At 45.2% G+C, this 55,905-nt stretch overlaps 2 protein-coding genes across 3 annotated transcripts; both read left to right on the plus strand.

Annotated features, from left to right (window-relative positions):
* The first annotated feature begins 2,501 nt into the window (after nt 1-2,501).
* Nucleotides 2,502-31,250, plus strand: LOC144489690 (uncharacterized). The gene is made up of 7 exons (XM_078207546.1): nt 2,502-2,605; nt 11,078-11,440; nt 12,159-12,518; nt 13,421-13,702; nt 14,399-14,486; nt 19,075-19,132; nt 31,101-31,250. Exons 1-7 carry the CDS (start codon nt 2,557-2,559, stop codon nt 31,248-31,250), a joined length of 1,350 nt encoding a protein of 449 aa, XP_078063672.1. The 5' UTR covers nt 2,502-2,556.
* Nucleotides 31,251-43,377: 12,127 nt separating this feature from the next.
* Nucleotides 43,378-51,646, plus strand: LOC144489689 (uncharacterized). Of its 2 annotated transcripts, XR_013497020.1 has the most exons (3): nt 43,435-43,568; nt 46,799-46,901; nt 51,343-51,646. XR_013497020.1 is itself a non-coding variant. In XM_078207545.1 (2 exons), the coding sequence occupies exon 2, from the start codon at nt 44,898-44,900 to the stop codon at nt 45,828-45,830; it is 933 nt and encodes a 310-aa protein (XP_078063671.1). In that variant the 5' UTR covers nt 43,378-43,568; nt 44,850-44,897; the 3' UTR covers nt 45,831-46,654. The 2 variants fall into 2 exon arrangements, 1 of the variants encoding a protein (XP_078063671.1); XM_078207545.1 differs by lacking the exons at nt 46,799-46,901; nt 51,343-51,646 and adding an exon at nt 44,850-46,654 and having other exon boundaries at nt 43,378-43,568.
* Nucleotides 51,647-55,905: the final 4,259 nt, after the last annotated feature.

Consider the following 55,905-nt stretch of genomic DNA (forward strand, 5'->3'; position numbering starts at 1 on the left):
AATTTTATGTCACACTATTTGTAACTCCCACAGTTGCGTGGACCTGCAGAGTTTCACTGGCTGTCTTGTCTGGAGACAATACACATCTTTTTAGCCTGTCTTGATGCTCTCTCCACTCCCATTGTTTTGTTTCTTAAAGACTGGATTAGTTGTAAGTATTCGCATTCCAACCATTATTCATGTAAATTGAGTCTGTGTCTTATAAGTTCTGTTTGTGAACAGAATTCCCACTCACCTGAAGAAGGGGCTCAGAGCCTCGAAAGCTTGTGTGGCTTTTGCTACCAAATAAACCTGTTGGACTTTAACCTGGTGTTGTTAAACTTCTTACTGTGTTTACCCCAGTCCAACGCCGGCATCTCCACATCATCAACTTAAAGGAACATAAGGAAAACATTTCAAATATGCTAGATAGCCATTATTCGACACTGTCACAAGAATGATGAAAATCTATGGTGAGCTTTGCTGTAATTGGTACTGCACGATAAATGATTTACTAAATCACCAGGATTTTGTGAATCAGTTAGTATTTCAATCACATTCTCCCTGTTGAGGCTGCACAACCTCATACTCTACCTTTCTGTTCACACTACGGCTGCGCTTCTCCCAAAAGTGCTGAATTGGTGGGAGAACTGTTCTAAATCCCGACTGTTCTGTCAGTTCAGCTTCTCACCTGAATCTCCGCACTCTGTGCACTGCTGAGTTCCCAGTCGGGACCTATTCACACTGAAGTCTGACAGTTCTGGAACTCTGCGCATGCACAGTGGTCCCGATTTGTCAGACTCCCCATTTGCTGGCCAGCCTGCTCACTGGCCAGAACTCCAATCCCTGCCCCAATCGGAAAATACATCGCCTGGGAAGCTGAGCCCTCCCGGGGAGAGAAAGCAAAGTTATTTTAGTGATCTGGATATTTAATGAGGAGATTTAATGACTTTAAGTGCTGCCCCTCCAGTACCCCCCACAGCTTGATCGCGGCCCCACAGCAATTCCCGGGGCAACCTCCTCCCTGTCCCGGAGCGCCCCGATATATAGCCCACCCCCCACCCCAGCAGTGGCAATCCCCCCATCCCCCTCACCCCAGCAGACCCCCGCCTCCCCCGATGGCAGCCTCCCCGGGCACACCACAAACCCCTGAACCCGCCCCAATCGCTGCCCTCCCTCGATCCCAGACAGATCCTGTCTGCAGAGTGGCAGCAGGACCCCCCACCCCCACCGATCGCCCCTCGGCCCCACCCCCCTTGGCACTGCCTGATTCCCAATGGGCAGTGCCAAGATGCCCCCTGGGTATGGGCACTTTGCCCCTTGGACAGTGCTGGGGGCACAGGCTGGCACTGCCAGGGTGCCCATGCCCAGGGGGCACCGCCCCCTGCTGCCCGACCCCCCTGGGGAGCCCCGATTGCCCCCCTTTATTCTGGCGGGGTCTCCCGCTAGTCCCCTGAATGTGGGGAGGTAGTCAGAATCCCACCGGAATGAAGTACTCCTGGCGGGATGGGAGATTCAATCGGGACCTGAAAGATCCCGATAATGAGCTAATAAACATATTTCAAATACACGCAAAAAAGATTTACATTACTTACGTGCCTTCCCACTGGTTTCCAGTGTGGTCTGACCGGCTACTGTTTGCCGGCTCTGGGAGATGTGCATGCATTCCCGGCACATGCGCAAATCCCGGAACAAGGCCGGTGACGCGCATTTCCCACCCCGATCCGACAGAAAAGTTGTGGGTCACAATGGGAGAATTGTGGCCGACATTTCCAAATATATTCTGGGTTAATATCTATCCCTTGAATTGCTTTTAGTAATCCAGCTCATCTGATAATTATCAAATTGCTGTGACTAATTGACTAATCGATCTGCTGTAATGTTATTCACCGGCATCCAGGATTGGGAAGAGCAGAAATTTAAAGGAAATAAACCTTTGCTTTGAGGCTGGCTCCAAACCAAGTTTTTTTAAAAACAAAATAGATGTTCCCTGTTGGTACAAACACCATTTACCAAAGTTGGGCAACTTAGATGTTGCAATTATCAAAGCTAAAGAATGCTCAGTAATGTGTAAAGGTACAAACAGACTTGAGGTATAAAGGCTTGGTTTCTGTACCTAAATATGGTGTGAGGGACCAGATCAGAAACTCCAATATGTACAAATTGGTTGTGTTTACTAAACTTCAGAAGTGCTTCATCAGCTGCAAAGTGCATTGGGTAGGGCTGGTTAGCTCAGGTAGCTGGAGTGTGGTGCTTAATGCCAACAGCACAGTTTTAGTCACTGCACAGACTGAAATGGTTTTTGGGTCTGTCTCTTCTTGCCCCATTATGATATCATGGCATAGAGACATATGGAGAGCCATAGTTAGCAAACCTAGGACACTACGTGAAGACTGAGTGCATTGGAAAGTTATGGAAAATGCCCTGTAAATGCAGGTCTCTCTTTGGTCATGTTTCTGTAGCCAATGTCAGTAGGAAGAGTCTGCTGAGCCTATTGCCTTAATTTTTTCTCCTTTTTTTTAGGAACAACTATCTTCATGAAGAAAAAAAAGGGGGACATTTGGTGCAGTATATGCAATGATATTCCCATATTCATTAAGTATTCATCTTTTCAGACTTGTCTCAGGTAATACATGTTAATGGTGGCAACCTATTGTGTTAACAGGACAATATATCATTAAGTAAATTACACATGTAGATGTTACATTACCCTCCTAAAGAGTAAATCTCCCTGGTCTATTGGACTGAAATGACTTACCTGAGCCTTGATAGGATGTAGGCGCTGAATGGAAAACAAATGGTCAGAAACCTCCTTCACGTAGTGTTACTGTTGGAGTTGAAATTGACCAAATCGTATAGCTGACCGAGGGAATTTCACACTCCTTTAACCAGTGGATCCCTTGGTTCAATTGACACCCACTCTGCAGTGCCAACTCTCACCCCAACACCCAGCTGAGGCCCAAGCTGACCAGAGCCCCCCATCACACTGCAAGCCATTTCTCCTCTTGCAAGCCCAACTCACCATCCCTGCAGATCCAACCCAATCCCCTCTTCAATGGATATCAGACCTCACCTACCGTCCACACCCCTCTGAGGTCCACAGTCTGCCACAATGAATGAAGTATATTATCATCGGGGCACTCTGAATCATCGGATCTGTTAGACATCCGGACCCCTTGTGGGTCACAAAGGCAAATAAAAAGAAATTTTTATAAAAAAAGATTTATTGGCGCAAAAGTGGGGGTAAGGATTGCAACTTACCCACATTCAGCAGGTCCCGAAAAGGGCATGCTGATTATATAGAGTTTTAAAGAGTATCGGCGCAACGGTGTGGGTCGGAACAGCAACTTGTTGTGGGAAATTCACCACTTCGGAGTTAGACTTGGATGTTCAACAAAACAGTTTTATTCGGACAAAGCTTTGGGAGAAGCACTGCTACTCCGCAGTACTGGCAGCTACCTTCTCAACTACACAATGGTAGTTGAGCATCTTTTATACTTTTTAGATAATAGACAGTACAGATATTAGCCGTTAGCACATCGTTACAAGTTGAGTAGACAGATACGGACATCGACAGTTAACACATCATTGTACATAGAGTGGATACATTTATGTAGTTATGTCCTCTATCAATGACTGGTTTCGATATATACATTTATGTATTTATGTCCTCATCAGTGGCTGATCTTGTTATCAAACTCATTGTTCTGAGTCTGCTCGAATCTCAAGTCTTAAGGTGCCTCAAGGTCTGACCAGTTTCCTGCAGCAATTTAGACACTACACTCTTTGTGTAACTGTCTGTGCCCAAGTCAGTGCCTCTTAATGTCCCTTCCCAGAGTCCATTTTGTGTGCCAGGTAACCATTTTGTGTCCATCACTGTGATTTCAGCATAACATCCACATACAGCAGTTTCTGCAAGGACGCGCTGATTATACAGTGAAGGGTGCGTAAAACAGGAAACTAAGATAAAGGGAATTAGTTTCGCTGAGACAGTGGTGCAACAATGCCGCGCACTTATTAGTTCAAACAGATCATTTAAAAATACTGGAGAATTAAATGGTAGTCAAAAGACGGATAAGTTGTAAAATATAGAAGATACAACTTAAAGAAAAAGAGAAATAAGAATTAAATGGTAATTTAACAATGCAGAACTTGTAAAAAGATTATAAAGCATTTTTTGACCTTTGAGCTGGCTGTGTAAAAATGGCACATTGCCAAAGATTTCTGTAAACAAGCCAAGTTTGAAACAAGCAGAAAGTTAACCTATTCAGTCCTAAACAGGATGAATATTTGTGTTTTAAAATTTGCAGTAATTAATATGAATTGTTAATTCAAATGAAAATATAATAGGAAAGGGAGAGAATGTCTAGTGGAAATTACACAAAATAGAGTGGGTGGGGAAGTGTGAAGTTTGCGTTTGCCCCTATTGGATATTTCGTGATACCAGCTCCAACTAAATTAGGGCTATTCAACAATGGCAGTGACCTAACAGCATTTTGATTAGATTGTGAGGAGTGGAAGTTTAAAATCAGCAAACTAATCATGAGAATGAGATAAGTAGTGCAAAACGCAGAGTACATTTAGGTATAAATTTTAAATATGGGAAAGTTGAAAATCACAACAGAAAATCACAATAGAGGTGGGCTCAAAAGAGAATTAATTCAGCAGACTAAATAAACATTGAAGGAGATAAACAGGATGATTAATAGACATTAGAAAGTCCATATCACTAGCGTAGAAAGAATGTGTTAAAGCAAGCTACTTGAATACAACGATGTTATTTGAGATGAAGAATGAATAATCAAAATAAGTTACTACCTGGAATCAAATTGAAAGGTTTGATTTCTGTTTCAAAGATTTTATTATGTTTTCGAAGTCAGTTGCACAGCAGAGAAACTTCGTAAATTGTTAACTGCAAAATGACAATTGGCGCCCCAAGAGTCTGATGGTGATATGGATTTCTGGATGTATATAGAGATAGTGCTAGAAGGACAGAATTGTATCAAGTTAATTGATACGAGGACAACTATATCACTAACAGACTTGAATTTACCAACCATTGATCAAACAATAGAATAACATGGAGTTTCTGCGGGAGTTAAAGTCGCACTGCTCTGTATACCAACAATTTAAAAAATGGTCAAATCTGAATGTGTCAAAATAAAGAAGGAAGCATCCAAAGATGTGCGGGTTAGGTCGATTGGCCAGTTTAAAAATTGTCCCTGAGATGTGTAGTTAGAGGGATTAGCGGGTAAATATGTGGGGGTAGGGCCTGGGTGGGGTTGTGGTCGGTGCAGGCTCGATGGGCCGAATGGCCTCCTTCTGCACTGTAGGGTTTCTATGTTTCTATGTTTCATTCTGGGGATAGAGTTACTGTCTAGTTAGGGGCAATAAATGATGTCAGAACAGGAAACATCAAATGGCACCACATATTCAAACAGAATTAATAGGGAAAATGGAAGTGTTGTAGCATTTCTAGGTTCGCAGCATTTCAATCAGATTGGGAAAAGAGATCAATCTGGAAAAACGATGGCTGCACAATACCCTCGAATTTGGGCTAGAAATAAACAAGATTGTGGAAGTTTAAATGTCCCACCAGAAAAGATTCAGGGAGAGGTTCGAGCTGTTTGGGCACATGAGCGGCGCAGGCTTGGAGGGCCAAAGTGCTGTATTGTTCTTTGTTCTTTTGTTCTTTGTTCTGTTATCTTATCTTTGTTATCATGCAGTTGGAAAAACAAGGAGTAGTGACAAAGACAGTCTTCAACTAATTCACTAAAATGGCCGATTAAAAAAAACCAGACGGAAGTTGTAGGTTAATTGTGGATTACACATTTCTAAACAGATATGCAATATGGGCACACTCAATAGTTGTAAATCCAGCTAGTGATCTAATCACAATTGGGACAGAGCAAATGATTTTTACTGTACTAGATGTGGCCAAGAAAGAAATTCCAGAAGATCAAAAGAAGGCTTACCACAAGCACACACAGTGAAAGGAATGAGACAAGTGTTAGGATTGTTCAATTATTGTAGGAATTTTGTGGAAGATTATGCAATACTAGCAAAACCACTGCAAGATTTGATCAACAGAAAAAGGCTTAGTAGAGGAAAAGATAGATTGGAAAGACAAGGAAATATAGGCTTTTACTGACATAAATTCAGCCCGATCTAAGGCTTCAGGATTACCAAATCTCAGTAAATCATTTCACATTTTTTGTCAAGAAAGTGATGGAATACAAGCAGCTGTGATCAAAGTTCAAGCACACAAACGAATCACTAGAAAGGACCAAGAAGGGAATTACAAAGCAGATTTAGCAGCTAAAAGATTATTAGAACAAAAGTTAGAGGAAACCCAATTAACTGATATAGCTGCTATACAAACCAAAGATGACACTGAATTAGACATAAAACAGATTCAAGAACAGATCTCAGATGAAGAGAAAAATAGATGGAAAGAATTGGGAGGAAAGAAAGAATGGGATGGAATATGGAGGAAAGATAAGATAATAATAGCTCTGGAAGCAATACACCAAACACTGAATTTATATCATGGAGTAGCACACACTAGCAGAGATAAAATGACCACCTAATTAAGAATTGATGCTGGTGGAAGGGTATGGAGAAATGATCACCAAGTTCTGCAAAAATGCATTCAGCGTGCTCAAATAGAACCAGGACGACATTGCAAAATAAAAATGGAAAACCAACCCAGACCCAAGGGACCATGGGAAAACATACAAATGAACTTCACAGGACCTTTACCAAGGAAGAAAGGGAAAAGTTATTGTTCAGTGATTATTGATCAAATCATTCGATGGGTAGAAGCATTCCCATATAAAGATGCAACAGCTAAAACTGTGGCTTTGATATTAGCCAATAAAATCATACCCTGATGGGGGACGCAATTACAATTGGTCTCAGATCAGGGAACTCACTTCACTGGGAGAGTTCTGAGAGAAGTATGTAGAATGTTAGGAATTAAACAGAAATTTCATTTACCATATCATCCACAGAACATTGGAAAACAGTTTCGCTAAAGCCATATTAGAAGGAGGAAATAATTGGGTGCAGGCTTTACCTGCAATTCTAATAAGACAAAGAGCTACTCCATCTCGAGGAACAGGATTAACTCCATTTGAACTGATGAGAGGTAGAGCAATGCATCTCCCAGAAGATGTTATCACAGCGGGAGGGGAGTTAATATGTGGAAAAGAAGCAGTCTATCAATACATGAGAGGCTTAATAACCCAATTACATTCCTTTAAAAAATAAGTAGTAATTCAACAACAATATAAAGATTGGATGAAATTAGCTGAGAAAAAAAATCCAAATTTACCAACTGCAGGATATAGGGTTATGGTACAATTAATGTCTTTAAAAAAAGGGATTTAAGCACTAAATGGGAGGGGCTATTTGAAATAATCATTGCAGGAGAAACATGTACTTTGGTTGATGAAAAACATGGTCCTAGATGGCGACACTAGACACAGTTTACCTCAAGGATTAAATTAGTAATTAGTAAATTAGCAAAAAGAATCTGGATAAATTTGTATAAAAATGTTTTAGACTTTTTAGTCTAATCAGATGGTATAGTAAAGCAATCTAGAAAATGTTTAAATTTATGATTATTGATTCTAATTGCGAGGCCTTAGGACCATATTATGTGTAAAATTACAGAATTGTATATACAAAAAAAATCAACCATCCATTGAAGAAAAAAAACATCAATGAATAACAAGCTAGAACAATCTTGGGACAAGGAACAAAAACAGAGCATGGTTATAATAAGCACATTGCTGTTATTGACATATACACAATTTGAGTAATAACAAATGATAAAAAAATTCTATTACATCTTATAATAATATGTATGTTTTGTATAGTGCAAGTAGATTATCAGGAGTTTAACAGAAACACTTATCTGTATTTGGTGTACACTTAAGCTAGAACAGCTGATGTATCTAACTGTTGGGTATGTACTCATCTACCAATTAATGCGGGGAAGAGGTTTCCTTTGCAAACAATCCCTTTAAGGTGGAAGGAATTAATGATATGGGATCAATTAACCCAATTATTCAGGAAACCTAGAGGAAGGATAGTAGGATTTACAAAGGAGTGTGAAAGTGTAGATTTTTTACTTGAATAGATACTCACCTGAATTCAAATGAGCACCCAATTTGATTCTAATTGATACAGGATTAGAGGAACAAGGAATCTTATGCATCAAGGTGATCAGGGAAGCATAGATATTGGGATGAGTAAATTAAATCTACACCATAGACGTCCGGAGCAGGATTTGCTTAAGCCCACCGGAGGATCATCACAAGTGCAACATTCAATATACCCAACACTTAATGGATTTGTGGAAACAAAGCTTACCAAGGGCTGCCCAACGGTTGGAAAGGAGTTTGTTACTTAGAATATGTAGTTCCACAATTTACCACACTGATCAATTACCAGAGGAAACTACCAGATGTCGATGTACTGCGGTGGGCATAGACTATTTCTTTGGAATAATGGTGCCAGGATATTCAAATATAAGACTGACAATAGAATTGGAAAATATTGCTTATCTTAGAAAGGGTAGCTAATGACACGGCTACTGCTTTATCACAAATCAATGATGAAATGGTAGCAATCTGTACAGTTGTGTGGCGTTGGACTTCATTCTTGTAGCAAGAGGAGGAACATGCACTTAGATTGGATCAAAATGCTGCTCCTACATACCAGGTATTTTGGAGAATAACACCAATCTGGTGACTCATTTTCGGATGGAGGTCAAGAAGTTAGAAAAACCAGAGCCATTCTCTCTGGAAAAATGGACAACAAGATAGGTCGGAATATTGGGAAAGAACATATTAATCGGAGCTACATATCTTTTTGTTTATTTACTGATGATTATTGTGACTATATTGCTACTCAAATGTTGTTGCTCGTCCACAAGCCAGACCGTTGCAAGAACAGCATCGATCAAGGAAGAGAAGAAAGAAATAGCAATGACTTCAACTTCTTTAGATGCTCCAACTTATGATAATGAATTCACTAGAGCATCCTTTTAAAACAAGAACTTTTAACAATTATTACTTTATGAGCATCAATAAAGAATCAGTTAAAGATGCTTTAACACGTTGATTATAAAGGAAATACTTAGGTAGGATAGGGTAGATTACATTAATAGAGTTTTTAGACACAATTTTAGCCTTGTATTGCTGTTACCCAATACGGCCAACAGGGGGAACTGTAGTTGAGAATTCTGATTAATTCTAAATACCCAACATGAGGATAATTAGCAGTTAATGGGTGCGATTTTACCAAATCGGGACTAAGTGCTGGGTGCAGCCGTAAATCAGACCCGCGCCCGGCAGCCCTGCTCCAGCGCCCCCATACGCCTTTTTTCGGCGTGGGTCTAGTGGGCGGGGCCTAGCGCATTTGCATCTGTCGGAGCGCCGAACTGCGCATGGGCCGTTCGGGAAGAATCTGACAGAACGCGCCCGGGCACAAAACAAAAAGCAGAGAGCGGAGAGAGCCTCTGTGCCGTTCATCCTCTGGTCGGGGGGGGGGGGGTGGCGGGATGGGAGGGGGGTGGGAGTGTGACTTATCATTCCCTGGGAGGGGGAAGAGGGGGTGTGACGGATCATTCCCTGGGAGGGGGGAGAGGGGGTGTGACAGATCATTCCCTGGGGGGGGGGGGGGAGGGGGGAGAGGGGGTGTGACAGATCATTCCCTGGGGGGGGGGGGGGGGCGCGTGGAGAGGGGGTGTCACATCTCATTCCCTGGGGAGGGGAGCAGAGAGGGTGTAGCGTCTCATTCTCTTGGGGGGTGGAGAGGGGGTGTGACGTCACATTCCCTGGGGGGGGGAGGAGAGGGGGTGTGACGTCACATTCCCTGGGAGGGGGGGGAGGAGAGGGGGTGTGACGTCTCATCCTCTGGTCGGGGGGTTCCGCTGTGTGTCTGATCCCTCCTGGCACCATCACTGGTTTTTGATACTACCATTTCAATGTTTTAATAACTGAACAAACTTTTTTTGCCTTTGTGAAATGAAATGTTTAATGAAAAGATTCAGTCTTTAAATTAATTATGCCACCTAAAAGAATTTCCCACAATAATGGCCTGATGGGACACTCACTTATGGTTGCACAATATTAGCACCATGCATGACTCCTCAGATACTGAAGCAGTCCATGTCCAAATTCAGCAAGACCCTGGAGAATATCCAGGCGTGGGCTGACAAAATGCAAGGAATATTCGCATCACACAAGTGCCACATGATGTTCTCCAACAAGAGAGAATCTTAACCATCACCCCTTGACATTCTCTGGTATTCCATTGCTGAATCCCCCACTATCAACATCCTGAGGGATTACCATTGAGCAGAAACTGAACTGGACTAGCCAATAAATGTGGCTACAAGAGTAGGCCAGAGGCTAGGAACCCTTCAGCGAGTAACTGACCTCCATCTCCCAAAACAATGTCCACCATCTACAAGACATAAGTGAGGAGTGTGATGGAATACTCCCACTTGCCTGGATGGGTGCAGCTCCAACAACACTCAAGAAGCTTGACACCATCCAGGACAAAGCAGCCCACTTGATTAATACCCATCTACAAATATTTACTCCTTCCACCACCAACACACTGTGGCAGCAGTGTGTATTATCTACAAGATGCACTGCAGAACTCACACCTTCGTTCCTTGACGGGGTAGACAGCATCCTTCAAACCCCTGACCACTACCAGCTAGAAGGGTAAGGGGAGCAGAGGGGAGCAGACACATGGGAATAATGTGACCTGGAAGTTCTTATCCAAACCACTCATCAACCTGACCGGGAAATATATTGCCGTTCCTTGACTGTTGCTGGGTCAAAATCCTGGGACTCCCTCTCTAATAGCACTGTGTGTGTACCTAGATGACACTGGAATGGTTCAAGAAGACAGCTCACACCACCTTCCCAAGGGCAATTATAGATGGGGAAAATATGCTGGCCTAATCAGTGACACCCACAAAGGAATTTTTAAAAATTATTTAAAAATTAAAAATATTGTTCTTTGTTCAGCAACAAAAAAATTGATGTGTACAATCTATGCTTGTGTTTCCCAGTATTCCATTTGTTTGCAGTGAGTGGAGAAACATTACTCGCCAGACCTGATACCATCACAAGCGGCCTTGCAGGAGAACCAGTCCTGTTCCCTATACAGCACCAAAGCAGAGACGATCAGTATAATGTAACATTTAGATCAAGATTTCCACAAACCATTGAGATTTTAACATGGAAATCGAATAATCCAGAGAATCTATACCTTGTGCACCCACTGTATCAACACAGAGTTGGAATCCAGAGGGATTGTGTGGTGCTGTATAATGTCCAGGTTAATGACACTGGAGAATATGAAATGCACATAGACTACAATGGAACAGAGCTGAGAAAACATGATGGAAATACTTTCAGGTTGCCAGTATTTGGTAAGTGCCCAGATTGTTATTGCTGCAGCTAAACTGCTCAAATCATATAGTTTACCAGCACAGTGTGAAATTCAATCTCTAATAACAAATGAACCTTTCCAGCTCTCAACAGGCATCCTTTGACTTTGTCGACAGATTACTGAGTCTGTTGCAGAAAATCAAGTAAGAAGTTTAACAACACCAGGTTAAAGTCCAACAGGTTTATTTGGTAGCAAAAGCCACACAAGCTTTCGGAGCTCTAAGCCCCTTCTTCAGGTGAGTGGAAATTCACTCTTGGCTGTCTTGTCTGGAGACAATACACATCTCTTTAGCCTGTCTTGATGCTCTCTCCACTCACGTTGTTTTGTTTCTTAAAGACTTGATTAGTTGTAAGTATTCGCATTCCAACCATTATTCATGTAAATTGAGTCTGTGTCTTTATAAGCTCTGTTTGTGAACAGAATTCCCACTCACCTGAAGAAGGGGCTTAGAGCTCCGAAAGCTTGTGTGGCTTTTGCTACCAAATAAACCTGTTGGACTTTAACATGGTGTTGTTAAACATCTTACTGTGTTTACCCCAGTCCAACGCCGGCATCTCCACAGCAGAAAATCAAGCCATCCTACTCTCGTATCAAACTGAACCTCAAAAAAACCCTTTACCTGCCTTTCCCCTCCAACCTCACTCAATACAGCTAACAACTAAAAATTAATATGTGCAATTTATGTTTGTGTTTTCCAGTATTCTATTTGTTTGTGGTATATAGAGAAGCATTGCGCATCAGACCTGATACCATCACTAATGCCACTGCAGGAGAACAGGTCCTGTTCCCTGTACAACATCAAGGCACTGATCCATATGATGTTACCTTTAGTTTGAAATTTCCGGTGCCCTTTAAGATTTTAACATGGAAATCGAATAAACCAGAGAAGCTGCACATTGTGCATCCACTGTATCAACACAGAGTTGGAGTCTACAGAGGTTTTGTGGTGCTGAATGATGTCCATGTTAATGATACTGGAGAATATGAAATACACATTGACTACTATGGGACAGAGCTGAAAAACCGTGATCAAATTACATTCAGGATGCATGTATTTGGTAAGTGTTCAATACTGGAACGTCTGCTAGCTTTGAGGATTTACTGGAAGCAATATAACAATATAAAAACAGCTTTTCATTGAGGCCTGAAAGGACACATGATGTAAATAGTTTTTGATCAATTTTAAATAGATTTTGTTTTAAATAAACAACTGGATCAATACCTCCACATAATGTCACTAATGCAGTCTATACACTTATATCAACATTTTATTTGCAGCATACTTAAAGAACTAGTTTCACATTAATACCCCTCTGAATCTACTGATCTAACCAGATTTCTCCACAGGAACTTCTGAATTCAGCACAACCCACTGAAGGTCCAGTGGCCTTCAGATCTCTGTACCCCACCCCAGCCTTTCCCCCCGAGAGCCTGATCACCCTGTGTGCCAGCAGCCCATCTTCTGACCACCACCTCCGCTCCCCCCCCACCCCCCACCCCCATCAATGGAAATATTTATTTAGCAATCAAATATAGTCTCAATAACCAGCAACATTTCCTGCCACTGTTTTCAGACAAACGGGGTTCTGCATAACAATTTGTACACAAAATCAGAAACTACTTGAATTCAATTCCTGCACTTCATCCCATCTGCATTTTTCACGAGCTGATTTGGATTATTATGAAAATTCGAACAGTATCGTCCCATTATATCTTACATAATCCATAAACTGGATGCATTTGTGAAGCACAAACACAAGACAGGTGTTAATATCAGGATTTCTATTATATTGTAACTTCAGGTTTTAACATTAGCTTGTCTAAAATACAAAACAAATGGAAATATTTTCATTTGTATTCTGGTTTATTACATCACTCAGAAATAACTCACATCTAAAATGAATTACTCTAAAGTGTAATGACTGTGTTGTATGGGTTAATTATTATCTGTTTATTTCAGAACCAGTTTCCCAACCTGTTACAGCGATTCTTGGTAACTGTGCAAGTTCACCAAACATCACTTTGAGCTGCTCTGTCTCCAATGGAACAAATGTCACGATTCACTGGGAAAGCGTGTCCATTTCTGGAGTTCTCCATGAGACGTATGGTGGGACCGTGCTTGTGACCGACTGTGCAACTGAAAAGGAGCAACAGGTGTACAGATGCATTGCAGAAAATCCAGTCAGTAATGCAACCAGTGACCCAGTGATTGTCAGTCGATATAATGGAGCCAATATTAAGGGTGAGAAATTGGATAAGTTATCTAAACTATAACAGCAACGGTTTTATTTGTAGTTTTCCTTCACAGTAATTTAGCTGAGAATGTGGAGTGATAATGTTCTGATGCAAATATTCCTCTATTTTCATGTCTAATGCAACAGCCAAATTGCTGACATCTGTAGATGGGGGTACAACAACAATAACCTGCATTTATAAAGCACCTTAAACATAATAATAGATTCCAGTGTACCTAGATTACATTTGTAACTTTAGGAAAGATGTCTAGTACATAGAGATATTGCAGTCGCAATTATAAAAGATGATGTCATGGATAAGATCTTTTAATTATGAAAGGGGTGAGAGAATCTGGAGCTGTTTTCTTTAGAAGAGGAAAGAAGATTTGACAGTAAAGTTCAAAATCATGATGTGATTTGATAAATCAGGAAGAACTGTTTCCACTCATCAATTAGGACATAAATTTGTCATTGATAGAGTAGGAGATTTGTTATCTGTAAGTTTTTTGGATGTGGGATACCTCACTGTAATCATTTGTAGAAGCAGAATACAGAAAGGATTTTAAATGAATCGTGGATGAATGTTGAAAAAAAAAACGTTATGGGAAAACGAATAAGTAGGTAGTTCTCTCTGAGAGCAGGGTTGGGTATAATGAGCTTGGTGTTCTCCTCCTGTTTCATAGAATACCATCCATCTGTTTTAGGTAAAAGAAACCGTTTGATGGTTCTGGTCCATTTGGGGATGGCAGTTCTGATGGTAATCACTGTGTCGCTCATTCTCAAGTTCAAACAGTAAGTGCCACATTTCAAATTAGTATAAACCATAGAAAAGTGCAAAGATACTATCCAGTGATCTGTTACTTCGCTGTGTATTTGTAGAGAAACTGTATGATTTTAGTGTAAAAATGTTTACCAATGAAAGGAGTTGAATTACTGCTGAGCAAAAGAAAACATGAAGAGGTTATCATGTTGGGATATATTTTTTGCTTTCCAGCGATGGTCTAGTCCTGAGTTCCTAAGTACACAAAGCTTTAGGTCGCACTATGGAAACCTGTCAATATACTTGATAAATTAGAAACATAGAAGATAGGAGCAGGAGGAGGCCATTTGGCCCTTCGAGCCTGCTCCGCCATTCATTACGATCATGGCTGATCATCCAACTCAATAGCCTAATTCGGCTTTTTCCCCATAACCTTTGATCTCATTCGCCCCAAGTTCTATATCCAGCCACCTCTTGAATACATTCAATGTTTTGGCATCAACTACTTCCTGTGGTAATGAATTCCACAGGCTCACCACTCTTTGGATGAAGAAATGTCTACTTACCTCCATCCTAAATGCTCAACCCTGAATCCTCAGACTGTGACCCCTGGTTCAGGATTCCCCCACCAGCGGGAATATCCTCCCTGCATCTACCCTATCTAGTCCTATTAGAATTTTATAAGTCTCTATGAGATCCCCCTCATTCATCTGAACTCCAGCAAAAACAATCCTAACCTAGTCAATGTTTCCTCATTCATCAGTCCCCCATCGCCAGGATCAGCCTGATGAACCTTTGCTGCACTCCCTTGAGAGCAAGAACATCCTTCCTCAGAAAAGGAGACCAAAACTGTACACAATATTCTAGGTATGGCCTCACCAAGGCCCTGTATAATTGCAACAACACATCCCTGCTCCTATACTCAAAACCTCTCGCAATGAAGGCCAACATACCATTTGCCTTCTTTACCGCCTGCTTACCTTCAGTGACTGGTGCACAAGGACACCCAGGTCCCACTGCACACTCCCCTCTTCCAATTTGCAGCCATCCAGGTAGTAATCTGCCTTCTTGTTTTTGCTTCCAAAGTGAATAACCTCACATTTATCCAAATTATACTGCATCTGCCATTGATTAGCCCACTCACCCAACCTGTCCAGATCATTCTGAAGGATCTCTGCATCCTCATCACAGTTCACTCTCCCACCCAACTTGGTATCATCTGCAAACTTTGAGATGTTGCATTTTGGTTCCCTTGGCGTAGTTTGGCTGGAATAATGTGCTGGAGTTATTTTGCATGATTCAAGAATCACTGTTTCCCTCAAGGAGAGTTCTTTATAACGATAACTTAGCAGTGGGAAAATTAGCTTCTTTTGAACAAATCTATTTTTGACTGACCAGAGCTGTAGGCAGAATCTTCCACTCCCACCAGCAGCAGGAATCGTGACGGTCAGAGGTACAGGATTTGGCAGGGAGCCAAAAATCTGTTTCACGGTGGCAGGCAATTTAGTTTGGAATCTTGTTTCCTGACTTTCTTCACAGCTTAAATTTGGATCACGTACTCCACAGAGCTGTGTTGGGAACCCCCTATTTTCATTTCCTGAATGCTTATTAAATTGCTAACATGCCAGATCATCGTCCTGCTCAAAATTAAGTGCCCAGCCAGAGGAAATTTAGAACAGTTATTTTCATGACTGTATATAAGTGGCATGCACTAGTCAGGTAGACTTCCTTGGACTTTAGTTCACTAAATGCTGCTTTCACTTCCTGTTACACCATCATAGAGATTTCAAGCTACATAAACGTGGAGCGCAGCGGAGAGTGAGATCAAGGCAAGACTTGTGGATGCATTCAGGGAGCAGAGTGGCAGATTGAATGGCTGTTCAGGTGCAGTTTACATGTGGCGTCCAGTTGTTGGAGCCAATGAGGTAACAACTGGGTGGGCCACTAACTGCTCATGCTGTGACAAAATTCGATCTGATCCTCGTAGATGCATAATTAATTAGCTGAACAGCAAGATCTTGTGGGTTCAATCGCCCAGCTGTCCAGCAGACTTCACTCCAACTTCTGTTCTCACCACTGGACTTAGTCTCCAGAATGGAAAATGTCTTTACAATAAAAATAAACCAATGCAAAATTTGTAATCAAAACCAACTAATATGCAAGGTGGGTGAATGGTGATGGCCAGGCCTAGTGCTACTATCCATTGTATCATTGTGCCTGAGATACAATCCTGTCAAATCCACTTTGTTCGTCCCTTCTTCAAAAACCGGAGCTCTGGGGAATATTGAACCAGCTTAGTACAAAGCGAGACAGTGGCTGAGGTCAGGTCATGGATATGATGGAACAGTTTCAAAGCAAGAAATTTTTCTTGTGGCTGATGGGACAGTTTTATTGAGATACTGACTACATTGGACAAAGTGGCCCCAGGTTCAATATGAAACCTGTGTGAGTTACTCTGGCAGTAATGGTGTAACTAGCAGGTTGTTCATTACTGCCTTAGGGATGGGAAAGAAGGATTTTACCAAACCAAACTTAAAAGATGGAATGAAAAGTTGGAAAATTTAAATTTCTTAAGGTTTGGATTTTATGAAAACAGGATTAAATAATTGAGATACAATTGTAATTTTTTTATAAATACAGTAATTTTGAAAAAAGGGAATTTTATGGTATGCTTATGGCACAATTTGTTAGCCCATGCAGGCCCATCACGCTTTTAATAAATGCCTTCCTGTTTTCCAACTTTTCCCAAAAACACAGAAGGAAGATGAAGGGGGGCAAATAGTTGTGGTGTATTAGCATTTCGAGACGAAGATGCTACATGTTAAACAGACGGGATTTTTATAATTTTCATATCCATCTTGCAGAATTCCCACGTGTTCATGAGGAAATAAATCATTGGAATTTAAAGAATGATGATCTGCGCAAACACGAGTGGTATAAATGTATTTGTTTTTGTTAAACACTCATAGGCCTTGAACAACATTGTATACATTTGGTTCATTACTGTTTAACATTAAAGGGGTCATATGGGGCTTTCCATGGTAAGGCTGAAGATACTGTTTTATCATTTTTTATTAATTTATTTAAGGAATGTGAGTGCTGTTGGCAAGGCCCCTGAAGGCTTGTTCCAAGAGTCAACCAAATTGCTGTGGGTCTGGAGTCACATGTAGGTCAGACCAGATAAGGATGACAGATTCGATTCTCTAAAGGACATTTAACCAAATGAAGTTTTATGACAAACAACGATGGCTTCATTGTCGCCATCACTGAGACTAGCTTTCAACTCTGGATTTTTATTACTTGAGTTTAAGTTCTACCAGCTGCCATGGTGGGATCAGGAATTTCGGAATTAGCCATCAATGCTACAAATATAAATTCCTACAAATTTGGCAAACCTGATTTCCCTTCCATAGATCCACGCTCAATTTGCCTGATTTTGCATTTCAAAACAAAAGTCCAGTTATCACATGCGTTAGATTCTAACATTTTCCTTATTACTAACGTCAAACAGTTCTGTAGTTCTCGAATCTCCCTTTTCCACCCTTCTTAAATAGTGGGGGTTATATTTGCTACTTTCCAGTCCACATGAACCTTTCCAGATTTCTTAGAATTTTGAAAGATAATCACCCACGTATCCAATACCCCTCTAGCTACCTCCTTTAACACTCTGGGATGAAGTTCACCTGATCCAGGTGATTTATCATGATTTGAACCCATATCCCCAGAGTATTAGCTTGAACCTCTGGATTACTACTTCATGGATATCACCACTACACCATTGTTTCTCCCAGTACTAAGAGGCAACTGCTTTTCTGACATTTTCCAACATTCAATTGATATAAATAAGGAATTTGGTAAATTAGCAGCTGCACATAAATTTCTAGGTCCAAGACCAGCTAAAAATCACTGCCATTTAAAAAATATTTTAGCTACTTTTATATGAACTGTGAAAAACCTTTTACCCATAGAGATGAATGAATTTTCGAGATGTTTAATTGTGTGTTCAAGATCAGCTCAGCATGACCAATCAACCTAACCCCGCACATCTTTGGAATGTGGGAGGAAACCAGAGCACTCAGAGGAAACCACACAGACACGGGGAGAATGTGCAAACTCCACACAGACAGTAACCCGAGGCTGGAATTGAACCTGGGTCCCTGTCACTGTGAGGCAGCTGTGCTAACCACTGAGCTGCCATATAAATAAGGAATTTTGCAGTTTAGCAGATGCTTATACATTTCCAAGTCCAAGACCAGTATGAAATCACTGCCATTTTTTAAATACTTTAGATACTTTTTTAGTCATTGTGGGACATGGCATCGCTGGCTGGCCATCATTTATTGCCAGTCTGTAGTTGCCCTTGAACTGAGTGGCTTGCTAGGCCATTTCAGAGGGCAGTTGAGAGTCAAACACATTGCTGTGAGTCTGGAGTCACATGTAGGCCAGACCAGGTAAGGATGGGAGATTTCCTTCCCTGAAGGATGTTCGTGAACTTTTGTACGATGTACTGTGAAAAATGTGTTGACATTTTTTTACTCAAACAGATGAATGAATAATCAAAACATGTAATTTTATATTCAAGATCAATTGTTTGACAACATACGTCTGTTTTAATTTTAGATGGATTAAGATGTTGGTTACCTGTCTGGAATTATATGATGAGCGTGTATATAAACCTGTGAATTTATTTTACAAACATCATTACTTTCTTTTGATGCTATGACTGTTGGATTTGATTTTATTGAGATTTATGCTTGGAAGTTGGAACGGTTTATGACTTTTACCTTAAATCTTCCTATTTCAATAATAAAACTTGGAACAGAAAACACTGGTTAACATTTAATTGTTGTGTACTAGGTACTGAATAACCCATTGCAAAAAAAGAGATTGATGGTTTGATCACTGATGCTGCCACATAGACAGTGGAGAACCAGAATGGAGAAATCACTTAAATTGTTGCCAAAGCGACCAATTGGACCAGTTTTGCTGAATTCACACACAAACCACATTTTCTCAATTTGGGCAAAATGCTTATGTTCAGAGCAGTTAAAATCTTTCCAGAGAGCAATAGCAGTGTGGTGAACCATCGTTGGTTACCACTGGGGGTTGTTATTATGTTACTGTTGGGCTAGGGTGTTGTTACTGTGGGGGTTGTACAATGTTGTTGGGTTAGGGTGTTTACCTGTTATAAGTGTTATCATGGCACATCCCGGTGGGGCCCCGCCTCCGGTGGCGAGGTATAAGACCCTCTGCTCCGGCAGGACCCCTTCAGTCTGAACTGGTGTATTCGTGTTAGTAGTTCCATTGTTACACAATAAAAGCCTTCAATATCGAAGCCTTGTTCCACGTGCTTGATTGTCGCGCATCAATTTTATTGTGTAACAGAAAACTCTCAGCGGTACAAAAAAAGAGTATGGAACAGATCTTAAAACCAGATCGTCTGGCGCTGGACCCACGTGCGGTCGGTGCCGCTAACACCTTCGACCACTGGTGGAAGTGTTTCGAAGACTACCTGGCTGCCTCTGTAGCTATTACTACAGACAGTGACAAACTCCAAGTCCTCCACGCAAGGGTAAGCGACACAATTTATCTCGCGATTCGTGCGGCTCCCACTTACCCGAGGGCCGTCGAGCTCCTGAAGAAACGATACACGAAACCACCCAACGAGATACACGCTCGTTACCTCCTCGCTACACGACGTCGGCAGTCGGGCGAAACCATGGAGGACTACGCCAATGAGCTCCTGCAGCTTGCCAGGGGTTGCGATTGTAAAGACGTATTAGCCGAACAATATATGTACGACCTCGCCCGAGACGCGTTCGTAGCAGGGGTAGGGTCCTCGTACATCAGGCTTAAATTGCTGGAAAAGGGGAACCTCGACTTGACCCAAGCGATGGAGATGGCTGAGATGCTGGAAGCAGCGTCGAAAAGCTTGGCGCTGTACCCCGAGGACCACGTGCAGTCAACGTGGCAGGAGCAAGCTCAGCTCCCTCCTCGCCCCGCTAACCCGCGCTCCCAGATCGATCCGACGACGGCGGCAGCTCCAGGTGGCCAGCGATTCTATTTTTGCGGTGGGGCCAAGCATCCACGGCAACAGTGTCCGGCAAGAACGGCTATCTGCAGCCAGTGCGGTAAAAAAGGCCACTACGGTAAAGTCTGCAGGTCGAAGTCTGAAAACGGCAGTGCAGCTTGCAACCCTCCAGAACGGAGACAATCTCCTTCGGCGTCGCAGTACCCACGAGGTCCGACCACGTGCGAACCCAGGACGGCACCATCGTGGCTGACGGAGGAGGAGGAAGACCACCAGGAGTCGCTGCGTTTGGCGCCCTCGCCCACGTGCGATTCATGGGGGCGGCCATCATGGTCCACGACGACTAGGAGCGACCAGCAGGGGTCCTCAGCATCAACATCGGCGGCATGCAGTGACGCCCAGGGGCCAACGGTGGCGTCGATCTCCCTGGACCAGACTAAGCACCACAGGCTTGAGAATTCCATGATGGATATAAAGGTAAATGGTCGAACTGTGAATTGTCTGTTTGACAGTGGGAGCACCGAAAGTTTCATACACCCTGAAACTGCTAAAAGGTGTGGACTCCGGGTCCATCGTCCGGCCAAGCAGACAATTTCCATGGCATCACGGTCCCGGTCTGTACCGATCCAAGGACGATGTATGGTAACTCTTGAGGTACAGGGCACAATTTACGAGCAATACAGGCTCCTTGTGTTACCTCACCTTTGTGCGCCAATTCTCCTCGGACTAAATTTTATGGTCCACATGAAGAGTGTGATCCTACAGTACGGTGGGCCACTCCCTTCACTGGCAGTAGGGAATCAGCCGCAGCCTCCAAATTGCCCAAAGCGCCCCGCATGCAATCTTTCCACTCTGAAAATCACTACACCATCCCTCTTTAAGAATCTGGTACCAGGCTGCAAGCCCATCGCTACTAAAAGTAGGCGTTACAGCGCTGAGGACCGGATCTTTATTAGATCTGAGGTTCAGCGGCTCCTCAAGGAAGGGATCATACAGGCCAGTGCTAGTCCGTGGAGAGCGCAGGTCGTGGTAGTCAAAAGCGGGAACAAACCTCGGATGGTCATCGACTACAGTCAGACCATTAATCGTTATACGCAGCTGGATGCGTATCCTCTCCCGCGCATTTCTGATATGGTCAATCAGATTGCGCAGTACCGAGTGTTCTCTACCATAGACCTTAAGTCCGCCTACCATCAACTCCCCATCCACCCAGAGGACCGACAATACACGGCTTTTGAGGTGGATGGTCGTCTATACCAATTCCTCAGGGTTCCATTTGGTGTCACCAATGGGGTCTCGGTCTTCCAGCGTGCTATGGACCGAATGGTGGACCAGAACGGGTTGCGGGCTACCTTCCCGTACCTGGATAACGTCACCATCTGCGGCCATGACCAGCAGGACCACGACACGAATCTCCAACACTTTCTGCGCACCGCATCTCGCCTGAACCTGACCTATAACAGGGAGAAGTGCGTATTCCGTACGCGCAGGTTAGCCATCCTCGGATACGTGGTGGAAAACGGGGTCATTGGCCCTGATCCAGACCGTATGCGCCCCCTTACTGAACTTCCCTTGCCCGCTAGCACGAAAGCACTGAGGAGATGCCTCGGGTTCTTTTCGTACTATGCGCAGTGGGTCCCCAACTACGCGGACAAAGCTCGTCCGCTCATCAAGTCCACGACCTTCCCACTTACGCCGGAGGCCCAATTGGCCTTCAAGGCTTTGAAAAGCGACATCTCGAAAGCCACGATGCACGCGGTGGATGAATCCATCCCTTTCCAGGTGGAGAGTGATGCATCTGATTTCGCCCTAGCCGCCACACTAAACCAGGCAGGCAGGCCCGTCGCGTTCTTTTCCCGCACCCTTCAAGGCCCCGAAATTCGGCACTCAGCGGTGGAGAAGGAGGCTCAGGCCATTGTGGAGGCAGTCAGACACTGGCGCCATTACCTGGCGGGGAAGCGGTTCACCCTGATCACGGATCAACGATCCGTGGCGTTTATGTTCAGCAACACGCAGAGGGGCAAGATCAAGAACGATAAGATCTTGCGGTGGAGAATTGAGCTCTCCACCTATAATTACGATATTATGTATCGTCCAGGGAAACTCAATGAGCCCTCGGATGCCCTCTCGCGCGGAACATGCGCCATCATGCAGGAGGACCGCTTGAAGGCCCTCCACAATGATCTGTGTCATCCTGGAGTCACCAGACTCTACCATTTCGTCAAAGCCCGCAACCTGCCCTACTCGGTGGAGGATGTCAGGTCAGTGACGAGAAGCTGTCGGATTTGCGCAGAATGCAAACCACACTTTTATCGACCAGACCGGGCACAATTGGTCAAGGCCACTCGCCCTTTTGAGAGGCTGAGTGTGGATTTTAAGGGCCCCCTTCCCTCAACGGACCGGAACGTCTATTTCCTCAACATAATAGACGAGTACTCCCGGTTCCCGTTTGTTGTCCCCTGTGCGGACACGTCGACTGCCACCGTCATCAAGGCATTCAGTGAGCTTTTTACCCTGTTCGGGTACCCCTGCTACATTCATAGCGACAGGGGCTCGTCGTTCATGAGCAACAACTTGAGGCAATTCCTGCTCTCATTCGGGATTGCCTCTAGTAGAACCACGAGCTACAACCCTAGGGGTAACGGACAGGTGGAAAGGGAGAATGCTACAGTCTGGAAGGCTGTCCTACTGGCACTGAAATCCAGGGGCCTTCCAGTCTCCCGTTGGCAGGAGGTCCTTCCAAATGCGCTCCATTCTATCCGCTCCCTCCTGTGTACGGCAACCAATGCTACTCCCCACGAGAGGATGTTCTCATTCCCTCGGAAGTCGTCCTCGGGGATCTCATTGCCAGCCTGGTTGACGTACCCAGGACCCGTCCTTCTGCGGCGACATGTGAGGGCTCGCAGGTCCGACCCCTTGGTCGAACCGGTCCAACTCCTCCACGCCAACCCTCAGTATGCCTATGTGGCATATCCTGACGGGCGAGAGGACACTGTCTCCATTAGAGACCTGGCGCCCGCAGGGGACGTAGCAACTCCTGTCGCTCCTATTCCCCCTGTCACGAATCCACTACTCCTCATTGCTTCCCCAGACGTGGCGCGGTCAGCACCGGGACCAGTGCATAACAGTTCTACTCCCATGTACAGCTTGCCTGAGACTCGGAGATCGGCACCACCACCGAAGGTTCCAGGATCCCCTGCACCATCGCCTCACCAGGGCCAACCGGCCCGGGAGTCCTCGAGGGGACAGCCGGACGTTGTTTTGGAGAGAACGCCACCGCACGCACCTGCTCCGGTTTCGCAACCGGTGTTGAGGAGATCACAGCGTCGGTGCGGTCCTCCAGACCGTCTGGACTTGTGAATTCTGTATATATGACCTGTTTTTTTTCTTGCACCCGCCGCCTTTTCTTTTTAAAGGAGGGGTGAATGTGGTGAACCATCGTTGGTTACCACTGGGGGTTGTTATTATGTTACTGTTGGGCTAGGGTGTTGTTACTGTGGGGGTTGTACAATGTTGTTGGGTTAGGGTGTTTACCTGTTATAAGTGTTATCATGGCACATCCCGGTGGGGCCCCGCCTCCGGTGGTGAGGTATAAGACCCTCTGCTCCGGCAGGACCCCTTCAGTCTGAACTGGTGTATTCGTGTTAGTAGTTCCATTGTTACACAATAAAAGCCTTCAATATCGAAGCCTTGTTCCACGTGCTTGATTGTCGCGCATCAAGCAGCAAGTGGACTTCCCCCAGGTTCAGTCAGCCATGTTTATAACCCTTGAGGATGCAAGGGTCACTTTGCCAATCCATCATTCAGTGCGGAGACGATAGTGTTTCACTTAGTATTATGCCCACAGTGAACTAGATGAAGTAAGATACTTCGCTATATGTGAATATAAATTCTACAACACTTAATTCACAAATGACCTTTATCTCTATTGGTAGGAGGGGTGGGACTCGTGGATTTCCAATTTTTAGACAGTTTTGCACATATCAAGCTCCATGTCTTTGCACTTGAATTTCAGAGAGGGCTCGGGATAACAAGGCTGAATCTGTTCAAGAATGCATCTATTTTATATTGGCAGAAATAATGCAAAAAACAATCCTTAACCAGACAGGAGACTGCTGCTACTACATCTAGACCTATATTCTGTTCTTCCAGGCACTATCCAAATGGTGCCACTTGGAGACATCCTGAACATGATAGTTCTGTAAGCAGTGCCAATCAATCACTTCAAACTAGTACAATACTTAATATGTCTGTGTAGAATAGAACCAAAACTATTAACAACAAAATGTCCTCAATGTGATTCTTTTAGCTGGATAGTTAAAACCCACCACAGCACAAACCCATATTCAGTTCTTTATCCCTCATATCCATGGGGCAACATCAGTACATAACATAGACGTTCTATGATGAAAATCTGCTCAGTGTGTTTCTTGTACATAACTTGGATGTCTGGAATTAACCTGTGAGAGTGACTATGTTTGATATCAAGGCATCGTTTGACTGAGCACACCATCAAAGAGCCCTAGCAAAGTTTTTAAAAATGGGAATCGAGGAAGATTCATCATGGAGTCATATCTATCATAAAAGAAGATGGTTGTGGTTGGGTATCTAACCAATCATCTCACATCCATGACATCAGGTCAGGAATTCCTTAGGGTGGTATGTTGGGCACAACCACCTTCTGCTGCTGCAACAATGACCTTCCATCATAAGGTCAGAAGTGGGGATGCTTGTCGATGTTTGCTCTGTGTTCTGCTGAATTTGTAACTCCTCAGATAATGAAGCAATCTATTTCCAAATGCAGGAAGGCTTGGGGCAACATTCAGGCTTGGGCTGATCAATAATATTTTTATTTCTTTCCCTTTCTTCATTTCGCTTTCTGTACTTATTTGAGACTGAGTTTTTCCACTCGAATTAATACTTCCTTCCCATTCCCTCCACTGTTACTTTCACAATTCTTCAATCTAATTGGTTAACAAGATACACAGTTCCTTCCCATGTTCATTAATGTCGCACTTTCAGCAACTTGCCCACATGGCCAGTATTTTATACTTCCTGGGATGGGTTGGCCATCTAGGGTGTAAAATTGGCCACCATGCCATATCCAATCACTATCATATACTTTTATCCTGGGGGGAGATGTTGGAAGGCCCACGTGCCAATGGGCCAATTGAAAGACTAATTAATGACGGCTCCTTCCACAACCACTGGAGTTTTATCTGTGAAAGGGGGAAGCTGTAGCCAAGTGTTCACTGCTCGGGCTAATGTTGGGGAACTGGGAGATGGGATGAGGTACATCCTTTATGGGCCCCCTCTGCCCACTGAGAGTGTTCTCCCAAGTCTTCCAGACGCTGTGTTTCCCCTCCCCCTCTGCCCAATCCACTCTGGCCTTCCACACCTGCACTGGGGCCTGTCCACCTGGCCCTGGCAATTCCCATACTTCACACCTTCACATCTGGTGGATGATTGCGATTGGGGACTGGATGCAATCGCAGCACTGCTCCCAATCTTAGAATCTTAGAAACCCTACAGCACAGAAAGAGGCCATTCGGCCCATCGAGTCTGCACCGACCACAATCCCACCCAGGCCCTACTCCCATATCCCTAGATATTTACCCACTAATCCCTCTAATTTACGCATCCCAGGACACTAAGGGTAATTTCTTTTTTTTAGCATGGCCAATCAACCTAACCCGCACATCTTTGGACTGTGGGAGGAAACCGGAGCACCCGGAGGAAACCCACGCAGACACGAGGAGAATGTGCAAACTCCACACAGACAGTGACCCAAGCCGGGAATCGAACCCAGGTCCCTGGAGCTGTGAAGCAGCAGTGCTAACCACTGTGCTACCATGCCACCCACAATGGCGCTCTTGAGACCAGTGAGCTGCAGCCATTTGACAGGCAACTCTGCCCCAGTGTAAAATCTAACCCATAAATTTTAAATGCTGAACATCCAAGGGTAAGAGTACCGAATGGCAGATGGTGTTAGATTCATTCCTATAGTATACTATGGCCAAATGAAATCAATGCTACTGTGACTTTGTGTAGTGTGATTTCACAATAATACAATACTTTTGTACCAATTTGTCAACATATGAAAGAATTTTACATTAAGATGTATTAGCTTATGTTAATGTCCTAGGATTTTTAGATAGGACAAGTAAATGATAAACCACCCTCAAGTACACTTTGTTGATTAACTGCCACCATTTTCTCAGAGGAACTTATTCTTGTGACAGCTGGTGACTAGAGAACTTTCCTCGTGACCAACAATGCAAGGATGGAAATTACACCCAAGTGTTGGATCAAATTAAACATTTACTTCAGTATTTCCTCAATACACTACTTAATTTTTAAGTAAGTATAAATTCATAGAATGTGGCTGTTTTTAAAAAAGTTGAATTACTTTGTGGAAAGTATTTGAGTAGTTCGTAGATTTATATTGTATGTAGATAGTGTTACTGTAACAGAAATGTTCACAAACTTCAGGTGAAAATTCAGGTCAAACTATAGGTAATAAAAGTATTGGCATGAGGTGTTAAGTCGTTGGTTCACTTCTGTGCCAAATCAGGCAATTTGTTCAAATCATTTTAGGAAGTGTTTATTCCTCTCAAGTTACACCGCACAATATTTCATCTCACCTGATCAATTTATGTTTCTCTTCCATCCTCCCCTTGTGCTTTATCTAATTACCTCCTGAATGTATCTGCTGTTCACTTCTATCACCCCATGAATCGGCAGGGTCTATGCCCTCACTGCTATGAACAGACAAAGTAAATCAGCCAATTTACTTTCTTAAAAAGCTGCTTTGTGAAAATACGTGAGCAACAAATAAAAATAGTATGATTTAAAACTAAATACATTTGTGCAAATGTGAGTCTAGCATAGATTCCTTCTTGGGTTAAGACACCTATTGATCCTGTAAGCGGTTTGAGAATCTGTATTCTTTTGGGAGTTGAGTCATACTGACCTCTACTGGTGTGATGGAGTAGGAAGTCTCACAACAACAGGTTTATTTAACCTGGTGTTGTGAGACTTCTTACTGTGCTTACCCCAGTCCATTGCCGACAGCTCCACATCATGATGGAGTAATGCAGCAACAGGGCACCAACATCCCCATGTGATCAGATTTAAGCATTTATATATATTCCACATGTGATTCTTCAATCTAGTCAAAGGTGCGCGAAGCCAACAGTTGAGTCATTTTTATATTTTGCATTATTTTTCACAAAGCCCCCAATTTGCAATATGAAATATCCGGGATCAATTAAAAGGAATGACGATGTGTCCCAACACCAGCAACATTAATATATTTGGTCATTTCTGAACTCGCTCAAATTTGCCTTGATCATTATTGTATCAATTTATTTTGTTTGACTTACCAGATTTTTAAGTTCTTCAAAAAAATTGTTGTTCTGTTTTACAAAGAGATTGCATCGATTTCTCACATGGTAAGGTTGAAGATTGATTTATAAGGAGTGTGATGTATAATATATTAATCTGCTGCTTAATATGAAGCCAATCTCTTTAGGGGCATTGAGAATTTTATTTGTCGAGATGTGAATGTTGTGTGTTGGAAGCATGATTTTTTTGAGATGAATATTTCAGACTATTAATTTATAATTCAAAGTCTGAAGCTGTTTTGATATAAAAAATCTGGAACAAAATGTTGAGCATCTTACTCTGTTTCAACCAAATTAGATGCTTGTAAATCATTCTCTCAAATGTGCTCTTTTGTATAAATCTGTTTATTATTTGTACAAACTGTATATTTATCTTTTGATTCTCTAACTACTGAATAATCAAATTCCGTAGACATCAATAGCTTGAAAAGATATTTGCATTTCCAATGGCAGACTGAAAGGATAACATGACAATATTTCAAGTTAAGACTTTTATTGCAACAAACAAAGCAAAAGCAATATTGACTAAACACTATTTTGTAGGCAACTTATACATGAACTACAGAAAAGAAATTCTGCATTTAACTTTTAGCACAACCAAAAATCTTTCACTATGGTTACACTTCACACCATCAAGTAGACACTTAATTCTCCAGGAAACAATTTAAAACAACCCGTTTGATGGTTCTGATCTATTTGGGAATGGCAATTCTGATGCCAATCATTGTGTACCTCCTCAGGTTTACTTTCTCCAGTTGAAGCAGTAAGTGGCACATTTCAAATTAATATTGTAAGATGAAGACTAATAAATATGGATTATAACAACAACTGATGAGGGCAGACAACAATGATGGTTTATTAAGGGATCTTAAGGGTCAAAGGATTACAGTCAAACAATCTAAAGGTAACTCACTAGTAACTCACTGTGGAGACTTTTTAGGGGGCTTTGAAAACTATATAGTGCAGCATTAGAAAGACTAAATAAGACTCCAAACTGAGGGTAAAAATATCACCCAGCGAACATGCTGACTTGGCAAAAAATAGACATTGCTGACCATAGCCAAGCAATACCAATAAACACAAGACATTTTCAGGGCCCAGATCAATAGCTTGTATGCATGCAGACCTCTGTAATACTTACACGGCCTGAATTAGCAGACAAAGCTAGCGGTCAAGGCCATGCCTGATAGCAACAAGCGCTAGGAAAGTGAGTACAAGGAGCTAAAGGGAGATAAGAAAGGTCTTGGGATAGTAGAACAGCCGCAAATTATTTAATGTAAAACCTAAAACCAGACAATGTTGGAATGTAAGTAATACTTGCCTATGTGACTTACAATGTATAAATATTACATGGTTCTTCAGCTGGATAGAGTTTGCCTCAGAGGCCTTTCTCTGAGGTGGTGCTCTCCCAACACATCGGCTGATAAATGATCATTCTGCATTGGGTCTCCTGAGAATATTTCATACATCACTCCACAACCATATAAACCACAGAAAAATGCCAAAGATACTATCCAGTGATCTGTTACTTTACTGTGTAGCTCTATTTGTAGAGAAACTGTATGATTTTAGTGTAAAAATGTTGATCAATGAGCTGCTAAGCAAAAAAAAAACTTGAAGAGGTTATCATGTTGGGATGTGTTTTTTCCTTCCAGCAATGGTCTGGTACTGAATTCCTAAGTACACAGAGCTTTACGTCACACTATGGAATTCTGACAATATTTTTAATAAATTACTTGGTGTAAGTTGGCTGAAATAATATGATAGAATTGTTTTATATGAATCATGTCCCTTATGAACAAATGTGCAAAATGCTTTCTGACAAGTATAGTTAAGCGCAAGCCTCGTCTGTCTACCGTTGGTTGCTTAATAATCATGAAGCATCCTTGATAATCGTTTGAAAGATGAAAAATGTCACATGACAAGACAGCTTTGTGGACAAAACAAATAATTCAATTTATAAAGAACAGTGAAATTATTAAGCAAATATCACTGAATGGAATAAGCATTAACGACTACTTAATAGAATTAGTCGTATAACATTACTAACCTTACTAGAATATTACCATTATTGATTATCATTTCAAATGGGTTCATTCAACTTTTTCAAGCATCAGGGCTTTTCCAGATGGGGCCCTACAGTACTGTCCCAGAGGGTGTCCCGCATCGTGATGACCTGCTGTTCCATACATAACCTGGCTCTGGAGCAGATGGTGACCTTCATAAGGAAGATGTGGTGAAGTGGCACTTGTCCTTGAATGGGGAGGATGTTCAGGAAGAGGTTTTGAAAGAGGCCACTGAGGATTCAGAGTGTAGAGGTGATGCAGGGCACAGGGTGCACATGGACAAGGGATGCCCTCATCACCCCTCCCCCCCTTCATGGAGTAGGACGAGCATGTTTTCCTACAATGCAAGACCCTCCCACCACCCCATCCCCACCCCCTGCAAGTGACAATGCCCCCCAACTACCTGTGCCTAATGTCACCTATGCCAAAGCTGTGCCCCTAAATTCCTTACACATGAACCTTCCCACTACATCTGGCAGTCTTCCCAGGATGCACATCAGAGGTGGAGATGGCCTGCTGTTTTCCACACTAAGATGCGCTTGGCAGGTATCCTCTGGGGAGCCTCAGCCTACTGTTGGGCGGCACTGACATGGTGGCCTTACTCTGTTCTGCCCGTTGTGCCCGAATTGCGCTGGTCTCAGGAAGGGGAGATTCAGACTGGCTGGTATTCCTGACCCTGCCTTTGTAATTCCAAAAGCTGAGGAATGAACATGTCCACAGGCACGGCACCTGGCCTGGGCACAGCTGAGTCCCGGGATTCAGCAGACCTCCGATTGTCCAATCCCTTGGGATGCTCCTGCCTCCATCTGATGTACATCAGAAGCTGTGTGGTGCTCACCAGGTAGTGACCCAGAATCCTGGCTAATTTTGCTCACTGGTGTGCATCTCTGTGCTGGTGGATAGTGCGGGTGATAGCTGTATCACTTCATCCGTGTGCTCCTCCCGAGATCTCATCCGAGGTGCTATCAAAGATAGGTGGTGGGACACTGCTGGTAGATGGCCAGGTTTGTCAGGTGGCGTTCCTGAAAGTCAAGGAACATGGTTCTAAATTTGTGGCCTGGTCACGGGTTTGGACTACGCAAAACTCACCGGAGACAGGTCATCTAGATGAAGGTGCAGTGGCTCCTCACTTTTCTCTTGCAGGCTCACCTCACTCTTAGCATAGGCCCGATCCCGTCCCTGCCCTGCGAGCTACAGGGCTCTCTCCTCGTACGGAGTCTGGATCCTCAGCTCAAGCATCCCACCGTCTGTTCACTCTCACTCGTGGCAGTTGTGCATGAACTTCTCCTGTAGGAACACAAATGGGGATAATGTGAGCTGGACGTGTGGTGAGTCAGAGATTAAGGATACCTGACACATGTAGGCACTGCACCAAAGCATGGAGGAGTTCTGATGAGGAGTGCTGGGGAGGGTTGAGGATGCTGGTGGGGCCAAGCGAGGTGGCAGCATATGAGATCCCCGAGGTGACTTTCCAGGGGGTGAGGGAAGGGTGGAGTGCTGAGAGGATACAGGGAGCACTCAGTCTGTCTGACCGGTGTAGGTCATTCATCTTTCTGCATTGCACACCTGTCCTCTTGATCAGGCTGCTGGCACTAACCAGTGCTGACACCATCTCCCAGGCAGAATACGTCACCTTGCTGGAGGTCTCCTGCCAGCCCGAGGGTATATTGTTGCCTACCTTTCCTCCATGGCATCCAGCATCTGGGTGAAGGCTGTCGAAGTTTCCACTTCCGAGCTTGACTCTTACCAGAAATACACATTAACACAAGATTTTGACCATCAGATTATGTATTTATTTACTTGCTAGCAAGGGGAAAATGCCTAATCAAAGGTCAGGCCACATCTCCACAAGTCAAAGAAAATCATCATGATTTATACAATTCTGTAGCTCACAGACAGCTGGAGACAATCCAATCAAAAGGGTTACAAATGACATACATTACGTATTGATCCAATGGAATGAAATACTGACTATCCCAGGGCTGCGTGATCACAGTACCTTATGGGACACCAATATATCGCCATCAAACCCTGTTAACTGTTCTTCAGCCCTTTCCTCAATCTTCCCTTAGTCAGACGTCTTTATCTAATTTGTTAACAGCCTCACAAAGCAGCTTAATTAAAACAAACAGTCTCACAAGTGGCTGCTTCAGTTGATTAATGGGGGGCTATGAAAGCTATTGGTATTTTGTGGACTTGTTAGTGAAGTTAACCGAATCTCTTAAGGAATGTGGTCAAATCAACTTGCCTTCGGTATATTCCTTGATTATACTCCATTTTGGTAAATTTGTTCATTGCCAATATAAATGAAACACATGTATACATACATGTGGATTAACTAATTACTGCATTGCAAATAACAATTGTTACAAGGTATTAAAACAGCTAATTATAACTACTGACATCTTGCTCACTATTGAATTAAAGTATAGCTTTTACTTCTAAACTGATTAAACATAATATCCTACCTAACACTCTTTTCATAGCCATTTCTTTTCTTATACTTCTACAAGGCCCCTCTGTGAATTGAGGACCTGGTTTCGTGGCTGCTATCCTCCTGGCTTGAATGAAAGAAATTGCTGTGGGACCCTTTAAATTTATTGAAGTGCTCAGGTGATGCCTGGGGTTGCTGAATCAGACACTTAACACTCGGGCGTGGCATTTTTCACGTGGGGGGGAATAAATTTCAAAGTGCCTGAAAATTGCGGTCTGGATTGTATCACCAGGACTGTGGGAATCGCACCAATTTTCACGCTGAAAATGACACTTTGGGTGGAATTTTCTGAAATGACAATGTTTCAGGTTGAATGACTTTCTATCTGAACTAATTTCAGTTTTCCAGCATCCACTGTATTTTGCTTTTGAATTTCCTCTCAAACGTTCTTCCAAGTTAAATCAATAATTTGAATATAAATAAGATGGAATCATAGAATCCTGATAGTGCAGAAGATGGCCATTTGGCCCATCGACAACAATGCCACTCAGGCCTTATCCCCGTAACCCCATGTATTTACCCTGCTAGTCCCCACTAAGAGCCAATTTAGCATAGCCAATCAACTTAACCTGCACACCTTTGGCCTCTTTTAAGGTCAAACCAAATAAACAAATTCAAATTAAATCAGGACAAAGTAAAAGGGGCAGCTCCCCAAAAGGAGGGGGAACAGCCCGAACAAAAATCAAAGCACAAAGAAAACTTAAAAACATCAAATCATACAACCCCTGCAGTGCCCAACGGCTGCACATCTTTGGACTGTGGAAAGAAACTGGAACACTCAAAGGAAACCCAAGCAGACATGGGGAGAACATGCAGACTCCACACAGACAGTGACCTGAGGGTGTAATTGAACCCTGCTACCGGTGCTGTGAGGCAGAAGTGCCGCAATGCTTTCCACTGAGTAAAGCTAGAAAAAAATTTAAGGAAGGTGGTAATTATAGTGGAATGTGGCGAGACTACACAGGTGTTTATTGAGGCACAGAATCATTAGGGGGATTCACTGAGGATTGATGAAACTGATTAATGCTATGTTCATTTTCAAATATGGTGACAAATACAAGATGTGGAGATGCCGGCGTTGGACTGGGGTAAGCACAGTAAGAAGTCTCACAACACCAGGTTAAAGTCCAACAGGTTTATTTGCTACCAAATAAACCTGTTGGACTTTAACCTGGTGTTGTGAGACTTCTTACTGCGACAAATACAAGCACAGCTAGTTATGTACCCAAGTCTCACTTTCACTCCATGTAAAATGTTGAATTTGATCAAAAAATAAACTCAAAGTTAATCTCTACAAGAATAACTTCATTAACAGCAGAAAGCATGAATGCAGAATGGGATAATCCTGCCAATGTAGCTTGCTTGAATTCTTTGAACATGGCAATCTAATTGGACTTTGTTCAGTCAAAGGGGCACCTCAAATTCGAACAGGTTTATTCACCAAGTTTCACTTGGTGAATACTAAACACTATTAATCAAACTCAAAGCGAGATAGAGTGCAATTAATGAAAACCTGGGTGAAGATGGGGAATTGTAAATACTCATTAGAGGAGCTGTGCCAGAGTGAGAGGGAGTATTGTGTGGGGTACCTCAGAGCACAGAGCTAGACAAATTTACATATATCATTTGGAGACAGAAACATAACGTGGTGACCAAAATTGCAGGATATTCCAAAGGAGGAGTGGATGTGGGAGCAGAGGAATCAGCGTATGGTGTGTTATTATTCCCGGGGCCGGGGCAGGTGGGCCATAGATTGGTGAGGGGTTAGTTTGAGAGGGGAGAGGGCAGAGGGCTGTCGAAAGATATGGGTGGGGTGGGGGAGGGGGTGGTGACGGGATTTTGAATTTCTCCTATTTTATAATAAATAGGTGAGATTCCTATTGCACAGCCAAGATGGAAGCTGTTACTGTTATTTTGAAGATAGAGGTTTATAATTTGTTTGAGTGTTGCTGTTTAAAAATAGGACTATTTAAGAAGAAATACCAGTCTCTCGGTGCTGTCTTACATTGGGAGTAATCTACAATATGGTGAATCCTGAGCAGACTCAGGGCTAGATTCCTACAAAGCGGCTGAGTGTCTGAACCTTGTGCCGCAGTCCTGCATCTGAATGGGAAGTGACTTTCCCAGTTCTTGGTCATTTCTAAACTGCCAGAAAATCAGCTGTGGTTCCTTATTTTGGAAAGAAATGTTGAATGGTGGTGGTGTTAAACCTGAATGAAATCTTTGATATGTAGAATTATTTGCACAGCATTTATATTGATTTGTTAAAACTCATCCACACGATCACGATGTCATGAACCAAACTCCAAACAATAGATTTCAGTAAAACATGAATTCCTCTTCCCACATCAAAAAAGACAAATTCATTTCAAAACACTTTGACAAAATCCCTCCATTTTGGGGTTCAATGAGTTTTGAGCAGCACAAAGTCGGTTCAGTGAAGTGAGGACCCGGAAACTTCAGTAACCGGATAAGTAGGTAAGTGTGAGAATTGGCGCAAAGATTTTGACAATTTGCAAAGTTCAGCTCGGTGTGAATAAGGGAAAGTAGGTGAGTGTGTGGAGATTGGGAAGCAGCTCCTGAACAGGAGAGAACCAATCCCCTCAAACACGAGCTGGTGAGTTTGAACATGATGTGGAAATGCCTGAGTTGGACTGGGGTAAGCACAGTAAGAAGTCTTACAACACCGGGTTAAAGTCCAACAGGTTTATTTGGCAGCACTAGCTTTTGGAGCCTCAAGCTCCTTCTTCATGTGAGTGAGGACTTGTGTTCACAAACAGGGCATATAAAGACATAAACTCAATTTACAAGATAATCTAAGATAATCTAAGATAAGATAGTGCTAAATAAACCTGTTGGACTTTAACCTGGTGTTGTGAGACTTCTTACTGAGTTTGAACAGGCAGTAATGAATGTGTCTGAATTCAGCCTGACTGTCACTGAGACATTGCTTAGTCGCTGCTATTCACTGGCTGCTCAAAGTTTCCACAAAGGAACTGACACACAACAGCTATTGGGAGGAGAGAATTTCAGGAAAAGGTTCAGGTGAGTTTCCACATTAAAGTTTCTCTTTTTAACAGGAAGCATGGTTGAAATGGGGAGAAAAGGAAATGAAAGAGAGGTTTAGAAAGTCTGTTTTGCTGACAGCATTCTGCAGGTGTTAACTGACTGTGACAAGCAAGAAAACATTACATTTGTATAGTGTTTTTGATAACCACCAGACTGTGCAAAGCACTTTCCAGAGAGAATTTACTTCTTGAGATTTTTAATGGACTTGATCTTCAGTGTTCACCAAGGAGAGGGGCCATGTTTTTGAGGAAGAGAAGGTGTTACAGGCTAATAGGCTGGAGGAAATAGATGTTCAGAGGGAGGATGTCCTGGCAGTTTTGAATAAACTGAAGGTCGATAAGTCCCCTGGGCCTGATGAAATATATCCTAGGATTCTTTGGGAGGCAAGGGATGAGATTGCAGAGCCTTTGGCTTTGATCTTTGGGTCCTCACTGTCCACGGGGATGGTGCCAGAGGACTGGAGAATGGCCAATGTTGTTCCTCTGTTTAAGAAAGGGAATAGAAATGACCCTGGTAATTATAGACCGGTTAGTTTTACTTCGGTGGTTGGTAAATTGATGGAAAAGGTCCTTAGGGATGGGATTTAGGACCATTTAGAAAGATGCGGATTAATCCGGGATAGTCAGCACGGATTCGTGAAGGGCAAGTCGTGCCTCACAAATTTGATTGAATTTTTTGAGGAGGTAACTAAGTGTGTTGATGAAGGTAGGGCAGTTGATGTCATATACATGGATTTTAGTAAGGCGTTTGATAAGGTCCCCCATGGTCGGCTTATGATGAAAGTGAGGAGGTGTGGGATAGAGGGAAAGTTGGCCGATTGGATAGGTAACTGGCTGTCTGATCGAAGACAGAGGGTGGTGGTGGATGGAAAATTTTCGGATTGGAGGCAGGTTGCTAGCGGGGTGCCACAGGGATCAGTGCTTGGTCCTCTGCTCTTTGTGATTTTTATTAATGACTTAGAGAAGGGGGCTGAAGGGTGGATCAGTAAATTTGCTGATGACACCAAGATTGGTGGAGTAGTGGATGAGGTGGAGGGCTGTTGTAGGCTGCAAAGAGACATAGATAGGATGCAAAGCTGGGCTGAAAAATGGCAAATGGAGTTTAACCCTGATAAATGTGAGGTGATTCATTTTGGTAAGACTAATTTAAATGTGGATTACAGGGTCAAAGGTAGGGTTCTGAAGACTGTGGAGGAACAGAGAGATCTTGGGGTCCATATCCACAGATCTCTAAAGGTTGCCACTCAAGTGGATAGAGCTGTGAAGAAGGCCTATAGTGTGTTAGCTTTTATTAACAGGGGGTTGGAGTTTATGCTGCAAATGTACAGGACCTTGGTGAGACCACATTTGGAATATTGTGTGCAGTTCTGGTCACCTCACTATAAGAAGGATGTGGAAGCGCTGGAAAGAGTGCAGAGGAGATTTACCAGGATGCTTCCTGGTTTGGAGGGTAGGTCTTATGAGGAAAGGTTGAGGGAGCTAGGGCTGTTCTCTCTGGAGCGGAGGAAGCTGAGGGGAGACTTAATAGAGGTTTATAAAATGATGAAGGGGATAGATAGAGTGAACGTTCAAAGACTATTTCCTCGGGTGGATGGAGCTATTACAAGGGGGCATAACTATAGGGTTCGTGGTGGGAGATATAGGAAGGATATCAGAGGTAGGTTCTTTACGCAGAGAGTGGTTGGGGTGTGGAATGGACTGCCTGCAGTGATAGTGGAGTCAGACACTTTAGGAACATTTAAGCGGTTATTGGAAATGCACATGGAGCACACCAGGATGATAGTGAGTGGGATAGCTTGATCTTGGTTTCAGATAAAGCTCGGCATAACATCGTGGGCCGAAGGGCCTGTTCAGTGCTGTACTGTTCTATGTTCTATGTTCTATTGATGGATTGAGTTATAAGGAGAGGCTGAATAGACTGGGAATTTTTTCTCTGGAGTGTAGGAGGCTGAGAGGTGACCTTATAGAGGTCTATAAAATAATGAGGGGCATAGACAAGGTAGATCGTCAATATCTTTTCCCAAAGATATGGGATTCTAAAACTAGAGGGTATAGGTTTAAGGTGAGAGGGGAGAGGTACAAAAGTGTCCAGAGGGGCAATTTTTTCACACAGAGGGTGGTGAGTGTCTGGAACAAGCTGCCAGAGGTAGTAGTAGAGGCGGGTACAATTTTATCTTTTAAAAAGCATTTAGATAGTTACATGGGTACGATGGGTATAGAGGGATATGGGCCAAATGCAGGCAATTGGGATTAGTTTAGGGGTTTAAAAAAAAAGGGTGGCATGGACAAGTTGGGCCGAAGGGCCTGTTTCCATGCTGTAAACCTCTATGATTCTATGAAAGCAATTTAAAGCCAATATGATATTTATTGAAGTGTAGTCAGTGTTGTAATGTAGAAAATGAGGCAGCAACTTGTGCTCCACATACTGCCACAAAACAGCAATGTGATGATCTGCTTTTGTGATGTTCATTGAGGTATAAATATTTGTTAGGACACAAGGGACATCCCCCGCTGCTCCCCTTTGTAATAGTGCCATGGGATCTCATACATCCACCTGAGCAGGTAGATTTACCATCTCATCTGAAAGCATCTCCGATCAGACAATGTCCCTCTGTGCTGCACTGGAGTGGAGATGCTGGCGTTGGACTGGGGTAAACACAGTAAGAAGTTTAACCTGGTGTTGTGAGACTTCTTACTGCACTGGAGTGTCAGACTTGATCTTTGTTCTCCCAGCCTGGAGAGGGACTTTGTGATTCCTTGTGGGACCTTGTGATTCAGAGACAATGGGGAAATTTTGAGCATACACACTCCATCTGCAGGATGGTAGCCCGTGCTTAAAACCAGAAAGTGCAATTCACACCGGCGAGTTATCAGGTTCCAATCTTACCAGTCCCTTGCTGGTGGAGTGGTGTGAAACATGCCTCAGGACCACAGAAAGCTCATTTTAAAATATCAGCATGTCATTAGAAAGCACTCTCCCTGGGACTTTCCCTCACCGGATATTCAGTGAGCGCCTGCGTGTCATCACACCCTAACATAGATGTGAACCTGTTGTGAGTGCTTCCCCGGCAATGTAAAGGTGAGTAATGCCCCCTTCCATTGCCCCTTGGCACAGGTTGGCATCATGTCAACCTGGCGTGTCAACCAGTGCCGGGGGGGCAATCCCCATTGGGAGGCTCATGAGGGAGGGGGGAATTCAGTCAGATTTGGTTGTGGGCCTGGAGTGGTTGGAGGAGCAGAGGATGCTGGTGGGGGGGGAGGGAGGTGGGGGAAGTGACGAGCAGTGGCGGGGGTCGGGGGGGGGGGGGCGGCTGGGGGAATAGAGAAGTGCTGACTCCAATCAGGGGTGTGAAGGGAGGCTCAAGACCACCATGGTGGGCTGGGGGAGGAGGAGTTTACTCAGGTTCTTATCAAGCTGCCTTTTAAAGATGATGCCCCAATCTCTGTGTAGCCGGTTTTTGTTGGCATGTTTAGGCCCAGTCCCCTGTATGCCAGCGTGAAATACTATTCCCTTTGATTTTTTTTGTCAGTGTCGTAAAATCTGGAGAAAAAATACCGACCAGTTTCTCTGGAGTGAAACACGTCAGTCTTTCCCCCCAGACACAACACTCTGGGGACAATCTTAGCTAAAAGATTCTAAGTGCTGAATGTGTCCCCACGCTGCCAACCCTACACCATCCATGCCATGCACCACCACAGTTAGCTGCCAATCGTTACCACGTCATTGACTCAGAAGTCATGGACACTGCCCATGACCCTGCAATGTCACGAATGGCATCCCACATGGCTGTACCCTCCCTATACATGTTGCGGCACAATGCCTTCTGCTACTCCAGTGTAGTTGCATGGTCGCTGGTGTGAGGCACAATGCTGCCCTCCAGATACCAGCCTACCCCAGATACAGGTCATTGGCAGTACATGTGGTGGACTGGGCTCGGTGCTCTGGTGCTTACATAGTGCATTAGGGTGACCGTGTGAAGGTACCCGTTGAGGGACCCTTGTAGTATAAGGTGCTCCCACCTGACGTATGGTGCAAACTGGCATCTGGCGATGGCATGCAGTTCAGACAGATGGTAGGGAAGTGCCTTCCTGACTTCCATGCGATGGGTGCCCACTCTCGGGAGAACTGCAGAATGCATGCAGTGTCAGGAGCCATGTTCACACCTGCCGAGCTCTCTGCCAGACCAGGTGCTCGTATCGGTTAGTGGGGTCTGGGATGGAATGTCCACGATAAACCACAGAGCCTTTCCAGCAGCAGTTAGCAGGGTGGAGGGTGCAACATAATTGGGATTTGAACTTAACCTCATATGCAACCCCTCAGGAATCTTTCAGCAGGCAGGGTGAATGCTCGCCACATGAACCCCAACACAGCAGCAAACCCGACTTGTGGACCCCTGACCCAGCCTGAGCCCCCACCCTCAGCCCCAGCACCCCCGGGGGGCCCTCAACCCATGCTGCAGCGGCTAACCTGTCCCCTCGCACCTTGGAGGTTGGTGCTCAGTGGTACTCACCTCGCTCACCCACGCAACTGAAACATACTTGTAGTGATTCAAGCCTGTGTGACTTCCTGCCAGAGAAGTGGGTGCATTCTGGGAGGGGGGAGGGTCATGTGCTGAATTTGCTAATGAGTTTGAAATGAATTCAATCTCATGCAAATTGGCCTGGTGCCGAGAAGGTTCGCGCCATTAGAAAGAGGTCGGGAGATTTGCACACTGTGTGGCGCCGGGTGCAAAACCAATTTTTAGGCCCGCACGCTATTCTCCGGATTCAACACGATCTACTCAAGGATCAGCAAGTTGGAGAATCGCTTCCCAAGTTTGCAAATAGACTGGCTTAATTTCAGACTCTCCAGGGAGAGGGATGTAGTCAGTAACTGGGAGGGGAGGGATATCAGAAATTGAGTACTGAGTTACACAGTGATTCCTGTGAATGGAGAGTTATTCTTTCTTCATGTTAGAAACAGGAAACAGCCAGAAAATCAGCTCTGTTTAATTTCCAAATAAAGCATTCCATGAAACTCTTAAATTGTAAGAAGTCTCACAACACTAGGTTAAAGTCCAACAGGTTTATTTGGTAGCACAAGCTTCCAGAGTGTTGCCCCTTCATCAGGTGAGTGGAGAGTTGGGTTCAAAAACAGGGCATATATCGACACAGACTCAATTACAATGGTTGGAATGCGAGTCTTAACAGGTAATCAAGTCTTTACAGGTGCAGACAATGCGAGTGAAAAGAGGGTTAAGTACAGGTTAAAGAGGTATGAATTGTCTCAAGCCAGGACAGTTAGTAAGATTTGCAAGCCCAGGCAAGTCATGGGGGTTACAGGTAGTGTGACATGAACCCAAGATCCCGGTTGAGGCCATCCTCATGTGTGCGGAACTTGGCTATCAGTTTCTGCTCGGTGATTCTGCATTGTTGTGTGTCTTGAAGGCAGCCTTGGAGAACGCTTACCCAAGGATCAGAGGCTGAATGCCCTTGACTGCTGAAGTGTTCCTGACAGGAAGGGAACACTCCTGCCTGGTGATTGTCGAGCGGTGTCCAAACATCCGTTGTCGTAGTGTCTGCATGGTCTCCCCAATGTACCATGCCTCAGGACATCCTTTCCTGCAGCGTATTAGGTAGACAACATTGGCCGAGTCGCAAGACTATGTACCGTGTACCTGGTGGATGGTGTTCTCACGTAAGATAATGGCATCCGTATCGATGATTCGGCACGTCTTGCAGAGGTTGCTGTGGCAGGGTTGTGTGGTATCGTGGTCACTGTTCTCCTGAAGGCTGGGTAGTTTGCTGCGAACAATGGTCTGTTTTGAGGTTGCGCGGTTGTTTGAACGCAAGTAGTGGGCGTGTGGGGATGGCCTTGGCGTGATGCTCATCTTCATCGATGACATGTTCTTCACCCAGATACACGGAACAACCATGGGGACCAAATGCGCACCTCAATATGCCAACATCTTCATGCACAGGTTCGAACAAGACCTCTTCACCACACAGGACCTTCAACTGACGCTATACACTAGATATATCGATGACATTTTCTTCCTTTGGAGTCATGGTGAACAATCACTGAAACAACGACATGATGAGATCAGCAAGTTCCATCCCACCATCAATTCTCATCATGGACTACTCTCCAGAATCGGTTGCATTCTTGGACTGTCCATCAAGGACAGTCACCTCAGCACTTCACTGTACTGCAAATCCACGGATAACCTCACGATGCTCCACTTCTCCAGTTTCCACCCTAAACACAATAAAGAAGCCATCCCCTAAAGACAACCTCTCTGTAGACACCGAATCTGCTCAGATGATGAGGAACGCAACAGACACCTACAGACGATGAAAGATGTCCTCGTCAGAACAGGATATGGCACTCGACTCATCGATCAACAGTTCAGACATGTCACAGTGAAAAACCGCACCAATCTCCTCAGAAGACAAACACGGGACACAGCAGACAGAGTACCTTTCGTCGTCCAGTACTTCCCCAGAGCGGAGAAGCTATGACATCTTCTTTGGAGCCTTCAACATGTCATTAATGAAGACGAACATCTCACCAAGGCCATCCCCACACCCCCACTTCTTGCGTTCAAACAACGTGCAACCTCAAACAGACCATTGTTCGCAGCATATTACCCAGCCTTCAGGAGAACAGTGACCACGACACCACACAACCCTGCCACAGCAACCTCTGCAAAACGTGCCGGATCATCAACACGGATGTCATCATCTCACATGAGAACACCATCCACCAGGTACACGGTACATACTCTTCCGACTCGGCCAATAACTCGGCCTGATACACTGCAGGATAGGATGTCCTGAGGCATGGTACATTGGTGAGACCATGCAGACACTACAACAATGGATGAATGGACACTGCTCGACAATCGCCAGGCACGAGTGTTCCCTTCCTGTCGGGGAACACTTCAGCAGTCAAGGGCATTCAGCCTCTGATCCTCGGGTAAGCGTTCTCCAAGGCGGCCTTCAAGACACACAACGCAGAGTCGCTGAGTAGGAACTAATAGCCAAGTTCTGCACACATGAGGACGGCCTCAACCGGAATCTTGGGTTCATGTCACACTACCTGTAACCCCCACAACTTGCCTTGGCTTGCAAAATCTTACTAACTGTTCTGGCTTGAGACAATTCACACCCCTTTAACCTGTGCTTAACCCTCTCTCCACTCGCATTGTCTGCATCTGTAAAGACTTGATTATCTGTTAAGACTCACATTCCAACCATTATCTTGTAATTGAGTCTGTGTCTATATATGCTGTTCGTGAACCCAATTCTCCACTCGCCTGATGAAGGGGCACCGCTCCGAAAGCTTGTGCTACCAAATAAACCTGTTGGACTGGTGTGAAGACTTCTTACTGAGCCTACTCCAGTCCAACGCCAGTATCGCCACATCACTCTTAAATTGTGAATGAAATCTTTGAAATACATTTTAATGTGGGTCAAAATCCTGGAATTCCCTGCATAACAGCGTTTTGGGTCAACCCACAACAGGTGGACTGCAGCGATTCAAGAAGGCAGCTCACCATCACCTTCTCAAGGGATTGGCAATAAATGTTGGCCAGCCCGCTAGCGACACCCAAGTCCCACGAATGAATAAAAAAATGTTTAATTAGATTGATATTAAAGTGTAAATAATCCTTCAACACTGTCCCCTTAACTCGGTATTTAATAAAGCAAATACTGATCCCATGCGTGTTAATCTCAGATTTAAAATACAAAATGACAATTCTTTTTCGGATTTCTGGCGTTTCTTTGCCGGTCTCAGCACGGGTTGAATTTTAAGCCAGCTATTGGATGACGCCTCAGGAAGTTTGTTATTCACGGCGGCTCATACCCGCTTGGTGACGAGGTTGAGCGGTCTCTGACCCGCACTCTCACCGCAGACGGGGTTTAGCGAAGCGCAGGTGTTACTCGGAGAAACCCACCAGGAAAGGCATCCGGCAGAACTCCGAGAATTGCCGCCGTATCGACAACAGGGGAAACCTGGGCCTTCCTGATGAGGAAAACCCGCCAGACCCCTGGCTGGACTTCGAGGTGAGATTGCTGAGTGGGAAACACCGTCTGTCCGGCCTCACCTTGCGCTTCCGACGCTGAGCGAAGAAGTGAACGCTGCTTCTGTGATGCTGCCGTTTATTGGCTGATAAAAAAAATCTTAGATTCTTAACCCAATCTACTCAATATTTTCTATTGGACACTCCCCTCATCACAAAATCAATCTACTGCAACTTTATTGCACTCTTGTCTCTGGTAACTCTATCCTTCCTTAGATACAGAAACTCAAGACTTGTATATCTCTTGGGGGAGAGAGAGTAAAACTGGGGGCCATAAATATAAGATAGTCACTAATAAATCAAATTATTTGTTAGAGAAATGTCTTGAATGTGGAACTTTCTACCTCACGGAGAGGGTGAGATGAATAACACAGATGCGTTTAAAGAAAAACTAGATAAACACATAAGCTAGAATGGAAGAAGTCTATGTTGAGTAGCATTATGAGAGGAGCAAAAATACCAACAGGGACCAGTGGGACAGAATGACCTGTTTCTGTGCTTCGAATACAATGCACCCCTTTAAGGGGTTGCCCCTTTTATTTTATCTCTTAGTTTAATTTAGTTTAATTGGTTTACTCAAATGAGTGAGAGGAGAAAAGGAAGTGAGAGATCTTAAAATGAATGTCCCGAGATTTTTGAAGGTGGGTCAACCAAATACCTGTTTCTGTGCTGTAAATACAATGTACCTCAATCAATTAATCTGCTGTAATATTATTCATCGGTATCCAGGATTGGGAAGAACAGGAATTTAGAGGAAATAAACCTTTGCGTTGAGGCTGGTTCCACGCCAAGCTGTTTAATAAAAACCCAGTAAGAAGTCTCACAACACCAGGTTAACGTGCAACAGGTTTATTTGGTAGCAAAAGCCAGTAGCTTTCGAAGCGCTTGCTGCTCCTTCATCAGGTAAATGGGAGATGTGTTCACAAACAGGGCATATAAAGACACAAACTCAATTTACAAAATAATGGTTGGAAAGCGAATCTTTACAGGTAATCAAGTCTTAAGGTACAGACAATGTGAGTGGAGAGAGGGTTAAGCACAGGTTAAAGAGATGTGTATTGTCTCCAGACAGGACAGTTAGTGAGATTTTGCAAGCCCAGGCAAGTCGTGGGGGTTACAGATAGTGTGGCATGAACCCAAGATCCCGGTTGAGGCCGTCCTCATGTGTGCGGAACTTGGCTATCAGTCTCTGCTCAGTGACTCTGCGCTGTCGTGTGTCGTGAAGGCCACCTTGGAGAATGCTTATCCAGCTTTTGTCCTACAGAAACTCGGCGCACATGGAGCAGTTGAACCAGGAGCGCTCCTCGTCACAATGGATGTCTCGGCACTCTACACCAGCAACCCCCACGACGATGGCATTGCTGCAAAAGCCTCAGTGCTCAATGCCGACAACTGCCAGTCTCCAGATGCAATTTTACAACTCATACGCTTCATCCTGGACCACAATGTCTTCACCTTCAACAACCAGTTCTTCATCCAGACACACGGAACAGCCATGGGGACCAAATTCGCACCTCAATATGCCAACATCTTCATGCACAGGTTCGAACAAGACCTCTTCATCGCACAGGACCTTCAACCGATGCTCTACACTAGATACATCGATGACATTTTCTTCCTTTGGACTCATGGTGAACAATCATTGAAACAATTCTATGATGACATCAACAAGTTCCATCCCTCCATCAGACTTACCATGGACTACTCTCCAGAATTGGTTGCATTCTTGAACACACGCATCTCTATCAAGGATGGTCACCTCAGCACTTCACTGTACCGCAATCCCACGGATAACCTCACGATGCTCCACTTCTCCAGCTTCCACCCTAAACACGTTAAAGAAGCCATCCCCTATGGACAAGCCCTCTGTCTACACAGGATCTGCTCAGATCAGGAGGATCGCAACAGACATCTCCAGACGCTGAAAGATGCCCTCATAAGAACAGGATATGGCGCTCGACTCATCGATCGACAGTTCCGACGCGCCACAGCGACAAACCGCACCGACCACCTCAGAAGACAAACATGGGACACAGCGGACAGCGTACCCGTCGTCGTCCAGTACTTCCCCAGAGCGGAGAAGCTACAACATCTTCTCCGGAGCCTTCAACATGTCATCGATGAAGACGAACATCTTGCCAAGGCCATCCCCACTCCCCCACTTCTTGCCTTCAAACAACCACACAACCTCAAACAGACCATTGTTCGCAGCAAACTAGTAAGAGTTTTAACAACACCAGGTTAAAGTCCAACAGGTTTATTTGGTAGCAAATACCATTATTCGGAGCGCTGCTCCTTAGTCAGATGGAGTGGAAATGTGCAGCAAACTACCCAGCCTTCAAGAGAACAGTGACCACGACACCACACAACCCTGCCACAGCAATCTCTGCAAGACGTGCCAGATCATCGACACGGATGCCATCATCTCACGTGAGAACACCATCCACTAGGTACACAGTACATACTCTTGCAACTCGGCCAACGTTATCTACCTGATACGCTGCAGGAAAGGATGTCCCGAGGCATGGTACACATTTGGGAGACCATGCAGACGCTTCGACAATGGCTGAATGAACACCGCTCGACAATCACCAGGCAAGAGTGTTCTCTTCCTGTTGGGGAACACTTCAGCGGTCACGGGCATTCAGCCTCTGACCTTCAGGTAAGCGTTCTCCAAGGCGGCCTTCTCGACACACGACAGCGCAGAGTCACTGAGCAGAGACTGATAGCCAAGTTCCGCACACATGAGGACGGCCTCAACCGGGATCTTGGGTTCATTTCACACTATCTGTAACCCACATGACTTGCCTGGGCTTGCAAAATCTCACTAACTGTCCTGTCTGGAGACAATACACATTTCTTTAACCTGTGCTTAACGCTCTCTCCACTCACATTGTCTGTACCTATGAGACTAGATTACCTGTAAAGACTCGCATTCCAACCATTATTTTGTAAATTGAGTTTGTGTCTTTATATGCCCTGTTTGTGAACACATCTCCCACTCACCTGACGAAGGAGCAGCGCTCCAAAAGCTAGTGGCTTTTGCTACCAAATAAACCTGTTGGACTTTAACCTGGTGTTGTGAGACTTCTTACTGTGTTTACCCCAGTCCAACGCCGGCATCTCCACATTATGTAGCCAATGCCAGCAGGAAGAGTCTGCTGAGCATATTGCCTTCTGTAAGAATGATTTTGTTTTTCCTCCTATTTTTAGGAACAACCATCTTCGTGAAGAAAAGGAAAAGGGGCATTTGGCGCAGTATATAAAATGTTATTCCCATTTTCTTTAAGTATTCATCTTTTCAAACTTGTCTCAGGTAATACATGTTAATGGTGATATACTATTGTCTTTACAGGAAAATATATCATTAAGTAAATTACACATGTAGATGTTATATTATCCTCCTAAAGAGTGAATCTCCCTGTCCATTGGACTATATCAACTTACCTGAACCTTGATAGGGTGTAGGCGCTGAATGGAAAGACAAATGGTCAGAAACATCCTTCACATAGTATTACTGTTGGAGTTGAAATTGACCAAATCGTGTAGCTGACGAGCATGAGAAGCTCAGGCTCCTTTAACCAATGAATCCCTTGGTTCGATTGACACCTACTTTGCAGTCCTAACTCTCACCCCAGCACCCAGAAAATGCCAAAGCCACAGAGCACCCCCGCCCCCTCTCTCCCCCCCCAACCCTCCACTTCAGGCCTGATCCCACCCTACAAGCCCAACTTGCCACCCCTGCAGATTCAATCCAATCACCCCCTCCAATGGAGCTCAGAATCTACCTGGCCGCCACACCGCTCCAAGGTCCACAGTCTGCCATGGAGAATCGAGCCTATTATCCACCCCCGTTTCTCGATGTTCTGTCTTGAAGCAAATTTAGCTGCATAAAGATCCCTCCGCTCTCACTGATCCTAATTAGATATATTTGATAGTGGTATAGTCACTGGAATAGTAATCCAGGGACCCAGTGTAGGGGGGATAACTAATAGGTGCGTTGGAGAGCCCATCTCAGAACACACAGGTAAGAATTTGCATGGCAATTGAAGTGCAAACTTCCTCAGCGCAAATGCTGTCTGCTAAAACCATCCAAAAATGAGAGTTAAATCGCAAACCTTGGATTCAGATGGTTCCAAATAGTTACTCAGAAAAAATAAGAAGAACTAAACCCTTTTCTAACTTCTGGGTAACCATTGTAAAGACCCAGACCAATGCCCCGATGGGCCACTCACTACACCCCTGATCACCAGAACACACCCATGGGATTTTCCCCACCAGAGGTTAGCACTGCTGCTTCACAGCTCCAGGGACCTGGGTTCGATTCCCAGCTTGGGCACTGTCTGTGTGGAGTTTGCACATTCTCCTCGTGTCTGCGTGGGTTTCCTCCAGGTGCTCCGGTTTCCTCCCACAGTCCAAAGATGTGCAGGTTAGGTTGATTGGCCATGCTAAAATTGCCCCTTAGTGTCCTGAGATGCATAGGTTAGAGGGATTAGTGAGTAAATATGTGGGGATATGGGGTAGGGCCTGGGTGGGATTGTGGTCGGTGCAGACTCGATGGGCCAAATGGCCTCTTTCTGTACTGCAGGGTTTCTATGATTTCTATTGAAGCCCAATCATCTCAGTTCTAGGACATTGCTGCAGGTCTTCTGGAGAGTAGTGTCCCAGGCACAGCCATTTTCAGCTGCTTTACCAAATGCCTTCCTTCCATAATAAGGTCAGAAGTGGCCATGTTTGCTGATGATTGCACAATATTCAGCACCATTCATGACTCCTCAAATATTGAAACAGTCCATGTCCAAATTCAGCAAGACCTGGAAAATATCCAGGCTTGGGCTGGCAAGTGGCAAGGAACATACGCATCACACAAGTGCCAGACGATGACTTTCTCCAACAAGAGAGAATCTAATCACCACCCTTGACATGTAGTGGCATTACCATTGCAGAATCCCCCACTGTCAACTTCCTGAGGGATTACCATTGACCAGAAACTGAAATGAATTAGCTATATAAATATTATGGCTCCATGAGCAGGTCAGAGGCTAGGAATCCTGTGGCGAGTAACTCACCTCCTGATTCCCCAAAGCCTGTCCACCATCTACAAGATATTAGTCAGGAGTGTGATGGAATATTCTCCACTTACCTGAAGAAGCGCAGCTCCAACGACACTCAAGAAGCTTGGCACTATCCAGGATAAAGTAGCCCGTTTGATTGATACGCATTAACAAAATATTTACGTTCTCCGCCACCAACTCACAACGGCAGCAACGTGTACCATCTACAAGATGTACTGCAGAACTCACACCTTAGTTCCTTGGCTCCTTAGACAGCATCTTGCAAACCCAGAACCACTACCATCTAGAAGGACAAGGGCAGCAGACACATGGGAACAATGCGACCTGGAAATTCCTGTTCAAACTAATCACCAACCTGACCTGGAAGTATATTGCTGTTCCTTGACTTGCTCGGTCAAATTCCTGGGACTCTCTCTCTAATAGCACTGTGGGTGTATCTAGACCACACTAATGGTTCAAGAAGGCACCTCATATCACCACCTGAGGGGCAATTATGGACAGGGAAAATATACTGGCCTAATCAGCGATGCCCACACCCAAAAATGAATTTTTAAAATTATTATTAGAAACATAGAAAAACCACAGCACAAAACAGGCCCTTCGGCCCACAAGTTGTGCCGAACATATCCCTACCTTTTAGGCCTACCTATAACCCTCCATCCTATTAAGTCCCATGTACTTATCCAGGAGTCTCTTAAAAGACCCTATCGAGTTTGCCTCCACCACCACTGATGGCAGCCAATTCCACTCGCCCACCACCCTCTGAGTGAAAAACTTCCCCCTAACATTTCCCCTGTACCTACCCCCCAGCACCTTAAACCTATGTCCTCTCATAGCAGCCATTTCCACCCTGGGAAAAAGCCTCTGAGAGTCCACCCGATCTATGCCTCTCAACATCTTATATACCTCTATTAGGTCTCCTCTCATCCTACGTCTCTCCAAGGAGAAAAGACCGAGCTCCCTCAGCCTATCCTCATAAGGCATGCCACTCAATCCAGGCAACAGCCTTGTTAATCTCCTCTGCACCCTTTCAATCTTTTCCACATCCTTCCTGTAATGAGGCGACCAGAACTGAGCACAGTACTCCAAGTGGGGTCTGACGAGGGTCTTATATAGCTGCATCATTATCCCCGGACTCCTAAACTCAATCCCTCGATTGATAAAGGCCAGCACACCATTCGCCTTCTTAACCACCTCCTCCACCTGCGGGGCCAATTTTAGAGTCCTATGGACCCGGACCCCAAGGTCCTTCTGATCCTCTACAGTACTAAGAGTCTTTCCCTTTATATTGTACTCCTTCATCCCATTTGACCTGCCAAAATGGACCACGACGCATTTATCTGGGTTGAAGTGGCATCTGCCACTTGTCCGCCCAGTCTTGCATCCTATCTATGTCCCTCTGTAACTTCTGACATCCCTCCAGACTATCCACAACCCCACCAAACTTCGTGTCGTCGGCAAACTTACCAACCCATCCCTCCACTTCCTCATCCAGGTCATTTATGAAAATGACAAACAGCAAGGGTCCCAGAACAGATCCCTGGGGCACACCACTGGTGACTGACCTCTATTTAGAAAAAGACCCATCTATACCCACTCTCTGCCTCCTTTGGGCAAGCCAGTTCTGGATCCACAGGGCAGCAGCCCCTTGGATCCCATGCCCTCTCACTTTTTCTAGAAGCCTTGCATGGGGGACCTTATCGAACGCCTTGCTAAAATCCATATAAACCACATCTACCGCTTTCCCTTCGTCAATGTGTTTAGTCACATTTTTGAAGAACTCCACCAGGCTCGTAAGGCACGATCTGCCTTTGACAAAGCCATGCTGAGTATTCTTGAGCATACTAAACCTCTCTAAATGCTCATAAATCGTGTCCCTCAGGATCTTCTCCATCAACTTACCAACTACTGAAGTTAGACTCACCGGTCGGTAATTTCCTGGGCCAACCCTTTTCCCCTTCTTGAAAATAGGAACCACATCCGCAATCCTCCAATCCTCCGGCACCTCTCCCGTCTCCATCGACGACGCAAAGATCATCGCCAGAGGCTCTGCAATCTCTTCCCTCGCCTCCCACAGTAACCTGGGGTACATCCCATCTGGACCCGGCGACTTATCTATCTTGATGCCATTCAAAGATTCCAGCACAACCTCTTTGTTAAAGTCCACATACTCAATCTTTTCAGTCCACCGCAAGCCCGCAGTACATCCACCCAGGTCTTCTCCTCTGTGAAAACCGAGGCAAAATACTCATTAAGCACCTCTGCCATTTCTACTGGTTCCGTACAGACTTTCCCGCCTTCACCTTTTATAGGCCCTATTCCTTCACATCTCATCCTTTTACTCTTCACATATTTATAGAACGCCTTAGGGTTTTCCTTAATCCTACCTGCCAAGGCCTTCTCGTGACCCCGTCTGGCTCTCCTAATTTCCTTCTTTAGTCCCTTCCTACAAGCCGTATACTCATCTAGATCCCTATCTTCGCCAAGCTCTCTGAACCTTTTGTATGCTATGCTTTTCTTCTCGACTAGGTCCCGCACAGCTTTCGTGCACCACGGTTCCTTTAACTTACCAACTCCTCCCTGTCTGCTCGGAACGTTGTCCTGTAGAACTCTAGACAGACATTCCTGGTTCAATCAGCAACAAAAAAATTGACATGTACAATCCATGTTTGTGTTTTCCAGTATTCCATTTGTTTGTCGTGACTGGAGAAACATTGCTCGCCAGACCTGATACTGTCACTAACGTCCCTGCAGGAGAACCAGTCCTGTTCCCTATAGAGTCCCTAGACTGGGAAGATCAGTATAATGTAACATTTAGATCAAGATTTCCACAAACCATTGTGATTTTAACATTGAAATCCAATAATCCAGAGAGGCTGCACATTGTCCACCCACTGTATCAACACCGAGTTGGAGTCTACAGAGGTTTTGTGGTGCTGAATGATGTCCATGTTAGTGACACTGGAGAATATGAAATACACATTGACTACTATGGGACAAAGCTGAAAAACCGTGATCAGATTACATTCAGGATTCATGTATTTGGTAAGTGTTCAACACTGAAGCTTTTGCTAATTTTGAGGATTGCAAGTAACAACATAACAGAAAGGGCTGAAAGGGCACAAGCTATAAATTGTTTTTCATCAAATTAAATAGTTTCTGTTTTTAGTAAAGAACTGGAACAATATCTTCACATGATATCACTAATGCACTCTATACACTTACATCAACAATTCATTTGCAACATACTTAAAAGAACTAGTCTCATCATTAACGCCTCTCTGAATCCACTGAAAACCAGGTTTCGCCACAGGCAAATTTGGTAAGATTTCAGTTTACTCATGCAAAACAAGCCAATACATTAACAGCCACCAAACAAATCTCACTACAGGCCTATAACATGTGAAAAGAAATAGGGGGCGATTCTCCCATTCCAACCTGCTAATGTTTTGGCGGGTCAGGTCGGGAGATGCGCGTGTCGGCCATTTCGCGAGATCCCCGCGAGCTATAATGACTTGCGCACATCTCCCAACCGGAAACAAATGGCGCCGTTGGGACCGCGCTGAAAACCGGCCTCCCGCTAATTCGCATCACTTACCATCCTTCAACCTGCCATTATCAGGATCGACACAGTAATCTCTGCCCACATTAGTGTCACCTCTTTGGTGTGATGTAACTTTGGTGCGAATCAGGGTAGGTCTCAACCTGGCATGGCAGCATTGAGCAGGCGTGAGGTAAATGTTATGGACCTGAGCGAGCAGAGTGCGGGGGATCTGGCAGACAGGCCCTGGAGATGCTTGTTGTGAGCCTCCCCCAGGCTGTCTTCAGGTGCTGGCCGGTGGACCAGTGATATTTGTAGGGGGGGCCTTCTATTTTCTCAGAGCTCTATGGGGGAGGGTCCCTGAAGGAGTTCTGCTCAGCCTTCCCCTTGAGGGCATTGCTGTAGCTCTGTGAGGGAGGGTCCCTGAGGAGTCCTGCTCCGCTTTCCGCTTGAGGCCGCTGTGCAGTGGCATTGACTTGCCATGGGGTGTGGTCAGTGACTGCACTGCATGCTGAGGTTCCGGGGGGCGTGGGTGGGGGGGTGGGGTAGGAGTGCACCATGTGCTGACTGAGGCCTAACCAGATGAAGCAGCTGCTGCTCCAGGCCAGGGTGCAGAGGTTCAGACACGGACTGCATGGAATCTGCTGTCACTGGGCACCCATCTGGTGATGATTTGCAGTCTGTCCCTGCCCTGTGACACGGACCAGCAACACATGCCTGTAATGGATGTTGCAATTGCACACATGGCAATGGCTCAAGGGTGTTGGAGCAGTCACTACCAGTCCCTCAGAATGGAGAGCAGGGGCTGCCGCTGAGGGCCAGGAGGTGGGTGAGCAGTCTCCCAAAAGGGTGCACAGAAGGCAAGGAGGTACAGGTCCCAGAGTTCATTTGGGGCCCTCTCCAAGGCGATGTGCTGTCACCAGTTGTGGCTCTCCAAGAGCACGGTGCGGCACCTATGTGAGGTGCTTGCACACCTGGCACCTCAGGGGAGGGGCGGGGCACCTGCTCCCTGTGGAAGTTAAGGTGACGGCTGCCCTTAACTATTTTGCACCCAGTGGCGACCTCAGTGGGATTGCCCAGTCCTCCATGCACAGGCAGGTCATAGATGCCCTGTATGCCCGGGCAGGACAGTACATAAACTTTGATGTGGGCTGTGCACGGCAGGAGGTCCATGCTGTAACTCTGTGGGGGAGGAGCCCTGAAGGAGGCCCAGGCTGTAGGCTTCGCAGCCATTGCAGGAATGCCGAATGTACAGAGAGCAGTGAATGAGATACACATCGCTTTGCGGGCCCCACATGGAGCATCGCAACCATTTGTCAACAGAAAAGGGTTCCACTCCCTGAATGTGCAGATCCTGTGTGACCATCTCATGCGAATCATGCAGGTCGATGCACGCCATCCAGGGAGTGTCCATGGCAGCTTTGTCCTCAGGCACTCGGACATCCCTGGCCTCTTGGAAGACCAGCCCAAGCTGCCGGGATGGCTACTGGGCATCAAGGGTTAGCCGCTAATGTCATGGCTGATGACACCTCTGCGGAGGCCCGAGACCGAGGTGGAGACCCATTACAATGAGGCCCATGCAGCCACCCGGTCCATTGTAGAGCGGTGCATCGGCCTGCTTAAAATGCGGTTCTGCTGCTTGGACCACTCTGGGGCCCCCTCCAGTATGACCCTGTGCGTGCTTCATGCATCGTGATCGTTTGCTGCACTCTTCACAACATCGCCCAACAGCGGGGAGACCGGCTGGAGGAGGAGGAGGAGAATGAGTGGCGAGGGGGCGAGATGGACATCGTGCCATATGAGAAGCCAAAGGAAAGAGGGCGGGTGATGATGGCAGGTGTCCGGCAGGGAAGGACAATGAGGGATGCCTTGATTGCAGCCCGCTTCACCTAGCTGGTGCTGCGCAGTGAGGGCGGTGCAACCAACATACATCCACCGCACCCCAGGAGCAAGTGCAGCCGCTATTCCCCCTTCAAACCGACCTGGGCACTCAAACCACCACATCACCCTTCCCCAGCCTCATCCCACAACCCGCTCCCCCAGAAACATCCAAACCTGTTAATGGGTCTGGGCTGGCAATGGTTGCGAGTCTTGGTTGAAGGCTGGAGGATGATGACGCCTCGCTGTTGTGTACAGTGGGATCCTGCCCCTGGTGCCACTCCAGTCTGACTCCTACCTGTTCTCCGAATGCACGCTACCACCCTGGCCCACGTAGGAATAAGGGTTGGGGACACATGTTTGTGGGGCAATCGGGGGGGGGGGGGCATTTGCACCAAAGGTCTGGTGGATGTTGGGGACGATAGGGCAGGCACTCTGTAACATGTGGCTGAGTTTCGCAAGGCACAACAGGCAGCACCTCCATGCATGGGAATGGGGACCACTCAGCTCTGTGGGGGGAGCGGGGAGAATCAGAGACACATTAGTCATAGCTGTGAGGCGCAAGTAAATGTTTATTGTGCTCTTAACATTAGTGACGAAGGAACCCTGACTACTGGTGACCTTCGCCTGTGCCCTCTTAGTGAACATACAACTTTCTAACTTTGTGTGGTCTACTGCTTCTTCCAGGTGATACCCAAGGATGCACATCGGAGGTGGAGGTGTCCAACTATGATGCACGCCCCATTGCCTGTGATGCCCTTGGTAGACGTCCCCTGGGTGGCCGGCACCTGGAGGGCTCCAGCTGACTTGCGGATGACACTGTTTCAATGGTATTCTGTTCATCTAGCTGGCCCTGAGATGCTCCGGTGTGAGGAAGGGGGGAATCAGAAGGTTTCGGGATGTCCGGGATCTCCTGGCTGGAAGGCCCAGGCATGGGCTCGAGCCCTTCCTCCTCCCTTGTGGTGCCTAGAGGCCCCAGGGACACTCCATGGGATGCCAGGGTAGCTGGACTGAGCTCCAGAAGCTCCGGCGTCACCTGGCTCTGCCAGTCCTGGAGGCCCAGATGCGTCTGTGCCATGGTCTGTGATCCCTCAGCCCTGGCCCTTTGAGACTGGGCCAAGCTCTGGAGCCCCTCCAATGCAGCATTCTGGGAGTGAGCCAGGCTCTGGAGCCACTCAGCAGTAGCTCTCTGAGCCTGGGCTAATTTGCCGAGGCTCACAGCCATGGCCTGCTGAGTCTCCAGAATGCCAGCAAGAGTCCCAGCCATGGCCAGTAGTGTCTCCCACATGCCCCCAACACCCATGGCCGTCGAACGCTGTGCCTCATGGATGCCGGTAGCACCCTTGCTCATGGCCCGCTGTGTCTCTAGGATGGTCTGGACCCTGTCACCCATGAGGACAGACCCCTGAGCCAGATTGTCCACTGCGGTTGTCACTCTTGCAGTGTTGGCCTGGTTCACACTCTGTTGGACTCTTCCAAACAGCCTTGCAGTCGCAGCATGGTTGCTGACAGCCCATCCACAACTCCCTGGGTTTGCTGATGCATCTCCACCAGCCTTGGGATGAACGAACCCCAAGGCCTGGCATCTGGTTTGGGGACAGCTGAATCCTTGCCTCTGGCAGACCTCCATGTGCCCGAGCTCTCAGCTGTGCCCACCTCCATCCGATGTGCATCAGTGTCTGTGATGTGCTCAACACTAAAAGTACCCACCGTGGTGATAGTCTCTGTGGGCTGCATGGTAGATGCGGGTGCCCCTTCACTGGTGCTGTCCTTGGAGGTAAATCGTTCTACTCAGCATCGCACTTACTTCGAGGAGGACCTAGGTT

Source organism: Mustelus asterias, unplaced genomic scaffold (assembly GCF_964213995.1).
Source record: "Mustelus asterias unplaced genomic scaffold, sMusAst1.hap1.1 HAP1_SCAFFOLD_2440, whole genome shotgun sequence".
Lineage (NCBI taxonomy): Eukaryota > Metazoa > Chordata > Chondrichthyes > Carcharhiniformes > Triakidae > Mustelus > Mustelus asterias.

Bases quoted from the DNA above. Each gene is read 5' to 3' on its own strand.
- LOC144489689 (XM_078207545.1), top strand. From the start codon at position 44,898: ATGGATGTCTCGGCACTCTACACCAGCAACCCCCACGACGATGGCATT.
- LOC144489690 (XM_078207546.1), top strand. From the start codon at position 2,557: ATGATATTCCCATATTCATTAAGTATTCATCTTTTCAGACTTGTCTCA. The intron at 11,441-12,158 runs GTAAGTGCCCAG...TGTGTTTTCCAG, and splicing joins TTTCAGGTTGCCAGTATTTG to TATTCTATTTGTTTGTGGTA. The intron at 19,133-31,100 runs GTGAATTTATTT...TTTCTCTTGCAG, and splicing joins ATGAGCGTGTATATAAACCT to GCTCACCTCACTCTTAGCAT.